The sequence below is a fragment of the Chiloscyllium punctatum genome, chromosome 14, assembly GCF_047496795.1.
Source record: "Chiloscyllium punctatum isolate Juve2018m chromosome 14, sChiPun1.3, whole genome shotgun sequence".
In the NCBI taxonomy this organism is placed as follows: domain Eukaryota; kingdom Metazoa; phylum Chordata; class Chondrichthyes; order Orectolobiformes; family Hemiscylliidae; genus Chiloscyllium; species Chiloscyllium punctatum.
In genome coordinates, this window is record NC_092752.1 from 27565963 (window position 1) to 27638051 (window position 72089).

General features: G+C 41.5%; 1 protein-coding gene and 1 pseudogene across 1 annotated transcript; both read right to left on the minus strand.

Annotated features, from left to right (window-relative positions):
- Nucleotides 1-3577: 3577 nt before the first annotated feature.
- Nucleotides 3578-27971, minus strand: LOC140485455 (ERV-BabFcenv provirus ancestral Env polyprotein-like; annotated as a pseudogene).
- Nucleotides 27972-28325: 354 nt separating this feature from the next.
- On the minus strand, nt 28326-58872 carry LOC140485456 (uncharacterized). Its single transcript, XM_072583658.1, has 2 exons — nt 58722-58872; nt 28326-29749 (listed from the first exon to the last, which is right to left on the minus strand). The coding sequence occupies exons 1-2, from the start codon at nt 58870-58872 to the stop codon at nt 28326-28328; spliced, it is 1575 nt and encodes a 524-aa protein (XP_072439759.1).
- Between the last annotated feature and the right edge of the window lie 13217 nt (nt 58873-72089).

Sequence of the window (72089 nt, forward strand, 5' to 3'; positions counted from 1 at the left end):
AAGCATAAGAGGTACAGTTTGTAAGTTTGCAGATGACACCAAAATTGGAGGTGTAGTGGACAGCGAAGACGGTTACCTCAGATTACAAACAGAATCTAGACCAGTGGGCTGAGAAGTGACAGATGGAGTTTAATTCAGATAAATGCAAGGTGCTGCATTTCGGGAAAGTAAATCTTAGCAGGACTTATACACTTAATGGTAAGGTTGTAGGGAGTGTTGCTGAACAAAGACCTTGGAGTGCAGGTTCATAGCTCCTTGAAAGTGGAGTCGCAGGTAGATAGGATAGTGAAGAAGACGTTTGGTATGCTTTCCTTTATTGGTCAGAGTATTGAGTACAGGAGTTGGGAGGTCATGTTGCAGCTGTACAGGACATTGGTTAGGCCACTGTTGGAATATTGTGTGCAATTCTGGTCTCCTTCCTATTGGAAAGATGTTGTGAAACTTGATAGGGTTCAGAAAAGATTTACAAGGATGTTGCCAGGGTTGGAGGATTTGAGCTATAGGGAGAGGCTGAACAGGTTGGGGCTGTTTTCCCTGGAGCGTCGGAGGCTGAGGGGTGACCTTATAGAGGTTTACAAAATTATGAGGGGCATGGATAGGATAAATAGACAAAGCCTTTTCCCTGGGGTTGGGGAGTCCAGAACTAGAGGGCATAGGTTTAGGGTGAGAGGGGAAAGATATAAAAGAGACCTATGGGGCAGCCTTTTCACACAGAGGGCGGTATGTGTATGGAATGAGCTGCCAGAGGAAGTGGTACAATTGCAACATTTAAGAGGCATTTGGATGGGAATATGAATAGGAAGGGTTTGGAGGGATATGGGCCAGGTGCTGGCAGGTGGGACTAGATTGGGTTGCAATATCTGGTCGGCATGGACGGGTTGGACCGCAGCGTCTGTTTCCATGCTGTGCATCTCTATGACTCTATTAATCATAGGCTGTGATTAATAGCTACTCTCCAACTGGTGATGTTTGAATAGAGAGTAACACTGGAGCGTCAAACAATGAGAAGTTCTCTGCATCCACTTGGTATCCATATACAGAACAAACTCAGTTAATCAAATTTTGGATTATCCAAATAAGATCTCAAGGTCAGTAAAAATGGTATCTAAACAATCAGTTATCCGAACAAAATACTCTCCGCCCGTCTCGTTCAGGTAGACGACGTTGTTCTGTACTTGGAATCAGAAGAGAGAGGAGACATCACATTACAGTGGATGCAAATGATAACATTGTGCAATGTAACTGGGCTAGTAATGGTCAGGCCCAGAATAATGCTGTGGGGCAATGGGTTCAAATCCCACCATTGTAGTTACTGGAGTTTAAATTCAATTATAAAAAGTTAGCATGTAAAGCTAGCCTCAGAACTAGTGCCATAAACAACCATTGATTGTTATTAAACCCATCTGGTTCATTAATGCCCTTTAGAGAAGGAAATTTATTGTCCTTACTTGGTCTGACCTGCATGTGACTCTAGAAAGCAGTGTAGTTGACTCTTAACTGTCCTCTGAAATGACTATGGAAATTTATTCAATAAAAGGTCAACTGAGGGATGGATAATAATTGCAACACACATACCCAGTGAAAAAAATTAAAAAGGTGTTGCATTGCTGTTGTGCTAAATGAGATGCAGTGAAAACCTGGCAGCTCAAAATGAAGCATCATGACATGCTGTAGGTCAGCAGCAAAAGAATTTTATTCAAACTACAATTTGTAACTTCATGGTGAAACATACCGCACAGAAAGATGTGAACTCATTGGACAGAGTGCAGAACTGGTTTGCAAGGATACTTCCTGGGATGAGAAACTCAGTTAAGTGGATAGATTGAAGAGTTTGGGCCTGTCCTCCCTATAGAGCAGAAAGCCAAGAGGTGATCCAAAAGAAGCTTACCAAATCATGGTTAGAGTAGATAGGGAGAAACTGTTCCCACTTGTGAAAGGAAAAAGAACAAGAGGACATAGATTGAAAACAATCTTCTAAAGAAGCATAAGTGATGTGAGGAAAAGCTTTTTCACTCAGCCAGTGTTTAGAGAATGGAATGTGCTGTGTAGAAATGTGGTGGAAGCAGGTTTAATTGAGGCATTCGAGAGAGCATTGGATGATTATTTGAAAACATAGTGGATGCAAGCACAGGCAGAAAAAGCCAGATTTGCCGCAAGGCTGAAGTGATTGCATTTGTTCTTACCCTGAAGCACAGAGTGGATGATCCAGGTATGCCCCCTCCAACATCACTATGCCAATCTTCGCCCAACTCAAATCACTTCATACAATATCAAGAAATAACTGAGCACACAGAACAAGGGCTTTGAATCTTTACAATATTTCAGCTGCTAAAGATTTGTGCCCCAAATATAACCAGACCCACAACCAAGTTCCTCCGGTATAGTGACAGCACTGGCATCAACCGAACAAAGTCAAAACCAATTGTGGCATATCCACATTAATCAGGACAAATCAGTTAAGCCCAATTACCACCCCATTAGTCTCCTTTCCTTACCAACAGTGATGGATGGTGTAATCAGTAATGTTATCAATTGGTACTTATTCACCAAAAATTGCTCACTAGTTTCTGTCAGGGCAAACCAATTCCAGACCTCAAAACAGCCCAGCCCAAAGTATCAAACAAAGATCTAAATTAGAGAGGTGAGGTGAAAGTTGCAGCCTTTGACATGAAGGCAGTTTTTGATTGAATGTACCATCATGGACACCAGGAAAATTGGTGTCCATTGAAATTGAGGAAATACTTCCAACTGGTTGGAGTCATACCTGATACAAAAGGAGCCAGTGTGGCTGTTGGAAGTGATTCATCTCGGCCCAATGACATCATAGTAAGAGTTCCTTACGTTGTTATCCCAAGCCTAACCATTTTTAATTATTTCCAACAATGGTTTTTGAGAGAAAATGGTCTAATTGGCACATATTTTTAGAATAATTTGTTTTATGCTTGTGTTTCAAATTTTGAGTTCATAACTTATAGGTTTTGTGAGTCTGATATTAATAATTAACATATTTCTGTAGCAATGGTGAATCTTTAAAAACAGCTTGAGGGGGTTACTTTGGAGGCCCAATTGAGTTTTATTTAATGTTTTATGGCCTAGCAAGGCAGATAGTTGTACCTCAAGATTTCTGTTAGAAATGTCTGGAATGGAAGCTTTTTTAAGCTTACAGGAAACACTACTCACATAGTAGAGAGATTATACTTGTAATTGCGACCATCTTCAAGAAAGAAGACAGGTCTGACTGTAGAAAATAGAGACTTCTCTCACTCTCAGAGTTTCTGTCACTGGAAAGGTCATCACAAGAATCGTCATCAACTACCTCCTTCCAGTGGTTGAAGAGCTCCACCCAAAGTCTCAGTGCTGCTTCCATCCATCAAGAGACATATTGGACATGATTTTCAAGTGCCAACAAAACCAAGAGAAGGACAAATCAAACCTTGGCACACAGCCTTCTTCAAATCTCAAAGGTTGCCAATTTCATCAACCATGGGAGATTGTGGAACATATTTCTCAAAGTCTGCTGTCCACAGAAAATCATCATCATTATCCACCTGCTTCACAATGAAGCACGTCATAATCCTCACGAAGGGAACCAACTCAGACTCAATGCTAGGGTTAAACAGGATCGCACCAATGCTTTTCCCCATCTTCTTCACTGCAACACTCCACCATACCTCCCCATCAGAGTGGAGCAAACCTACAGGACAAGCAGGAAATATTAGATTAGATTACGCAGTGTGGAAACAGGCCCTTTGGCCCAACAAGTCCACATCAACCCTCCGAAGAGCAACCCACCCAGACCCATTCCCCTACATTCACCCCTGACGAATGCACCTAACACTACAGGCAATTTAGCCTGGCAAATTCACCTAACCTGCTTATATTTGGGCAATGGGAAGAAACCCACAAAGACACAGGGAGAATGTGCAAACTCCACAAAGACAGTTGCCCGAGGCGGGAATTGAACCTGGGTCCCTGGTGCTGTGCCGCCCCTTTTCTTTAAAGAATGGGTACCCAATGAACAGTCCACCGAATTTTAATTTTTTTGATTAGATTTGATTCCCTACAATGTGGAAACAGACCCTTCGGCCCAACAGGTCCACACCGACCCTCTGAACAGTAACCCACCCAAACCTCTTTTCCCCTCTGACTAATGCACCTAATTGACAATTTAAGCATGGCTAATTCACCTAACCTGCACATCTTTGCGTTGTGGGAGGAAACCAGAGCACCCGGAGGAAGCCCACACAGACACGGGGAGAATGCGCAAACTCCACACAGACAGTCTGTTGTCAACACATTCACTGAGGCTTATGAGAGAATGGGCCTCTGACTAAACAGCAAAAAAAAGGCTCTGTACCAGTCTGCTCCTACACCACAATCCTGTCCCCTTCTCAGCACAGAGAGAGAAGAGAGAGAGAGAGACTTTTATTTCAGTTATACTTTGTTTTGGGCAGTTCTGTGAAGGCCTTGCATTGAGATGCACTTACAAAGCACTTCTTCAGAGAAGAGTCTCAAACGAGAATTGTTGGGATAATGCCACAGAAAGGTTACTTGAAGCTGACTAATTTCAGATGAATGATAACTGCAAGAAGAAACTAACATTTCTAATCTAGAAGTTAGAGCCACAGATATATACTCCCTAGTGAGGTGCAAGAGAAAGGAATTCTAGTGGGAGTTGCTGTTGAGTACTGTATAAGGAAATTCATTCTTTAAACTTGTAAAGGAATATTTTGGGATTAATTGGATTATACTTTTACAATGGGTTTGAAAATCTTTGAATTGGTCCTAAATATGATAAACCAATTAACTCATTCTACTTCATCTTTATTTCATTTGTGCAATAAATTTCTGTTCTACCATTAAAACAATGTCTGCAACATTGGGTGCTTCTGTCTCAGCAAGAGACTAACTTGTGAAAACCAAAGCAAAACAAGATATGTAACATCAAGACAGGTTTCACTCTCAGACTTGACTTGTCCACTAATAACATGACCTGGGACTGTGATACCTTTTCACCATAAATTCAAAGTGAGGATGATTGCATGGTATTAATTTCCACTCACAAATCCTGATGTATGGTCCATGTCTATGTGCAACAAGACTTAGACAACATTCATGTTTGGACTCATAAAGAAGAAGATGTTAGAGGAGTCTATGATTTATCATAGACTAGAAAAAAAACTGAACTAGTCACATAAATACAAGAGGGCTGGGAATTCTAAAGCACTTAACTCACCTCCTGGCTGCCCAAAGCCCTTCCACCTTCTACAGGATAATGGTCAGGAGGATGTCAGAAGACTCTTCACTTGACTGAATGATTGCAGCTCCAAGAAGCTGAGCACTATCCAGGTAATAGCAGCCAAGTAGTTCCAATCACCAACTTAGACATTCACTGCCTACAACAACACACCTTGGTTTACAATTTGTCCAGGCTTCTTTGACAGCACCTTACAAACACACAAAATTTACCACCTCGAGCTGAGGTGACAGGCACATGAGAACATCAGGATCTGTAAGACCCCTCTGAGTCACGCACCATCCCAATTTAGAAATACCCCATTCCTTCGTTATCACTGGATCAAAATCCTGGAGTGCACTCAGGATTTACCTACAGCACACAGTCACTGGTGGTTTAGAAAACTGGGTCATTGCCTTCTTATGAACAATTAGGATTGGACAATAAACGTTAGCTTCACCAATGACACCTGCATCTCATGAATAAATAATGAAAGGTTGGGTTTTCTGGCACGAATATCTCTCATAAATATAGTAGCTCAATGAAAATACCAATTAATGGTACAATCAAAATGAATAAGTATATGTTTTAAGAGGAATAAAGTGTTAAACAAAGTAGAACTTCCATTTTAATTTTTAAAGGTTGATATAATATTTCACAAATGTAATAATCAGTGGTGAGTTGATATCAACAAATGCATGGATACTAAAATGTCAGTGGATAACCAATGAATGGAGTACCTTCCAATTCCATTCCTATCGATAGTTTGTGCAGTAAGCAAGATGATATCACTACAATATATAAATGGATAAATAATCTTAATTTTGGATACTTTGTCATGAATCTTCAAATCAGATCACACTTTTCACAACACAGTTATGATAATCATTAGCCAGAATATCCTTTCTGACTGCAGGGATCAGAGTTGAGTGCACTATTATTTGTCATTTATATAAATGATTTAGATGAGAATTTAGAAGGAATAGTGAGTAACTTTGCAGATGACACCAAAATTGTGGTGGACACCATCAACGGTGAAGAGGGTTATCTGAGATTACAACGGTGTCTTGTTCAATTGAACCAATTGGCTGAGGGGTAGCAGATGGACTTTTATTTGGATAAATGTGAGGTGTTGCATTTTGGTAAAATAAACAAGGGCAGGACTTAGACAGTTAATGGTATGGTCCTGGGTTTTCTTTAGAACAAAGAGACCTAGGTTCAGGTTCATAGTTCTTTGAAAGTTGCGTCACAGGTAGGCAAGGTGGTTAACAGGACATTTAGCACTCTTGCCATCATTGCTCAGCCCACTGAGTGTAGCAGATAGAACATCATGGTGAGGCTGTACAGGATGTGGGTGAGGCCACTTTGGAGTACTGTGTGCACTTCAGGTCGCCCTATTTGAGGAAGGATATTATTAAATTGGAATGGGATCAGAAAAGATTTACCAGGATATTGCCAGGACTTGAGGGTTTGAGTTATAAGGAGAGGCTAGATAGGCTGGGACTTTTTCATTGGAGCACAGAAGCTTCTGGGATGACCTTTATAGAGGTTTATGAAATCATGAGGAGATAGATAAGATGATTGGAAAAGGTCTTTTCCTGAGGGTTAGTGAGTTCAAAACTAGAGGGCATATTTTTAAGGTGAGAAATAGAAAGATTTAAAAGGGACCTGAGAAGGTGGTTTGTGTGTGGAATAAACTACCAGAAGAAGTGATAGATGCAGATACAGTTACAACATTGAAAAGACATTTGAACAAGTACACGTAAAGGAAACGTTTAGAGAATTATAGGTTAAACACAGGCAAGTGGGACTAATTTAGTTTGGGCAACTTGGTTGGCATGGATGAGTTGAATCAAAGGGTTTGTATCTGGGCTGGATGAGTCTATGACCTGCTGAGATATCAGCAGCACTTTTGGAAGCATTGGAATTACTTCTTCCATTCACCATGGAAATGTGTTTTCTTACCATCTTGGTCAACAGGAAAGACCTGTTGTACCATCCAGTGTTAGAACATAAGAAACTGCCAATGCAGCACTTGCAAAATCACTTATAGTTAGGTATGGTCTGAAACTTAGATGTACATCTGTGTGAATGTGTTTTAACCTAAGGGATGCTGTGGAGTTACCAGTGTAGGACCAGAGTTACTAAAGTTAAAAATCAAACAACACCATGCTATAGTCCAACAGGTTTATTTGGAAGTACTAGCATTCAGAGTGCTGCCCCTTTATCAGGTAGCTGTGGATCAGAATCATAAGACACAGAATTTATGGCAAAAGATCTTAGTGTCATGCAACTGAAACAATACATTGAACAAACACAGGTTTGGGTTCATTAATATGTAAATCCAAGAACTTCTTTCCAGTCACATTCTCAAGAAAAAAGGTGACATGTCAGCTCAGACAATGCATTAAAGGTGTAAAGTTAGAGTCTGTCTGTATCCCAGTCTTGAGCCAGAGTGGCTCTATTTTCAAAGTAGGAATTTATAAAATGTTACATGGATTGACTGCTTGCATTGACTGTCTGCAGATCGTGTGCTTTTTGATCAAAATAGAATGTATCTCCAATTACAATCTGCAAATCCAAATTCACCATATAGACATATATGTGTGTATGTGTGAGAGAGAGAGAGAGAGAAAGGAGAGGAATAGAGAGAAGGTGTGCATGTGTGTGTGTGTGAGAGAGAGAGAGAGCCTGAGTGTGCGTATGTGAGTGTGTACATGTGAAAGTGTGTGTTTGCGTGTGTGCATGCTTGGTAGAATATGTGTGTGAGTGTGACAGAGTATAAGCCTGTGAGAGAGGTGAGTGTAGGGGATCTTTGTGTCTGTATCTGAGAGAGAGCATGTGTATACCTCTTGAAGGAGCAGCGCTCCGAAAGCTAGTGCTTTCAAACAAACCTGTTGAACTATAACCTGGTATTGTGTGATTTTTAACATTAACCTAAGAGATAGAATTGTTGGATGTTATAAGGTGCAACTCTGCTCATAATTACCTTGTACAACGTAACTTTTACTTTAGAAACAACTTCATGTTATTTTATAGTTTTTCTCTATAAAGTAAGTTCCTATTAAAATGAAGATTGAATTACAAATATTTCTAGTAGAGGGCTTTAGCTGATAACAAGTTACTGCTCAGACTTAACAAAAAGCAAGGACCGGCTTTGTTGATAAGAGATTCAAACAAAGCAACAAAATGCCTTTCTTATCTCCAGCTTTGGGAAAAAAAATGTGCCACAGATCAGAAAAATAAGGATTGCAAATTATTGGATTTATTCTTGTGAAAATTGAGGTCAAGGTATATGGATGATGTAATCCTTTGAAAAGTGGGGATTCTCCTGTAACCAGAGTGAATGAACAGCAGAAAAAAGGCTGTGGAAAAAGATCCTTCAAAACTTATGGCTTAGCCAACTGTTCCCCTCAAGCTCTACAACTGTCACATGGTAAATACTCCAGTAATTTATTTTAACCATGAGAGCCTCGAGTATATTTATAATTAGTAATTATCAATTTATTTGTACGATTGTAGGAAATAATAGTTATTAGCTGCAATAGTTGTGAAAGCAAGCAAATGCCTTCGAAGCCTACTATCATATAGAATAACTTGTTAGTTTATAGATAAGGACATCCATTCCTAAATATTTCTACGTCGATAAGATCAGAACAGGTTTTTTGATCCTAGGCTGCTCCATCATTTGTCTGCAGACACTTCAATTTGGACTAGCATATTTTGACACTTTGTTTCTTCAGGAAATGACATCAACAGCTATTAATTGCTAAAATTACTGAAACCAGTTGCTAACTTTCAGAATTTCAGAGATTCTCTTTTAATTGTCCCCACCTTTTTAAATTTGTTTTGTACAAAATTTGCTCCAAAAATGCTCATTCCTTCCTAATTTGTAGATGCCGGTGTTGGACTGGGGTGTACAAAGTCAAAAATTACACAACACCAGGTTATAGTCCAACAGGTTTATTTGAAAACACTAGCTTTTGGAGCGCTGCTCCTTTATCAGGTGGTTGTGGAGTATAAGATCATAAGACACAGAACTTATAACAAAAAGTTTACTGTGTGATGTAACTGAAATTATATATTGAAAAAGACCTGGATTGTTTGTTAAGCCTCTCATCTTTTAGAATGACCGTGTTGGTTTCAATTCTTTCATATGTAAACCCAAAACACTTTTCAAGTTCACAAGTGAACTTTAACAATTGGTGTCAAGTCAGCCAGATAATGCATTGAACTTGTGAAGTGCCCTGTGTGAGACTGTCTGTGTCACAATGTTCAGACTGATTCTAATCTTTAAAAAAGGGATTTACAGAATCTTACATGCAGTTTTTGAGCAAAACAAAATGTAATTCTGTGGGAATTATTTGAGAATGTAACTTATAAAAAAGTTTTGTGATTTACATATGAAAGAACTGAAACCAACATGGTCATTCTAAAAGATGAGAGACTTAGCAAACAATCCAGGTCTTTATCAATATATAATTTCAGTTACATCACACTACAAAACTTTTGCTATAAATTCTGTGTCTTACGATCTTATACTCCATAACCACCTGATGAATGAGCAACGCTCCAAAAGCTAGTGTTTCCAAATAAACCTGTTGGACTATAACCTGGTGTTGTGTGATTTTTAACTTTGTACATTCCTTCCTAGATGTCACAAAGTCATGGAGCCATAGAGATGTACAGCATGGAAACAGACCCTTCGGTCCAACCCATCCATGCTGACCAGATATCCCAACCCAATCTAGTCCCACCCGCCAGCACCCGGCCCATATCCCTCCAAACCCTTCCTCTTCATATACCCATCCAAATGCCTCTTAAACGTTGCAATTGTACCAGCCTCCACCACTTCCTCTGGCAGATCATTCCATACACATACCACTCTGTGTGAAAAAGTTGCCCCATAGGTCTCTTTTATATCTTTCCCCTCTCACCCTAAACCTATGCCCTCTAGTTCTGGACTCCCCAACCCCAGGAAAAGGCTTTTTCTATTTACCCTATCATTGCCCTTCAAAATTTTGTAAACCTCTATAAGGTCACCCCTCAGCCTCCGACGCTCCAGGGAAAACAGCCCCAACCTGTTCAGCCTCTCCCCATAGCTCAAATCCTCCAACTCTGGTAACATCCTTGTAAATCTTTTCTGAACCCTTCCAAGTTTCACAACATCTTTCTGATAGGAAGGAGACCAGAATTGCACACAATATTCTAACAGTGGCCTAACCAATGTCCTGTACAGTCGCAACATGACCTCCCAACTCCTGTACTCAATACTCTAACTGATAAAGGAAAACATATCAAATGCCTTTTTCACTATCCTATCTACTTGTGACTCCACTTCCAAGGAGTTATAAACCTGCACTCCAAGGTCTCCCTGTTCAGCAACTCTCCTTACAACCTCACCATTAAATGTATACATCCTGTTAAGATTTGCTTTCCCAAAATGCAGCACCTCGCATTTATCAGAATTAAACTCCATCTGCCACTTCTCAGCCCATTGGCCCATCTGATCCAGATCTTGTTGTAATCTGAGGTAACCCTCTTCACTGTCCACTACACCTCCAATTTTGGTGTCATCTGCAAACTTACTAACTGTACCTCTTATGCTCGCATCCAAATCATTTATGTAAATGACAAAAAGTAGAGGACCCAGAACCGATCCTTGTGGCACTCCACTGGTCACAGGCCTCCAGTCTGAAAAACAACCCTCCACCACACCCTCTGTCTTCTACCTTTGAACCAGTTTTGTATCCAAATGGCTAGTTATCCCTGTACTCCGTGAGATCTAACCTTGCTCATCAGTCTCCCATGGGGAACCACGTCGAACACCTTACTGAAGTCCATATAGATCACATCTGCCCTCATCATTCCTCTTTGTTACTTGCTCAAAAAACTCAATCAAGTTTGTAAGACATGATTTCCCATGCACAAAACCATGTTGACTATCCCTAATCAGTCCTTGCCTTTCCAAATACGTGTACATCCTGTCCCTCAGGATTCCCTCCAACAACTTGCCCACCACCGAGGTCAGGCTCACTGGTCCATATTCCGTCTTAAATTGAAACTTGTGATTAATTATAATGAGAAAACTGAAAGTAATGGAGATTGCAGATCTGGCAACATCTGTGCAGAGAAAAGTAGGGTTAACATGTCAAGTCAAACATAACTTTCCCTCAAAAGACTTTTTCAAATGATTCTTTAGATTAATAAGGCTAACTGGCTTAAGTCACAAAATTGACCATTATTTCCATTTGGCCTTTCAAGTATGTTTCTTCAGTGCATAAAGATTAATAAAGGATTTTATGTTTCTTATGAGGTGGATTTACTACTGGTGAACAAAACTTGGTTTTGATTAATTGACTATTTCTCAAAGTTATGCTGGCCAATCATTCTTCCTTACTCCATAACCCTTATTTTGATCAAGCCTCCATTTTAACAGCTAAAATTGGAGATAGGAAGCTGGGAACAGAAGTAGGCCATTCAGCCCATTGAGCCTGCTCCACTACTTAATACAATCATGGCTAATGAAACACTTCAATGCCTTTGACTCTCATTATCGCCAAAATCCCTTATAGCACTGGTAATCAGAAAACTATCACTTTTGCCATTAAAGATATTCAAAGAGTGAGGTCTGTATCATTTTTTCTTTGGCTACACCGAGTTTTATCAAGTTGCATGAGAGCTTCTTGCAATGGGACCTAGCGAGATATCTCAACATATCTTACCAAATTCACCTCATTAACTAGCTACCCCACTTGTAAGGTGTCTGTCTCACCCAAATCTAGCCCCTATCTTGCCTCTTGCTACTCAACGTGGCTGCTTGCCTGCTGCCCATGCGAAGTGCTTGCTATGTAAGCTGCTGGCTTATGGTGCATGTGTGAGATTGATGTAGCACAGTGCTGTACAGTAAGGTGTATGTCCCTTTGACTGAGGACTGCAGACCATGTTGACCACAACCTGCCTGCTTGTGTTTGACAAAACTTAGCCAGCTGTTCTCTTCAAGATCTACAACTGTCACATGAAAAATCCTCCAACTCTTTCTTTTTACCAAGAACGTCTCAAGTGCATTTATAATTGTTATTAGCAATGGTTAGCAATTTAATTTTATAATTATTGGCAATAATTGTTCTTGGCTATCAAAATTGTGAAGGTAAATGAATGCCTTTGAAGCCTATTATCTTGTGAAATAACTTGTCAGCTTATAAATAAGGACATCTATTCCCTAATATTTCAACTTCAGTAAGATCAGAACAAGACATTTGCCCCATCATTTGTCTGCAGAACGTCCGATTTAGACTGTCACAATTTGACACTTCTTTCCTCGTACAGTACTGTCAGCAGCTAATAGTTACAACACTTATTGAAGCTGTCAGATGACTTTCAGGATTTCAGAGATTCTCCTTTAATTGTCCCCACTCGCTTTAAATTTTAATTCCACAAAATTTGCTCCAATAATGGTTATGTCCTTGCTAAACCTGTTAAATCTTAAGTTGTGATTAATAATACTATGGAAACATTACAGACTATTCGTCACTGCAAGGCAAGGCTGAAATTATGTAGAATCTACGTAAGTGAACACTGAGCAGATGCCTGCCTTGAAGAAGTTTTCCTCCTCTCTCTACCAGAATCTCAGGGCTCCACGCTTCAGGCTCACTGCCTTTATTCCTGATGAAGGGCTTTTGCCCGAAACATCGATTTCGAAGCTCCTTGGATGCTGCCTGAACTGCTGTGCTCTTCCAGCACCACGAATCCAGAATCTAGTTTCCAGCATCTGCAGTCATTGTTTTTACAGCCTTGAGATCAAGCCTGGTCCAATCTTTGAGCTCTCTGTCTTTGTGTGAAAAGTGTTCTTGCAGCAGTCTTTCAATGCTTGTTACTCAGGGCTCTGCAATGTAGATCTGGGGTGGCATGGTCGCTCATTGGTTAGCACTGCTGCCTCACAGCACCAGGGTCCCAGGTTCAATTCCAGCTTTGGGTGACTGTCTGTGAGGAGTTTGCACATTCTCTCAGTGTCTGTGTGGGTTTCCTCTGGGTGCTTCAGTTACCTCCCACAGTCCACAGATGTGCAGGTCAGGTGAATTGGCAATGCTAAATTGCCCATAGTGATAGCTGCATTAGCCAAAGGGAAATGGGTCTGGGTGGGTTGCTCTTCAGAGGGTTGGTGTCGAGTGGTTGGGCGGAAGAGCCTGTTTCCATACTAGGAGAAAGTGAGGACTGCAGATGCTGGGGATCAGAGCTTAAAAATGTGTTGCTGGAAAAGCGCAGCAGGTCAGGCAGCATCAAAGGAGAATCAGGTAATCCTGAAGAAGGGCTTACGCCCAAAACGTCGATTCTCCAGCAACACATTTTTAAGCTCTGTTTCCATACTGTAGGGGAATCTAATCTAATCTGTGCTTCCAAACTATCCTTTTATAAATTTCTGTATCTGAAGGAATGTGTAATTGTTATAAACTATATAATTGTGTTTTAAAGACTATTAATTGCCTACACGAGTATACATTTATGTCTTGTAATATATTTTCATATTTCACCTCAGCCAGTTGTGTCTCGTACCTTCAAAAGTACCCTTATTCAAATTTAACTTGCTTGCTTCTGAATGAACTGCCTCACTTTTAAACATAATGTTAAATCCTGTCATATTATGGTCACTTATTCGTAAAAATTCTTTGACAACAAGGTTACTCATGAGCCCTTTCTCGTTACATAATCTGTAAGAGCATGTGACAGTGTCATTGGGTCAAAATCCTGAAATTCCCTCCCTGACAGTGCAGTGGGTCTACCAACAGCGCATGGACTGCAGTGGTTCAAGACAGCAGCTCACCACTACCTTCTCAAGGACAATTAGGAACAGGCAATAAATGATCATTCAGCCAGCAAGAACCATGTCCCATGTAAGAATAAAAAGAATCCTCTAGCTGGCTTCCCAACATACTGCTCTAGGAAGCCATCCTTTACACATCCCAGAAACTCATTCTTCAGAACATTAATGTTCAGTTGGTTTCTTTATATTGAGGTCACCTAGGATTACTGTATTGCTCATGTTACATGTTTCTTTTATCTCCAGATTAACACTATTTCCCACATACCATTACTATTTGGTGGCCTTTAAATAAACTCCAACCAACGTCAGCTGCTCTGTTCTGTTTCCTTGCATCATGCAAACAAATCTCTCACATGGTTCCTTCTCACAGCATCAGGGACCCAAGTTCAATTCAGCCCTTGGGCGATGGTCTATGTGGAGTTTGTACATTCTCCCTGTGTCTGTGCGGGTTTCCTCCAGGTGTTCCAGTTTCTTCCCATAGTCCAAAGATGTGTAGGTTAGGTGGATTAGCCATGTGGAATGCAGAGTTATAGGGATAAGGTAGGGGATGAGTGTAGGAGGGATGCCCTTGGGAGGGTTGGTGTGGACTCGAAGGGTCAAATGGCCTGTTTCCACACTGTAGGGTTTCAATGATTCTGTGATATCTTTACCAAGTAATGTGCTGATCCCAACCATTATCATCTGTGCTACTCCTTTTCCTCTTGTCTGACCTTCCGAAATTTCAAATGTCCTTGAAAATTCACTTCCCATTCCTGGTCACTTATGCAGCTGTGTTTCTGCAATGACAATTAGATTATACTCATTTATCTCTATTTGGGCCTTTAGGTTATCTATCTTGTTGTGCATAATGCATGCATTCAGGTAGAGTGCCTTTAACTTTCTGTTTTTGACATTCAGAGCAAACCCAATACTCAGCCTTCTTTCTCCTAACTTCCACTCTCCCCCTATCATCTTTTCTACTTTCTGTTACTGGCTTTACTTCTTGCCAGGAGATGATTATGATAGGTTTTAGATAATGCTGTGAGAAACAAAGCCCACTCACTTCAATAATTTCAGTCCGAGACAAGATCTGAATCAGTAGTGCCATTTATTTTACACTTGCAAGTGGGTGAGATGTCCAGTGCCTATAAGGTAGAGGACATACACACACCAAATTCAATTCATGCACAACATTTATATGATTTGATGTCTATTGTTTTACACTGCTCCCTCCCCTGTTTACATCCTCCACTTCCCTAAGACCGGCCCCCATTACCCCTGTTTATCTCTTGCCTTATCCGGCCTTGTCTGTGACAAAATGCTTATTCCTGGCCTCACAAGGCTGTTTGACCTCATCCTGCTGTAGGTCATTGTTAGGCATATCCTTTCTTCATCATTATCTACCCCCTTCATCTGTGCCTTTCCCGAGGCCGTTCTGATCCCTATGACCCTTTTAATTGGGGTTTGTTCCTGTGTTTTTGTAAAAGTGGGAAGCACATGTTTATACCTACTGTTTGTACAGGCGTATCTAGCTTAACTTCATCCCCTCACAACATCTTATCTACTTGCCCATAATGTCTACCTTCTGACATACAGTTTTAGCTAATACAAAAACAATTATATATTTCCTCCACATTGTTTCCATTTTTTTTTGCTGACTCAGCTCTTGGCTAAAACAATTACACACTGGTGTGAGTTCATTTTACTTTGTAAAATGAAATTGCAGAATTGCAGAAGTAACATTAATTTACCTATATCCCACAATTTCCCCCTTTTCTTTAATTACCATTTTTTATCTTCTGCATTTTTCTTTTAGGGGCACCTGTTTAATGAAGGCTGTTTCAATCAGTCTTTGGGTGAGCCCTCGTATACAGGGTATGATACAACAGCCAATGGCCACCAATACCCCGACTACTACTATCAGAGAAGTAAGGATAGAAACCACCACCCCCTTCTACCTTCCAAACCAGGACTCAAGCCATTCTGTGAGAGATGTATCTACTCCTGGATTCTCAGCCAGTTCCTCTGCTAAGGTAGTCAATCCCCTTAAGGCCCGAATAATTGAACCATCAGGTGCAGTGTTATTAGGAATAAAGGTACAACAGCTTCCTCCTAACATCACACACACACCCCCTTTTTCTGCTAGAATCATATCAAGGGCCATTCTGTTTTCCCATGCCATCCTACTTGTCGCATCAAGCTGGTCTGATATTCCTTTAACCGCATCTCTTGTATAATTTATAAATCGCTGTTGATTATAGAAAATGTAATTTATCCCATCTACATTTTTATTAATTGTTACCCACCAAAAGAGAGCTGACACAAAGCCTGCTGCAATCTGGTTACAAGCCTTGAATTAATCTGGTACCCCCCGCTAGGGACTCCTACCGAATCGAGATAAATCCTGTCATCGAAAGAAGTGTCTAACAGTAATCTCTTACCCCTTCCCTTTTTCCCTCCTATCTTTTCCTTCTCAAATGCCAGGGTAAATGGAATTGCCAATTGTACAATTGCACATATCCCTCTCCAATCCGGAGGTAGGGTGGGTCTCAATATTTTGCCCTCACAGTACCACCACAGATCTGCTCGGGGAACCTTTAGTGCTGAGTAGTTCCCTCCCTTCTCCGTTTCGGTGACATTCTTAATCTCTGTACATAATTTCAGCTCCCCCAAATCTTTCGACCGACTTGTACCTCGTCTACGCACACAGATGTGTGATTTCCAACTGTGGCAGAAAACAGGGGGGGAACTTTTGCATCTTTCTTCTCCAAGGGAGGGAACATCAGAGATAGGGAGGTACAATTCCTATCATTCCATGCAGTCTCATCCTGGTACAGGGCTATCATACATTTCATGCCCTTCCTGCCTCGCTTCCACCCGAGCGGAAAAGGAACCACCTGGGCCACTGGCCGACCGGAGGCACATGCACAGCAATTGCTCTTGTTCAGACTTTTTACAGTATACTTTACCCATTCAACCCAGGCATTTGCATCCCCGTACCCAGTTTCTATTTCAATGGTCTGTTTCAAGTCCTTTACCTCTATAAATTTTACTACTTTAGGATCAGCGGGAGGGGTGAAAGACTGTATCTTATTACCCAGTAGTTCTATCCGTTTTCCCCGTCCTACGCTAATTCAAAAACAATAGCCCAAGAAATTCTTCCCATTTGCTTTCATTTCTATCCCAAACATTTCATTTCATTGTATCTCATAGGTGCCCCCCCCCCCCACCAGGATTGTTTCGTGCCATGTGGTTTTCCTTATCGTTAGGTATATTGGGTTACACTTTTTATCAGGACAATCACGAGCTGGTCGGAAGGGGGCCTGGTGTACTGTGACGAGACCATTATACTAAGTGCCATCCCCATAGGACTTAAGATGTATCTCAGAGCTGCGGTACTGTCTCTGATTATCTACATCCCCACAATTTACTAAGCTGCATACATCAGCGTCTATTACTTGTGGATTATCAGGCTTGGGGACCGTTAATAATACGTATGAAAATGATATTTGACAAAATCCCAATACTAAAAGGGCTAGCATCATAATTCTAGCAGCATTCCCAGTATTCTAAACATCATGCTGAATTTACAATCTTACAGAAATAATCCCGCGCTCGCGTCGCCACTGTATAATCAGTTACTCAAAGTCTCTTTAGCCTGAGTTTCAGCGAATCTTGCGTTGATTCGGCTGTCCAGACTTCTTCCTCAACTGCAGCTTCCACTGGCCCTTTGATCCGAGTGTAGTGAGTCCAGCCTTTCTCTGCTGTCCTTATTGCCGTTTCAGGGGTCAAAAGAGCCTGGTACGGCCCTTCCCAGTCCGGCTGCAATTTAGTCTCTGTCCATGACTTTACTAAGATTCAATCTCCCGGCCGGATGGGATGAACGGTGAATTCAAGGGGTGGAGTCTGTGCCAATAAACCCTGTTTCCTGAGGAAAAACAAAGAGGAGGACAAGCCCAGTATATACTTCTTTAAAAACAAATCTTTAGTTTCGGGAATTGACAATTCTCCATTCGTTCCCAAGTAAGGTCTTAGTCTTCTGTGGATAGGAATCAATCCACAATCTGCAATAACCCGTTAGACCCAAAAATTTGCGTAACTCCCTTTTAGTGCTGGGCAGTGGCATTCCCACTATTCCCTCTATCCGTTCCGGGCTTATCTTTCGCTTTCCCTCACTAACTAAATGTCCCAAGTATTTCACTTCTTGCTCCACATATTGTAGTTTGTTTTTAGATACCCTCAGTCCCTGCTGACCCAGGAAATTCGATAATTTGTTAGTGGCTTCTACTACTCTTTCTCTTCTTTTTCCTGTTACTAAGAGGTCATCTACATACTGCAACAGGGTAGTCCCCTTGGGGCTGCTAAATTTCTCCAATATTTGTTCTAACATCTGTCCAAATAAATTCAGGGATTCCGTAAACCCCTGGGGAAGCACAGTACACTGGTATTACTGTTGCTGTCCTGTCTTAGGGTCTTCCCACTCAAAGGCAAACAAATTCCTACCTTCCTCTGCCAAGGGACAAGCCCAAAAGGCATCCTTTAAATCTATCACACTAAACCATTTGTGGTCATGAGGGATCTCACTTAATAACGTAGAGGGGTTTGGCACCACTGGGTGCCTGATCTGTACTATTCGATTTAATGTTCTCAAATCCTGCACCAATCGATAAGTTCCATCGGATTTCCGCACTGGTAGTATTGGGGTATTATAAGGAGACATACATAGCTCCAACAGTCCATCTCTAATCAATCCTTCAATTACTGGCTGCAGTCCTCGTTTACCTTCTATGGAAATGGGATATTGTCGCTCACAGACAACGTCCCCTTTCCTTTTTAAATTTACTTCAAGGGGAGGGATCTGTAGTTTTCCACGATTCCCTTCCCTAGCCCATACAATAGGGTCTATCTCTCTCTCCACATCCTCTGCCAACATTGCCTTTTGCACAACTAATTCTTTTTCCTGAATTCCAATCTCCAGTCCTAAGAGGATAATTAAATCTCTCCCTAATAAGTTACTTCCTATATCAGGGATGTACAACAGTTCCCCTTTGACCCTATCCTTAGGACCTTCTATCATCATAGGTTCAAATACTGGAACAGTAAATCCTTCCCCTTTAACCCCTGAAACAGTAATTGACCGTGTTGACATTCCTACTTTCTTTGGTTTAAAATTCAGCGATGACCGTGCTGCCCCCGTATCTACTTGGAAGACTACCTCTTCCCTACAGAGTCCCACCTTCAGGTTTATCAAGGGTTCCTGGTGGGCCCCCGAGGGTAGGAACCCCTGACACCCCTATTCTTCATCAAAATTCATAAGCGGAATTGCCCTCTCTTCCCTTTTCAGAGCAGGACACTCCCGCTTAAAGTGCTCTATCTTTCCGCAATAATAGCATCCTGCCTGTGGAGACCTCCAGCTCTGCCCCTGTCACTTGAACCCTCTATCAAACGCTCCCCCTTGTCCTCTCTGTCCGACATGCTGCCACCCGCCGCTCCGGTTGGTCACTATTGGTTCTACTCTTTTCTTAACTACCTCATCAACCGCAGCTACCATCATTTTCACCTTCTGTTTCTGTCTCTCATCCTCTCTCTTTCCAAACACTTTCTGTGCCTCTCTTAACAATTCATCTAATGGCTTTTCACTCCACCCTTCTATTTGCTGTATCTTTCTCTGTATGTCTGGCCATTCATACAAAAATGTACTTTCAAAAGACCCTGTGCCACTGGGTTCTCAGGGTTCATTACAGAATATTTCCACATTGAGTCTCTTAATCTCTGCAAAAAAAAGCTGAAGGAGTCTCATCTTTCTCCTGTCTAACTTCAAAGACTTTAGTCAAATTCTGTGACTTCGGAACTGCCTCTCTTATACCTTTTAGAATCAGGTCTTTCAATTTCCTCATTTCCTCTCTATGCTCCGGATTTTGGTTTTCCCACTGGGGGTCTCTGAGGGGAAACTTCACCTCTCCCTGTCCAGCATCCCCATCTCCAATGGGGTGTTCCCTGTCCCATATTTTAATGGCTGCTCCCCATATAAGTCCCCTTTCTTCCCCAGTAAATAGTATATTCAAAATAGACATTAACTCAGCCAGGTATACAGACTGGGCCCCAAAAATTGATCAGTTTGTTCAGACGACCCTACCAGATCCTCAACCAGGACCTTCATTTCTTTTTTAAATGTTCTGACCTCCCCACTGCTGAGCGGGACACTTACAAACCCAATCTCTTTGTCCCCTATTGGTACCTCCCGAAGGGGATAAGTCATTACGTTCTTCCCCTTTTTCTTTTTTTAAAGAAATATTGCAATATTTCTAGCTCCCCATAACTTCAAACACCAATTCATCAATTCATGCTTGACTAACTTTAAAGCCTGTTCCAAACTTGTAAATATATTTATATATTTACATTCATTTATTCAGTATTTAATATTCAAAATGTAAAATGCATACAGTTCTCAATTTTGAAATCCACTGTAATCACCCAGTTTTAGTCCCTTAATTTAAATCCAAAATTAGTTTTCTTAAGTAGTGCTGACCAATCATTGCTCAATTACAATACTATAGGTCTTGAAATAATCAGAGCTGCCTTAAAATTATTTGTCTATTCAAGTTTTAAAAAAAACTTCTAATGCATGAACAATGGCCGAATCCAAGGTCACAGATATTAACCATAGGATCTTGTTTTTACTACAATCTAATGTTGAACTGAAACTTCAACTGTCCTCCATAAATCGCTTTCATGTAAAGATAAAAGAGATTAGTTAGAAACTGATAGTAAGGCAGTCATGACCTGGAAGAAGAACAGGAGTTATCATTTTTTTTCATAATCTCTATAGAATCCTTAACCTTAAAAGAAATCATGTTAAGTTTCCATAATAAAAATCAGATTCAAAACAGTCCCGGAACTCAAGCTCCAGGGAATAAAACACAAACATTCAATCACCAACAAACAAATGTGCATTCAAACCAAATCACAAAGGGTTAAACTTTCTACCAGCTGTACAGCTCTTTTCATTCTCTCTCTCTCTCTCTCTCTCTCTCTCTCACTCATTGACAAATAAATTCAGATATTTACAAACCCAGTCTTTGTCCGACCTGAATTTTGGCCAAAAGAGGCGGGACGAAGAATGGATTCCTTAGTCCATATGAAGCAACAATATTTAATCATCTTTTTCCCCTGTACAAGTATTATTTTGCCAATTCCACAACATCCTCCCCAAAGGACTTTCTGGAGGTATGTTGTAAAGGACCCCGCCTCCAATTCCATTGCTTTTTCCTTCTTTTGTTTTCCCGGAGGCATTTTCCTTACCCACGGCACAACCCATATTGAGTTCCTTCGTTAGTCCCTTATTAACTACTAAAACTCAATCCCGGCCACCAAGGCAATACTTAAAAGTCAGGTTTCTTACCTTGGTCTGTGCACAGAGTTGCCTGGCCCCTTTGTGCCATATTGTCTATCGAGCTCCTATCACTGTCTGATTCAGATGTCTCTCTTGTGGGATTCGTACCAGTCGCCCAAGGGAGCAGACCAAACCAGGACACGAGACCGCTCCTCAATGGGGAACGGGACGCGTCTTCCCAGTGTCCAAGGCCAGCCATTCCCCACGGTGATGGAAGAAAATCCCAGACAGCCCCCAATTGTGAGAAACAAAGCTCACTCACTCCAATAATTTCAGTCCGAGACAAGATCTGAATCGTAGTGCCATTTATTTTACACTTGCAAGTGGGTGAGATGTCCAGTGCCTATAAGGTAGAGGACATACACACACCAAATTCAATTCATACACAACATTTATATGATTTGATGTCTATTGTTTTACACTGCTCCCTCCCCTGTTTACATCCTCCACTTTCCTAAGACCGGCCCCCATTACCCCTGTTTATCTCTTGCCTTATCCGGCCTTGTCTGTGACAAAATGCTTATTCCTGGCCTCACAAGGCTGTTTGACCTCATCCTGCTGTAGGTCATTGTTAGGCATATTCTTTCTTCATCATTATCTACCCCCTTCATCTGTGCCTTTCTCGAGGCCGTTCTGATCCCTATGACCCTTTTAATTGGGGTTTGTTCCTGTGTTTTTGTAAAAGTGGGAAGCAGATGTTTATACCTACTGTTTGTACAGGCGTATCTAGCTTAACTTCATCCCCTCACAACATCTTATCTACTTGCCCATAATGTCTACCTTCTGACGTACAGTTTTAGCTAATACAAAAACAATTATATATTTCCTCCACATTGTTTCCATTTTTTTTTGTTGACTCAGCTCTTGGCTAAAACAATTACACACTGGTGTGAGTTCATTTTACTTTGTAAAATGAAATTGCAGAATTGCAGAAGTAACATTAATTTACCTATATCCCACAATGCCATGCCTATTTATTCTTGATGTCCTTATCTGTCCCAGATTGAAGGTAAAATTTTCCTGATGAAGGACTTATGTCTGAAACATCAATTCTCCTACTCCTCAGAAGCTACCTGACCTGCTGTGTTTTTCCAGCATCACACTCTCGACCCCGGTATCATTTTTCAGCAGTCAATTGGAATGCCTGTCCTGTTTATCCCTTTCATGAAATATTAAACAAAACTTGTAGCGATGGACCTCCAACCTCAATTTTAGTTCATCTCAATTCCATCATAATGTTCTTACAAATACATATCTTCAAAATGGAATCATGGCTGGATTCATTGTCATGCTCATGAGAGAGTCATAGAGATGTACAGCACAGAAACAGACCCTTCGGTCCAACTCGTCCATGCTGACCAGATATCCCAACCCGATCAAGTCCCACCTGTCAGCACCTGGCCATATCCCTCCAAACCCCTCCTATTTGTAGACCCATCCAGATGCCTTTTAAATGTTGCAATCGTACTAGCCAATTGATGATAAAACAATGGACAATTGATTTTTAAATTCATTATCTGATTTCAATACCCATAATCTTCATGGGATAAAGTGGTCAGCAATCTGTTGGCCACCAGGACAGCCAAGCTTCATGAAACCACTATGGAATAAATGAAGCTGTCTGAACTGAAATTAATATTTTTTATCAAAAGATACTGAAACTAGCCAACATAGGTGCAAAGAAACCCCAGCTCTTATTTTCATTTACATCTCTGAAATGTTTTACACATTGGAGATGAAAGTCACCGCCTACAATTTTAAAGTTTGGAAGCAAAGAACTCAAACAATGGAATGCTTAAACCAGTCGTATTCCATGGAGCATCGTTTGGAATAACTGAGGAGATAGATTAATGGAGAAAGCTTCTTTTCAAGGAGTTAAAATGTCGGTGGCAGTCATGATTAAAAGGAAATATAAAGACATCAAAAACACAAAGGACAGCTGAAATATGTGTTACTGCTGAGGATACCAGACATCAATTAAACAGAAGACTCTTCTGAAGAAGTGTCATACCTGACTTGAAACATGAATTTTGTTTGTCTCCAGCATTTTCTGTTTTTAATTTAGATTTCCAGCATTCACAGTTTTTTTTGCTTTTAAACAACTGTGAGCTTAGATTTCTGCCTACAAGACTTTAAACTGTCAATTCTTTACATCTTCTTTTCAAACTGGACACTATCCTTTCTCAACTTTTTTACCCATGAATTTGTTTGACTTCATGACTTTATTATTAGGGATTTGCAGATAATGCAAAAAGGCTTTTTCTTTCATTAAGAAGGCTTTGAATTGGCTCCTTATTATTTTTGGTGTACTAATTAACTGTATTTTAATTGGAGAAAGATGCAGCTGCTTACTAAAAAGAAGATAAAATCTTTCTTGCAAAAAAGGTTGAAAAACTGGGAGGCAATCCAGCCCTCCTCACCTGGAATTGTCAGCCAGCACTTGCAAAGTGCATCAATTCAGTTCAACCACTGACAAGTGAATTGGGTCAGAACTTCTGGATCAGACATGAGAAACTACGGAGGGACTGGGAGTTGGGTCCTGAAATCAAATCTGCAAGATCTGACAGGCTGTAGTCATCCAAATAAACTTCGGTTTTAAGTACCTTTAAATAATGCTATGTAATAAAATTGCTATGTAATTCATTCTTGTTTCACGGCGATTTCACATGTTATTTTGTAATTAAAAAAACTTATAACTTCAACCAATTAAAATGTTCTTCAATGTTCCAAGACTTGGATCTTATTAGTTCAGTCAATTTTGTATGTTGAATTCGGCCTGTAGCTACTTGTGCTGAATGGATAAATCTTTTCGAAACTATTTAGTGAATATTGATTGATGTTTGGTGTGAAGAGCTCGGATTGATTCTCCGATCTCCCCTGAGCATCCAGCAGCTGGGTTGTGTCCAAAGGTACTGCAAAGACCACAACCTAGTCTTATTAAACACTTCATGATATTACACTCTTCTTAAAATGTCCCTGATTTGATCTTGCGCCTGTTGTTATGGACAGGTGATACATTGCAGAATGTTTTTGCCTTTTTCCACCTGGCCAAAGATAAATGTGGTTGAAGTGTTTTATGCTTTTGGCTGTTGTGACTATTCAGAACAACAATAATTTTCTCAACCATTTACAAAAACAATTTACTACTCGACACCCAAATATTATCCACAGAACCACCCACTCAGGCAGTCACACCCTAATAAGGATAGTCAGACAAGGAAAGGTGATTTGTAGAATGTGCCTAGACATTAAACCAGTTGGACTGTAATCTGGTGTTGTGCGATTTTTAACTTTGTCCACCCCAGTTCAATACCAGCACCTCCAGATCATTAAAAATCCAAAGATTCTCTGCCACACTTGTCTCCTTCAAGTTGAGGTCTTCAAATGTAGTGGGCATATTGAGTTTATTTAGACCAACTGAGGAACTCAAGGTTGGAGGTTTAAGATGATGAATTCACAAGAGGCTTACTAATTACAATTCCAAGTGTGAGAAACAAAGCCCACTCACTTCAATAATTTCAGTCCGAGACAAGATCTGAATTAGTGGTGTCATTTATTTTACACTTGCAAGTGGGTGTGATATCCAGTGCCTATAACGTAGAGGACATACGCACACCAAGTTCAATTCATACATAATATTTATATGATTTGATGTCTTTTGTTTTACATTGCTCCTCCCCTGCTTACATCTTCCACTTTCCTAAGACCGGCCCCCATTACCCCTATTTATCTCTTGCCTTATCCGGCCTTGTCTGTGACAAAATGCTTATTCCTGGCCTCACAAGGCTGTTTGACCTCATCCTGCTGTAGGTCATTGTTAGGCATATTCTTTCTTCATCATTATCTACCCCCTTCATCTGTGCCTTTCTCGAGGCCGTTCTGATCCCTATGACCCTTTTAATTGGGGTTTGTTCCTGTGTGTTTGTAAAAGTGGGAAACAGATGTTTATACCTACTGTTTGTACAGGCGTATCTAGCTTAACTTCATCCCCTCACAACATCTTATCTATTTGCCCGTAATGTCTACCATTGTTTTGCTGGCACATCTCATTCTGACATACAGTTTTAGCTAATACAAAAACAATTATATATTTCCTCCACATCGTTTCCATTCTTGTTGACTCAGCTTGTGGCTAAAACAATTACACACTGGTGTGAGTTCATTTTACTTTGTAAAATGGAATTGCAGAATTGCAGAAGTAACATTAATTTACCTATATCCCACACAAGTATATCTGAACAGTTGAAATGCAGCCAAACCACGACGGAGAACACATGGTTTGGTTCCTCGTGGAGGCCAACTGAAATTCACTGTTACCTGCCCTATCTTAGGCTGGTTTGGATTTGTTTTTGTATGTTTCTAACATCAAAAATATGTCTACTTCAAGCTCAGTTCTTGGAATTCCAGTTAATGCCACATGACAGTAGTATCTGTTTTAAATTGCTCTCATGAATGGTCTCTGATGTTTTGGATAGTGACAGGCAATGTATTCAAGTATCATTTTTTGCACATCTCTTGGACAAAAATGGACTCTCTCCCATTCATTCTCGTCAATAACTCAGCAATCCTGAGTGAGCATTAGCAATTATTTATATAACCACAGTTGTTAATCTTTGTTGCATATTCATGAATCCTGAATTAAATGACTTAAAAGGTCATTTGCATTTGCTTGTCCAGACATGCAGGCTAGCTTCCAGGGCTTGTGAGGTCCCATGTATCTTGACAGAAGAGAAAACTAAAGGTCAGCTGCCCTCTCAACACCATATTTTTCCCAAATGGTTATCTATTCTCCATTTTATCAATGTTCTATAAATCTGTGAGTCTCTGCTGCATGAGTGTGACAATCTAAATGGAGGCAGGACTACAGCCATTTCTGTAAATCTGAAATTAGCTGTTAGCCTTATATCTTTGTGAGTGCCATCCAGGGATAACAACTAAAAACTTCCACATCCAAAGAGCTGCAAGCAGGCTATAATATGTTCAAAATGTATTATTAACAAGCAAGCAGGTTGGAGCAGAAACAGGCTGCTAGGGTGTGGGAGCAGGAACAGGCTGTAAGGGGGTGGGAGCAGGAACAGGCTGCAAGGGGGTGGGAGAACAGGAACAGGCTGTAAGGGAGTTGGAGCAGGAACAGGCTGTAAGGGAGTGGGAGAACAGGAACAGGCTGTAAGGGAGTTGGAGCAGGAACAGGCTGTAAGGGGATGGGAGCAGGAACAGGCTGCAAGGGGGTGGGAGCAGGAACAGGCTGTAAGGAGGTGAGAGCAGGAACAGGCTGCAAGGGGGTGGGAGAACAGGAACAGGCTGTAAGGGAGTTGGAGCAGGAACAGGCTGTAAGGGAGTGGGAGAGCAGGAACAGGCTGTAAGGAGGTGAGAGCAGGAACAGGCTGCAAGGGGGTGGGAGAACAGGAACAGGCTGTAAGGAGGTGAGAGCAGGAACAGGCTGTAAGGGAGTGGGAGAACAGGAACAGGCTGTAAGGAGGTGAGAGCAGGAACAGGCTGCAAGGGGGTGGGAGAACAGGAACAGGCTGTAAGGAGGTGAGAGCAGGAACAGGCTGCAAGGGGGTGGGAGAACAGGAACAGGCTGTAAGGAGGTGAGAGCAGGAACAGGCTGTAAGGGAGTGGGAGAACAGGAACAGGCTGTAAGGGTGTGGGAGAACAGGAACAGGCTGTAAGGAGGTGAGAGCAGGAACAGGCTGTAAGGGAGTGGGAGAACAGGAACAGGCTGTAAGGAGGTGAGAGCAGGAACAGGCTGCAAGGGGGTGGGAGAACAGGAACAGGCTGTAAGGAGGTGAGAGCAGGAACAGGCTGTAAGGGAGTGGGAGAACAGGAACAGGCTGTAAGGAGGTGAGAGCAGGAACAGGCTGCAAGGGAGTGGGAGAACAGGAACAGGCTGTAAGGAGGTGAGAGCAGGAACAGGCTGTAAGGGAGTGGGAGAACAGGAACAGGCTGTAAGGGAGTGGGAGAACAGGAACAGGCTGTAAGGGGGTGGGAGAACAGGAACAGGCTGTAAGGGAGTGGGAGAACAGGAACAGGCTGTAAGGGAGTGAGAGCAGGAACAGGCTGTAAGGGGGTGGGAGAACAGGAACAGGCTGTAAGGGAGTTGGAGCAGGAACAGGCTGTAAGGGGGTGGGAGAACAGGAACAGGCTGTAAGGAGGTGAGAGCAGGAACAGGCTGTAAGGGAGTGGGAGAACAGGAACAGGCTGTAAGGGGGTGGGAGAACAGGAACAGGCTGCAAGGGGGTTAGAGCAGGAACAGGCTGTAAGGGGATGTGTGAGAAACAAAACTCACATATTAATATATTTCAGTCCAAGTCAAATTCTGAAGCAGCCAATTTTAATGATATGTACTTGCAAGACCGGGTGCCTAACGAGTAAGCACCCCGATCTGAGGGTTACATTCTGATTTATGCTGTTCAGCTGTGTCTCTCGGTCCTCCCCTTTCACCCCATTGGTTACTTTTGCTGTAGTGCGTAGCCTATCACAAGCTCTAGCTTTACACCACTTTTGTCTCGTTTCTCTCCGCCTATGTTTACTTCTCCCATTACTCTAAGCCTGTCGCCCCTTACTCTTATTTATCTCATTCCTTATATGGGACTATCCTGGCATAGTTTGCTATCTTCATGCGATCATCCTGCCAAAAACTAAATTCCATCCGTTGGCCACATCCCTCCTGAGACTGGCACACTATTCTCCTATTACTGGTACATCCCGCTACACGGTCACTCTGCCCTATTAGTCATAGATAATTCTACCTGTTTTTGCTTCTCACTGTTTAGTATTGGCATGTGCAGCCTAATTTTATAATGTAAGCTTTTGCAGAAGCAACACCTGTTCCCTTATTCTGCACAATTTTAACCCTATACCTTACAATCCCCCCCACCTTTTCTTCTTGGCTACTAAGTGTTATCTTCTGCATTTGTCTCATACATTGCCTTCCAGTTCGCTAGCATCATCCCTGAGACTTCATTTATAGTGGCTAATTCCTTAAGGTCACCCATCCCCTCATTGTTCAAGAGGTTGAGTCCCTCTGCCTGATTACCTTTTAGAGGCATTTGTTTTGCCAAGGCCATCTCAATTAGCCGTACACAAGGTATGATACAACAGCCAATTGCTGTCAGTACCCCTGCTACCACTATCAGGGAGGTGAGGATGGAGACTACCACGACTTTCCACTTCCCAAACCATGATTCCAGCCATCCCGTGAGTGCTGTGTCCAGTCCTGAATTCTCAGCCAGTTCTTCCGCCAAGGTGGTTAATCCTCGCAAGGAACGAGAGATTGACCCATCAGGTGCTGTATTATTTGGAATAAAGGTACAACAGCTACACCCTAACATCACACATACACCCCCTTTTTCGGCTAGGATCATATCTAAGGCCAGTCTGTTATCCCAGGCCATTCTGCTGATTGCACCAAGTTGCTCAGAAATACCCTTGACTGCATCTCTAGTGTAATTGATGAATCTTTGCTGGTTGTAAAAAATATAATTTATCCAATTCACATTCTTGTTAACCGTTACCCACCAAAATAGGGCAGATTCAAAACCTGCTGCAATCTGGTTGCGGGCCTTGAACTCATTGGGGACCCCTCTAGGAACTCCTATAGAGTTGAGATAAATCCTATTGTCAAAGGAAGTATCTAATAATGACCTTTTATTCCTCTCATTCTTTATTACTACCGCCTTCTCCTTCTCAAATGCCAAGGTGAATGGGATTGCCAATTGCACAATTACACATATCCCTCTCCAGTCAGGAGGTAGGGAAGGTCGCAATATTCTGCCTCCACAGTACCACCAGAGATCAGCCCAGGGAACCCGGAGTGCTGCGTCATTCCCTCCTTTGTCCGTTTCGGTGTCATTCTGAGTTTCTATACATAACCTCAGCTCCCTCAAGTCTTTAGACCGATTTGTACCCTGTCGCTTATACATGATGTGTGATTCCCGACCGTGGTCAAAAATGGGGGGGGCGGGGGGTGTGGGGGGAGCTTTCAAATCCGTCTTTTCTATGGGAGGGAACATTAGAGATAGGGATATACAATTCCTATCATTCCATGCAGTCTTATCCTGAGACAGGGCTATCATACATTCCATGTCCTTCCTGTTTCGGTTCCATCCGAGCGGAAAGGGGACTATGTGGGCAACCGGCCTACCGGAGACACATGCGTAGCAATTGCTTTTATTCAGAGTTTTAACAGTGAACTTTACCCATTCAACCCAGGCATTTGCGTCCCCATATCCAGTTTCTATTTCAATGGTCTGCTTCAAGTCCTTGACCTCTATAATTTTACCACCTTTGGGTCGTTGGGAGGGGCAAAATGTTGTATCTTACTCCCAAGTTGTTTGGCTCATTTTCCGTTTACTATGACTATTTGGAAACAGCAGCCCGAAAAACACTTCCCAGTGGCTTCCAATACTGTCTTTAACTCGTTACTAAGGAGTCAAGACCCATTTTTACGGGGAAAGGAGTCTTCAGAGGAGGTATTTTTGATGGTGAGATTTATCGGGTGGCACTTTCTGTCAGGACAGTCTAGGGCTGGGCGAAAGGGGGCTCTATGGATAGTGATGCCAGGTGGTGGTGTTTGCGAACCATACCTTGTGTCCGGTAGGGTCTTAAGAAGGATTTTGGAGGAAATATCCTCCCTCTGATACCTTACATCTCCGCAATTTACTAGGCTGCAAGCATCGACCTCTATTACTTGCGGATATTCAGACTCAGGGAGCGTTAATAAAAAATATGGAGATGACAGCATTGTTTAACAAAACACCAATACTAAGAAAGCTAATATAGTAACCCTAAGCATCCCCAGCATCCTACAATAGTATTGAAGGACCGAGAGATTTAACATGCAATACAATATATAGACATCAAAAAGAAACTATCCCGCGTCCACATAAAAATCAGTTACTTAAAGTTTTTTGAGTCTGAGTTTCAGTGGTTCTTCTGTCGATTCAGCTGTCCAGGCTTCTTTCTTAACCGGGGATTCCACCAGTCCTTTAATCCTGGTGTAGTGAGTCCAGCCTTTCTCTGCCGTGTGTATCACCGTTTCAGTAGTCAAAAGAGCCTGGTACGGTCCCTCCCAATCCGGTTGCAATTTAGTTTCTGTCCATGACTTAATTAGGACCTAATCTCCTGGCTGGATGGGATGAACGGCGAATTCAAGGGGCGGAGTCTGTGCCAGTAATCCTTGTCTCCTAAGAAAAGACAAAGAGGAGGATAAGCCCAGTATATACTTATTTAAGAACAGATCTTTAGTCTCCAGAATTGGCAGTTCACCTTTCGTTCCCAGATAGGGCAGGCCAAACAATATCCGATAAGGGGACAGCCCCATATCCTTGGGGCACTCGCAAAAGGCCTTTGGTAAACACATAAGTCCAAGGGAGTCTGGTTTCTACTATTAATTTCGATAACTGCTTCTTGAGAGTCTGGTTCATTCTCTCAACCTTTCCTGATGAAGGTGGGTGCCAAGGGGTGTTAAACTCCCAAGAGATACCTAACCCTTCATTTATGTGGACTATTGCTATTTCCTTTGGCAACAAAAGAGATTCCAATACTTGCTTTACCAATTCCTCATGAGCTAGTTCTTTACCCCTACTGTTTATCAGTCCCCTCTCCTGCCACATCTTCCCAAATGTGTGTGCAACCCCGAAGGCAGACTTAGAATCTCTGTATACAGTTCCTTCTTTGCCTTCCAAGGTCTTAAAGGCCCTTCCTAGTGCATAAGGTTCACAAGTCTGTGCCGACCAATCATTGGATAGTCAACTAGCCTCAATAACACACCCCTCTATTCCATCCACTACTGCATAACCATTGTGTCTTTTACCTTCAATCACTCTGGAGGACCCATCAATGAACAGCCTGGCCCCTTACATGTACAGGGATATCTCTAAGGTTCATTTTTACTTTCGTCTGATATTCTATAATGTCAAGGCAGTCATATTCTGGGTCTGAGGGAGCTTCATCCTCCCCTTTCCAGAGAAAGGTAGCTGGATTCAGACAAATGTCGGTGATCAATGTAAGGTCATCCCTCTCTGTTAGAATTGCTTCGTATTTTAGAATTCTAGAGTCTGTGAGCCATCGTCCTGCTTTCTGATTTAATATGGTCCGTACCTGATGTGGGGTGCTGGTTATTAAGGCTTCCCCCAAAAGTAAGTTTCCGACTCTCCTCTACCAATAAGGCTGTTGCTGCCACTGCCTGCACATACTCTGGCCAGTAATGTAGCTTTCCATTCTTTAATTAACAATGAATTAATGCTGTCAAGCTTTAAATTAGCTATGAATCAATATGACAGGTCACTGAGAGAGTGTGTGAAGCAATCCTGCCAATTAATATTGAGTCAGGCTAATACAATTGATTTATTATAAATATTAATTATTAATTATATTATATAAATAAAATAATCATTGTATGTAATTCAGGGTGGAAATGCAACAAGTGACTAAAACATTTTAGAAGCTGTAATTGCACAGTTCTGTTTGTTTACCAGTCACTTGTGACTTCTCATTCTGTTTCTGTAATTGTTTTGCTCGAGCACATTCATTTTTAAAAACCTCAATAGATTCCATAGCACCATTTGCAGTTAATTCAATCCCTAATTTGATGGCAGTGTCTTGTCATGAGCGCAAAACTGATTCTTCGTGCCTCTCATCACAAAACTGTCGCCATAATCCAATTAACTCTTTCGTTCCCGCTCCCACGTTACGCTGCCAGATCAATTGCTGAGCCAATTTAACCAGTTGAACAGCTTTAGGGCCGCCTAATGACCATTCTTCATCACCCAATGTTTTGTTTAAACCTTGATTTTTTTAAAAAGAAATATTGCAATATTTCTTGCTCCCTATAGCTTCAAATACCAATTTATCAATTTATGTTTGTCTAATTTTAAAGCCTGTTCCTAACTATACATTTTGGAATCTTACTTGTAAATATATATTTATATATTATAAATTCATTTATTCAGTATTTACTATTTAAACTGTAAAATGCATACAGTTCCCAACTTTGAAATCCACTATTATTATCGGTTTTAGTCCCTTAATTTAAATCCAAAATTAGTTTTCTTAAGTAGTCCTGACCAGTCATTGCTCAATTACAATGCTATAGGTTATGAAATAACCAGAGCTGTCTTAAAAGGATTTGTCTATTCAAGTTTAAATAAAACTTCTAATGCATGAATAATGGCTGAATCCAAGGTCACAGATATTAACCATAGGATTAATTTATTACAATCTAAGGTTGGACTGAAACTTCAACTGTCATTGAGGGAGGGAACTTTCTGAATAAAGCTACAGCTTAAAATTAAGTGAAAACAAATAAGTCGGAAACACAAAAAAGGTTATCATGTTGTTTTCCTCCGTATTAAGCTGATTTGAAATTGCTTTTATGTAAGGGTAAAAGAGATTAGTTAGAAACTGATAGTAAGGCAGTCATGACCTGTAAAAAGAACAGGACTTAACATTTTATTTCATAATCACTGTAAAATCCTTAACCTTAAAAGAAATCATGTTAAATTTCCATAATAGAAATCAGATTCAAAACAGTCCTGGATCTCAAGCTCCAGGGAACAAAGCACAAACATTCAATCACCAACAAACAAATGTGCATTCAAACCTAATCACAAAGGGTTAAACTTTCTATTAGCTGTACAGCTCTTTTCTCTCTTTCTCTCTCACACACACACACACACACACACACACACAGATACCGTATCTCACAGACACTTCTGGAGCTTCCCACAACAACAACTCTAGAGGCTTCTCGCTCCACCCCTCTATCTTTTGAATCTTTTTCTGGATGTAACACCCTGCTTGTTGTGGTCTCCACCTCTGACCTTGTCCCTGTTGACTGGACCCTACGAACGGTCCTCCTCGTCCTCTACCCTTTCCTCTAAGTTCTACATGCTGCCACCTCCACTCCGGTTGCTAGTCACTGATTCGATTCTTTTCTTGACTACTTCGTCAACCGTGGCTACCATCATTTTTGCCTTCTGTTCTTGCTTCTCATCCTCTCTCTTTACAAACACTTTCTATGCCTCTCTTAACAATTCATCAAGTGATTTCTCATTCCACCCATCTATTTTCTGTATTTCTTTTTTTTGGATGTCTGGCCATGACTTAGTTACAAAGTGTACCTTCAGTAGCCTTTCAGCTACTAGCCCTTCCAACACTAAACATAATCTGATCCCTCCTGACTGAAAGGCTGTTTTCTGTTGACATATAAATTCAAATATTTATAAACCTAGTCTTCGTCCAACCCGTACTTTGGCCAGAAGACAGCGGGACGAAGAATGGATTCCTTAGTCCATACAAAGCAACAATATTTAATTATCTTTTTGCTATCTTTTCCCCTTGTGCAAGTATTATTTTTCCAATCCCACAACATCCTGCCCAACGGACGTTCTGGAGGTATGTTGTCAGGGACCCCTCCTCCATTTCCATTTTTTTCTGGAGGATTATACTTTACCCTTGGCACAACCCATATTGAGTTCCTTCGTTAGACACTTACTAAGTACTGGAACTCAATCCCAGCCACCAAGGCAGTACTTAAAAGTCAATTTCCCTACCTTGTTCCATGCATGGAGTTGCCTGGCTCCCCTAGCAGAGCGCTTTAAGGAACATCTCCAGGACACCCGCACCAATCAACCACACCGCCCTGTGGCCCAACATTTCAACTCCCCCTCCCAGTCTGCCAAAGACATGGAGGTCCTGGGCCTCCTTCACCGCTGCTCCCTCACCACCAGACACCTGGAGGAAGAACACCTCATCTTCCGTCTCAGAACACTTCTTCAACAGTTTCCTCATTTCCCCTTCCCCCACCTCACCCTAGTTCCAAACTTACAGCCTTGCACTGTGCCCATGACTTGTCCTACCTGCCTATCTTCTTTTCCATCTATCCACTCCACCCTCCTCTCTGACCTATCACCTTCATCCCCTCCCCCACTCACCTATTGTACTCTATGCTACTTTCTCCCCATCCCCACCCTCCTCTAGCTTATCTCTCCATGCTCCAGGCTCTCTGCCTTTATTCCTGATGAAGGGCTTTTGCCCGAAACATTGATTTTACTACTCCTCGGATGCTGCCTGAACTGCTTTGCTCTTCCAGCACCACTAATCCAGAATTGGATCTCAATCAGTCAACCAGAAAGGGGAACCCACTGCCGAGGAACACGGGACCATTCTAAAAGGAACGGGACACGTCTTCCCAGCCATCGACGGTGCCCACCCTGCTGGTGATGATGGACATCCCAGACGAGCCCCCAAATTATGAGAAACAAAACTCACATATTAATAAATTTCAGTCCGAGTCAAATTCTGAAGCAGCCAATTTTATTGATACGTACTTGCAAGACCGGGTGCCTAACGAGTAAGCACCCTGATCTGAGGGTTACATTCTGATTTATGCTGTTCAGGTGCGTCTCTCGATCCTCTCCTTTCACCCCATTGGTTACTTTTGCTGTAGAACGTAGCCTATCACAAGCTCTAGCTTCACTCCACCTTTGTCTAGTTTCTCTCCGCCTCTGTTTACTTCTCCCATTACTCTAAGCCTGTCGCCCCTTACTCTTATTTAGCTCATTCCTTATATGTGACTATCCTGGCATAGTTTGCTGTCTTCATGCAATCACCCTACCAAACTAAATTCTACCCGTTGGCCACATCCCTCCTGAGACTGGCACACTATTTTCCTGTTACTGGTACATCCCACTACATGGTTGCTCTTCCCTATTAGTCATAGATAATTCTACCTGTTTTCGCTTCTTCTGTTTTCCTATGCCTGGTACATCCTGCTACACGGTTGTTCTGCCTTATTAGTCTAGATAATTCTACCTGTTTTCACTTCTCACTGTTTAGTATTTGCATGCGCAGCCTAATTTTATAATGTAAACTTTTGCAGAAGCCACACCTGTCCCCTTATTCTGCACAATTTTAACCCTATACCTTACAGGGTGAGAGCAGGAACAGGCTGCAAGGGGGGGAGAGCAGGAAAGGCTGCAAGCCAGTGGGAGAGAAGGCAGCTGGGGCAGAATGAGGTCGTGCCCTGACCAGGGAAGGTCCAGCCCTTGTGAGACGTGTGAGCCCATCATGACCATGCACTTTTGGGCTGTCGTGTTGAATTGTTAACTATGTTTCTTTGTTCTTCTTCTTTAGTAAGAAGGACTGGGAGGTTTAACTTTTAAACTTTGTTTTCTTTAAATTTCTGCTTTTTAACTAAGATTCTGTACCATTGTGGCTTAGATGGTGCTTTAAGTGTTGACTTATAAACTTTTCACTGCACTCATGTGAGTACATGTGACAATAAACCTAATCTGTTAAAGTTATTGTCCATTCCTTGTTGTCTTACAAGATTGGTGGGGATTGCTTTTCCTTCAAAGCAGCCCTTGTATTTTTCATTCTCCCATAATGGATGGTCAGCAGAGAATTCTCGACCATTGGCTTTCTTATAATGAAAGGTTGGTGACATATGGCCAAATCAGAGTGATGCTAAAGGGGAATTTTACATGATCATATTCTCAGTTCAATGCCAATTGTATCCAGAAGAGTTAAGTGACTCTTCATTTCACCCTAAGTCAATGTGGTTTAATCTTACACACCTCTAGCAAGCTACTCAGTTATGGCAGTTGGAAATAGTAATAAATGCTGGTTTTGTCTGGAATGCTCACATCGAAACAAAGATTAAATGTAAAAGAAAGGGTGAGAAACATCCTGTTAGAGTGTTCTTGATAACTTGCTGAAATGCAATCCTTACAGCATACTTTGCACAGACACAGTGCACAAGTCATTGAAGGGTAGAATCTGAGTGAGATCAAGAGATCACATCAAGAGATTGCTGTGCCCTGTATGGTGAAAGTTGTTCCAATTCTGAAATCAAATATATACTTTAATAGTCACTGCAAGCCTGAGTGGTGTAGCCAAAATGACACCTGAGAAAACTCAATGTCACCTCAGATAAAAGTGATACCATATCAATGAAGTCAGTGTCTGCCACTGACACACAATACCTAACAATATTACTGGAATACCAGGTGCAGAAGGGCTGCAGAAATAAAAACAGAAGGTCAGCTGCCATCTTTTGGAGCAATTTGGAATGGGTAAGTAAAAATAGTCTTGGCATCATTGTCTTCCTTCAGACCTAGTACCAACCCAAAGGCCACTGAGTCTGTCAATGTCTCAGGTTTGTTCCATCATGTCCTTTCCTTATACTGGCAGGAGTGGTATGATGGGTAACATTGTATCAGATGTGCCATTGATCTTCTTTAGTGGCCTGTACCAGGATATCGTGAACCATCTATATCTATACAGGTGCAGGGCATATGATTCCTTACTACTATCCAGTGTCAGGCCAAACAAGAATAAGAAACATTGGTCCAGGATTTCCCCCTTGAAATACAGTAATGAAACTATTTCTATTCATTCCCGTTACTTTGTCACCTACAGTGAGTATCGATGAGTGTCCAAGCGGCCACAGTGCCATGATTTCAATAACTTAGTTTAAAAAAAAGAGGTCTTATAATTGATAAGCTTACCTCCTATTTCTCAGCTTTAATACTAAATGAGGTACTTGCAAGCTGGCCACAGGTACAACTGTGAGGCATGGGTCTGGACTTGGCATAATCTTGAATATTGAGTCGCTCTCTTCTCAAGAGGAAGGTGACATTACATTTACTCAATCCCTTTGCAATATGACTCTTAGTTCCTTGACCATCAACTTCCAAGTGAGACTTGAACCAGTGCATCTGGCAGAGAGGCCTGGCTTGTGTCTGGTGTCAGTGTCCACCAAGTATCCAGCTGGCCTTGAAATATATTGTCCAAGCCTTCATATTGATTCGCTCACCACTCAATCGGCTAACATCTCACTTGCTGAACCTAAGGGATGAGAAGTCTATGATCATCCAGTAACTGGCCCCGGCCTTTGGCAGATATTTCACCATCGATAACACTCGCCACCATTCTGTAACTACAAACACATAATTTCTGGGCTATTTGTTAGGAGCATTTATAGAGTGAGGTGTTTTACATAGGCCAGGAGGGAAGTAGGTTCAGACAAGAAAAAAACAGGGGAACTGAGATAGAGTGTGAAATTAAACATTTATGTGTAAGACATGGAAATGATCTGAAAGAGTTAATGTTGAAGTTTGTATTGGCTCCACATGATCTGAAGATGTTAAACATTCTTTGGATGGTGAAGAAGAAGTCTAGCATGAGGTCCAGATGAAGACAGATGTGGCGTCTCTAGCTCCTAATAATGTAAACAAGTACCTCTTCTCAATAAGAATCAATAATGGTTTCTCATCTATCACCGCTCATTAGACAGGTTCTTAGACTCACAGGGAAAAGGAGGGTCAGCTCCAATGGTAGTGCCTTACCATAGGGTTAAAAACTGCAGGTTCCAATCCCACTTACCCTGAAGCTGTGTTGTAAATGTCTGAGTGGTTGGTTCAAAGCTACCTGCGATTTTCCCACCATGGGCTGCCTGAGCTGGTTAATGTTTACTTGCAAAAGAATAGAGAGAAGGATTCCCTCCACATCTGGTGAACACTGCGGGAGCTACACTCACCCCCAGAGTGATATTTTAATTTAAATCTGTAATGTTGTTTTGTGGTGTTAACTTTTGTTACAGCATCCTTGAGGCTTTGAGATTTATTTTTAAATCTTTCTCTTATATTAAAATAAACAAATAAAACAATGTTGGCAGCACTGTCTCCCAAACTCAAACCACCAATGGTAAGAATCACAACTTAGGACAGACCTGAAATTATAGCAGTCTTTGACACATTTTGCCTTCAAAGTCATACTTAACATTGAACTGGCAAATATAATTTTATAAAGACTGAAGGTACGTTTTTTTAAGAGTGTTACAAACACTTGTACTATTTGGCCATTGAGCAATTGATGATATTTTGTGAGAACAACCTGCAAATAATTCATGTCACTTTCACAGAATGCAGTGATGGGGTGGAGTGGGTGGGAGGCGGGTGGTGGTCGAAGGTGGGGGCTGATGGAAAATAGAGTTTATTCAATCCTTCAGGTGATTAAACAAATTACAAAGTGGCTTAACTAGTGGTGTCAGTAAGTGAAAAATCAGTATTTAACACAAAACACCATCCAGCAATGAAATTGAGGTCTGTGCTATGAATTGTCACCTGGAGACCAGTTAAACAGTTTGTTGCCATTTAAAATGCCTACACTCAGTGAGTAAAGAGGTTGCACACCATAGTGAGCAATATTTGTCTGAATTCCTTCTGTTAACAATGGACAGCTGTTTGGGAGTACATACCAAGATGACATTGACTTCAAGCTCTACTTAATGAAGACCCACAATTTTGTATCTATTGCTGCTGGAACAGCAGTAAGTACCTTTGAAATGCTTTGGTACCCTCCTGAGAGGCTTTGTCAAGGCTTTCCCAACGACCAAATGAAATTCATTCCAAAATTTCCCCAAGGCATCTTTTACAAAGAACAAGCTGTTGCTTTATCATATCTGTGGTCAAGTGACCATGGGCCCAAAATTGGGCATTCTAAGTTGACCCACAGCCAACGAGGTCAGGCCTAGTAGAAAATTAGCTGAAGTAAATTAAACAAGAGCTATTAGTTACAGAGAACAGTGGAAGGTTACAAAGAGCTTACAAGGGTTCAGGGTGAAATCATTCACAACCATCTCAAGAGTTCTGCATTGGAGAAGTGTCAATCAGACTTTCTGGCAACTTGACAGCCTGACTATATGCACTTTACCCCTCCTGACATGGCAGTAGTGAAGGGTTTTGGGATAACACCTTTGAGATTATATAAACCCAGGTCATGACCCATTGACCAAGGACCACAGAACATTCTGGAAGGTCAGGAGTGAGGGGTATATTAACACATACCTTGGATGCCAACCCCTTATCGAAGACTCAGTCTGGATCAGCAGAGGTGTTCAGACCACCTGGAGAGAGAGGGATGGGGGAAATGGGAGTGGGGAGAGAGAGGGAGAGAGAGATAGAGAGAGAGAGAAGATCCAACATAGCCTGTGAGACCCACCTTCACAGAAGAGAGCCAGCCCTGAGTCAGAGGAAGGTGATTCCAATGGCCCAGCACAGGCACATGGATTGTTACAGAGTAGTATCCTGGATGTAGGTTTGCTCGCTGAGCTTGAAGGTTTGTTTTCAGATGTTTTGTCACCATTCGAGGTAACATCTTCAGGGAGCCTCCAAATGAAGCACTGGTGGTGTAGCCCACTTGCTATGTATATGTTTGAGTTTCCTAGGGTTGGTGATGTCATTTCCTATGGTGACGTCATTTCCTGTTCTTTTTCTCAGGGGGTGGTAAATGGGATCCAAGTCAATGTGTTTGTTGATAGAGTAGTATCCTTTTTCAAATATTCTGAGTTATATAGAGAGTAAATATTCTGGGAATATGTGAAATGCTCACATGGTGTTTTTAATAGGGAATATTTTGTTCATAAACTCAAGTTGAACCACAAACTGAATTGTGTCCCTTTTTCTGCTTCCCTGACAACAGTACTTGGATAAAGTGTTTTTAATACATAAACTCATCCAAGTGTCAAAGCACGGACAACACATCTTATAGAAGTCACCAGAAGAAAGGTCATGTTTGATCCTGGGCATCTTGCTGAGTGCTCCTCTTGGTCCAGATAAGGAACTGGAGGATGACATAAGTCAATGTAACACCTTCACTTCCCTGAAAGTACAAGATAGCCCTCCTGGGTTGCAGTTCCTCCTTCAGGAATACAAGTGTGACTTCTGAGAACCTGCATACCCTCTCCCTTTGAGCCATCCTCCAATGTGTCACTGTGTACAGACAGAACTCTACCATTTCAACAGAAGTTGGTGTGAGGAGGACATATCTACTGTCCCTCCAAAAAATATATTGAGTCTGTACTAGAGTACTTAATCAACAGCCAACTATTTTAGCACTTCCAAGAATATTCAAATTTTGACAATCGCCAACGAAGATCAAAATTGTGCAAAACTTTCAGAGTTCAGCAGTCAAATTCTATTGCATCATACACCTTTTGGAGTTTGTTTCCATCTTGTGTCCAAAGTAACCCTGCGGTGTTTTAAAAGCTTAATCTGCTATGACATTGGAAGGCAGGAGGCTAGAAGAACACAGCAAGCCAGGCAGCATTAGGAGGTGCAGAAGTCAACGTTTCAGTTGGAACCTTTCTTCAGGTGGGTGGGGTGGGGGCGCAGAGCTGCAGATAAAGGGGGATGGGGGGGCAGGATGGTGAAGTGGGGATGGGTGAAGACAGGCAGAGGGTACAACCTGATTTGGTCAATGTTAGGAATGAATCCGTTTGGTGGCAGGGACCAGTAGAAGAGAGGGGGAGGGGCTGAGAGAGAGTTGAAGGATGGGAAGGGAGGTTATTTGAAACTGGAGAACTCAATGTTCAGTCCTCCAGCCTCAGGCAGAAGATAGGGTGTTGGTCCTCCAATATGCACTGTGGTTTGTTTGACTATGGAGGAGGCCAAGGACAATAATGTCAGAAGGGAGTGGTTGGGGGAGTTGAAATGGGCGGTTACTGGGAGATCCAGTCGGCCCCTGCGGGCCCAGCTGTGATGCTTGGTGAACCAATCCCTAAGTTTATGTTTGGTCTCCCCAAAGTAGTGAAGACCACATCATGAGTACCTGATGCAGTAAACTAGGTTGGAAGAGAGGCAGGTGCACCTTTGTCTCACCTGGAAGGACTGTTTGGGGCCCTGGATGGAGGTGAAGGGATGGTGTGTCGGCAGGTTTTGCATCTTTTCTCGGGGGCGGGGGTGGGGCTGAGGCAGTGGCGTGAACCAAGGATTGTCGGAGGGAATGAGTCTTGTGGAAGCCAGAGAGGGGTGGGGAGAGGAAGATGTTAGAATAGATTAGATTATATTCCCTACCGTCCGAAGAGTAACCCACCTAGACCCATCTCCCCAAATTTACCCCTGACTAATGCACCTAATACTAAGGGCAATTTAACATGGCCAATTCACCTAACTTGCACATCTTTTGGACTATGGGAGGAAGCCGGAGCATCCGGAGGAAACCCATGCAGACATGGGGAGAATGTTCAAACTCCATACGGATAGTCACCCAAGGCTGGAATCGAACCCATGTCCCTGGCACTGTGAGGTAGCAGTGCTAACCACTGAGCCACCATCTTCTTGGTCGTTGGGTCTTATTGGAGTTGGCAGAAGTGGTTGAGGATGATGCGTTGGATGCGGAGAGTGGTAGGTGAGGACAATGGGTCTCTGTCTTGATTGCGTTTAGAGGGGGGATGTTTAGAGCAGTGAAACAGTGGAGGGCTGTCTGGGTGATGGGGGGAAGCCCATTTTTCAAAATAGGTGGACATCTGGGGTGCTGGATGTGGTTCTCCCACCTCCTCCCACCCAGTATCCTGCAAGAACTCCATCCCATTCTCCCAATTCCTCCGCCTCTGCTACATCTGCTCGGACGAGGAGGCATTTCACTCGTGATTGCCCCAGATGTCCACCTGTTTTGAACAACGTGCTTTTCCTCACTTCATCATCTAGCCAGCCTTCCGCCATTCCATGTTTCACTGCCCTAAATATCTCCCCTTTAAATGAAATCAAGACAAAGACCCATTGTCCTCACCTACCATCCCACCAGTCTCTGCATCCAACACATCACCCTTAAACACTTCCACCAGCTCCAAATAGACCCCATCACCAAGAACATCTTCCCCTCCCCACCCCTCTCTGCCTTCCACAAGGATCGTTCCCTCTGTTCGTCCTTGGTTCATGCCACCCCTGCCACTGAACCCTTGGGTACCTTCCACTGCAACTAGAAAAGATGTAAAACCTACCAGTACACCATCCCCCACACCTCTATCCAGGGCCCCAAACAGTCCTTCCAGGTGAGAGTGAGGATCACCTGCCTCTTTTCCAACCTAGTTTACTGTATCCGGTGCTTCCCTCAACTCCTTCCCAGCCCCTCCTCCTTTCTTCTACTGCTCCCTGCCGCCAAACAGATTCATTCCTCCCATTGACCAACCAGGCTGTACCCTCTACCTGTCTTCACCTATCCCCACTTCACCATCCTGGCCCCACGTACCCCTTTATCTGCAGCTCCTCCTACACCCACCGACACCCAAAACATTAACTTCTGCACCTCCTAATGCTGCCTGGCTTGCTGTGTCCTTCCAGCCTCCTGTCTACTTTGGATTCCAGCAGCTGCAGGTTTTTTTTGTCTCTAATGAAATAGGAAGGGACAGTAATAGGATGATGATCCTGAAAATCTTTGAATAATTGACATTAACCAGAGTTGATAGGTGTGTAGTGAAATGCACTCCAACATAGGAAGCAGAGATTCACACCAATCAATATTTTCCAAATTCATGTTAACATTTGAGTCATGACAGAGATAATCTCAATGGAGAGCAGAAATTCTCCACATCAGTAAGTTGAAAGGAAATGGTCAATTGAGAGACTCAGGAATGTATTTTCAGCTAACATTACAATAATGGTACAGAAACCAATGATAATAGACCAGAATACTCTGTATCTCTAAATAGTGTTGCACTGAGTTTAGTGCACAAACTAGTATCTCAGAATTTATTAGAGCATTGGATTTTGCAAAGTACTGTGTCAAGGGAAGTAAAGAAGATGTGGTGAGGTGACACTGTTAACTGTACAGCACTTGAGTATTGGTGCTCAGACGGTGGATATTATTTGGGGATTCACTTGTGCTTCTACTTATAGGGATAGGCTGAAACCGTGTATGTGAGGTTTGGTGATCCATGTATAAAATATGTATCTCTGTGAATACAATCTTCTAAAGTACAGAGTTAGGTTCCAGTCTTATACAGTCCTCTTGGATTTCTGAATAAACAGATGATAGCAGACAAAGGTTTGACCTGCAAAGCCAAGCATCTCAAAAGCAACTGCTTGCCTACTAACGTTCATCCTACCAGAATTGGCCAACATAAAGCCGTCAAGTTCCATCTGCTTTTTGCAGAAACTAGAGACTGACCCTGAATGCATTTTTAATTTTTATCCTTTGAACTCACTGCTCATTTCTAATCTCTGTGTGCAATGCTTTGTTTCTCTCTTCATGTTTAGTAACTGGTAAACCCACTCCGATGTTAACCCAAGAAAACCTGGTTCAATTAGTTCCTTGTAAAACATAAATTTAGTTGGTCTGGGAGTGAGGTATCCACAAGAGAAGAGATTTTTTTTTGTGTAGTTCACCTTATTGTGACCAACCAAGAGGATGGGTGAATAAAAAAAGGGAGCCAGTTCATCTCTTCTTACCCTGAGGACTAGTCATAACAAATGGAAGCATATAACAGAATGTATAAACTATAGAAACTAAACAAATCTGTCAATGGCCTGAATGAGGCTCCCAGGGTATTTTTCAATGCGATCTGTTCTGCTGAAAATGTGTTGTGTTTCACTGAAAGCAGATGATGCATTGCTTTCTGGAAACCATAAAGGACATCTTCCATGGAGCTTCAGGATGGTATCATCCAACAAAACTTGAGAAATGTGTTAATAAGATTGGAATCAACTTTAAAATTGGGAATAAGGCTTGAAGGCCTTTTAAATATCTTGATTTGGTTGTTAAACAAAGTAAATCAGAAATAACCTTAAATCAATAATTCCATTTAGAAAATCATTCTGATCCAAGTTAATTATACTAGATCATCACAGAAAGATAATCTATTGTCTAGAGAAGTTGAGCTGGTTGTGCACTCAGAGATCTGATGGCTAGTTTAATGTGATGACGTTAAGGACTTTGGCGATACATCCGAAAGTAGAGATTGTTTCAAGGACAAATAAAACATTAAGGAAAGAACATGAGTGAATCATTTTCAGTAATGTTCCGTATACTAATCTCCCTGAAGAGAATTCTACTGCAGCTGTTCTCATAATACTTCAATGGGTGGAATATGAGACGTTGTTCTTTATCTAAGCCATCTAATAAATTAAAATGGTTGATAGAATATTTTGGCTATTGAGACTCTGGCTCTTGCAGGGGAAGTGAATTTGGGATCCTATTTGTTAAATATCTTATGAACAGAAGAGGTTGATTGGTGCCCATTTTGTCCTCTCCTTGTTTGAAAAGGTTACTTGCCAGTTCAGAGCACACTTAGCTGTTTGTGTGGTTTGATCTTAAAAGAATAAACAAGACAGATTTTCTTGAATTCAATGAAGAAAGAGGTTTATTTTGAAAGGATCGAAGTAAACTAGAACGTACAGTGACTTTTGCTCCGAAACATACTCTAAGTCATACATACAGATTACACACTCACACATACAGATGACAAAGTGGGAAGAGACAAATTGGCCAAATTAGAGTCCATTGAAAAAAAGGTCAGAGTGTGCAGTTCATAGTTTCATGATTCATTGACTTCAGGCTGAATGTGATGGTCATGATGCTTTCAATTTAAAATGATCACAACTAAATTGGTTAATCTACGGGGGACACAGTTGTTGAGATGAGTTCTTTCTTTAAAATCTGCCTGCTGCACATGGTGGGAGAGAGAGAGAGACAGAGAGAGAGCAGTAAAAAGCAGTCAGGGCATGCCCAAGTTTGCAAATTGTGTAGCGCACGATCCCAGGTTCAAATGCCACCTGCTCCAGAGGTGAGGAATGACATCCTTGAACAGATTGATTAGAAAAATTTGTTAAATTAAAAAAAATCTTGAGGTAAGACAAACCCCACGTAGCTTCTCAGCTGTTTGGGCCACCAAGAAAGCGGGTGTTTAAAACACACAAGGGGTTGGTTTGCTCATCTGAGCTCCTCTCCATTTGCTAGGAATCCAAGCAGGATCATAAATTCCAACTGTAGCTTGATTAACTCATGATGAAAAAAGCATCTGAAACCAGGACTCTGCGTTCCAAGCAATTTGCCTTTAATGTTTAATCACCAATGTTTTATTTCCAACAGTTGAATATTTCAAATGATTGCCATAGGTGCCATGTTAAAGAAACACTGGCACTCTTGTGGGACAGTGGTAGTGTTCCTACCTCTTAGCGAGGATGCCCATGTTCAAGTCCCACCTACTCCAGACATATGTAATAACTCAGTCTGTAATCAAAACTACAGAGAAATAAAAAGATACAAACTTTACTGAATGGGTAGATTGAAAAATATGTGGCATAGGAGACACGGGGTTTTTTGCACACCTTAAAGGGTGGTGAGTTTTGCAGATTTTCAGTCTTCATTCCAATGGGGTCAGAATGTGGAATGTATAGAAACGCTAATTCTGTGGCCATCTTAACTATGAACTCGAGTCATTTTTGTTAGCTTCTGTTTTGGAAAAAGTCTCTTTTAAAAGTTCAGTTTCACGTTTCCAACCAATACATTAAAAGTCATTGTTTGGGATTTAACACATCTTCGTGACAAAAAGAAGTTCTATCCAATGGCCATTCTGTAGGTGGCAAAACCATTATATTTGTTATAGGTAACCAAGCGTAGTGTCAAAATATGTACTTTATCAACAAAAGTTTATTACAAGTTAAATATGCTGACTGGAAATAGATGCTAAAGAGGAAGGAAAGCTAATACCAAATGGATGAATACAAGCCATCAACTGTTGAATTGTGTTACAAAAAAGAAATTTATTTGGAGAAATTATTTTGAGTGCCTAAAGGACAAAACATCCCAAAATGTAACTGTTTGTACAAAATATGAAAGTCTAAAGTAATTCCCTTAAATCTTTGACTCTACATATGAACACATAGAACCCCTTCAGTGCAGGAGTAGGCCATTGAACCCATCAAGTCCACACTGATCCTCTAAAGAGCATCTCCTACCCTATCCCTGTAATCCGCATTTCCCATGTTAACTCACCTAGCCTGCACATGTCTGGACACTATGGGCAATTTATTGTGGCCAATCCACCTAACCTGCAATATTTGGACTATGGGAGGAAACCAGAGCAAACAGAAGAAACACATGCAGACACGGGGAAAATGTGCAAACTCTACACAGGCAGTCGCCTGAGGCTGGAATTGAACCCAGGTCCCTGGCACCATGAAGTAGCAGTGCTAACCACTGAACCACAGTGCTACCCTAAAAACTCAATTTTTTAAACCAACGTGTTTGAACATGTTGTTGCAAACTTCCATGGCCATCATGTCCATAAGTGAGAATTGAGCCTGGACTTTGTGGCCCAGAGGTAGGCACACTATCACGGTGCCACAGACTCTATCAAACTCCATTTTTAATGAATCAGAAAGGAATCAGTTGCATAAAGTTTGTAGCTTTTTATTTCTTTGTAGTTTTGATTGCGAACTTCACCAGAATGCCCCCAGTGTCTTCATCCAGATCATTTATATATAATGTAAACAGCTGCAGCCCCAACACTGAACCCTGTGGGACACCACTTGTCACAAGCTGCCATTCTGAAAAAGAACCTTTTATTCCATCTCTCTGCCTTTTGTCAGACAGCCAATCCTCAATCCATGCCAATAGCTCACCACGAACACCATGGGCCCTCACCCTTACTCAGGAGTCTCCCGTAAGTCACCTTATCAAAGGCCTTTTGGAAGTCTAGATAGATAACATCCACTGGGTTTCCCTCGTCTAACCTACTTGTTACTTCTTTAAATAATTATAACAGGTTTGTCAGGCACGCCCTCCCATTACCAAATCCATGCTGCCTCATTCTAATCTGACCCTGCACTTCCAGATTTAGAAATCTCATCCTTAATAATGGATGCTAGAATTTTACCAACAACCAAGGTTAGGCTAATTGGTCTATAATTTTCCATCTTTTGTCTTGATCCTTTCTTGAACAAGAGGATGACAACAGCAATTTTCCAATCATCTGGGACTTTCCCTGAATCCAGTGACTTTTGAAACATCACAACCAATGCCTCTGCTATTTCCTCAGCCACCTCCCTCAAACTCTGAGATGTAGCCTACTCGGGGCAGGAGATTTAATAATTTTTAGACCTTTTAGCTTTTCTAATACTTTCTCTTTTGTAATGACTACCATACTCAACTCTGCCCCTGACTCTCCTTAATTGTTGGGATATTACTGCTGTCTTCCACTGTGAAGACTGATGCAAAGTATTTATTAAGTTTGAAACCAAAAGAAAAATGCTGGAAAATCTCAGCAGGTCTGGCAGCATCTGTAAGGAGAGAAAAGAGCTGACGTTTCGAGCCAGTTAGAAACTTACAAGATAATGCATGGCTTAGAAAGGGTGGATGCTAGGAAGTTGCTTCCATTAAGCAGGGAGACAAGGACCCATGGACACAGCCTTAGAATTAGAGGGGGTCAATTTAGAATGGAAATGAGGAGACACTTCTTCAGCCAGAGAATGGTGGGCCTGTGGAATTCATTGCCACGAGCACAGAGGAAGCCAGGACGTTAAAATTCTTCAAGGCAGATTTTGATAAATTCTTGATCTCGGAAGGAATTAAAGGCTATGGGGAGAGTGTGGGTAAGCGGCATTGAAATGCCCATCAGCCATGATTAAATGGGGAGCGACTCGATAGGCCCAATGGCCTTACTTCCACTCCTATGCCTTATGGGTCTTATGGAAAGTGTGGCTGTTTCATTGGGAGACAGATGTTTGGATATATATTCCAAAGAGTCATACAGCATAGAAGAGGCAATTCAGCCCATCAGGGCTGCACTGACCTATCTACACCAATCACACTTGCCAATAACCTTGAATGTTATCTCATTTTTAAAGATTGTGAGGGTTTAAGCCTCTACTACTCTCCCTTTCCAAGTTCTTCCATTCATTATCTGCCTCTCTGCAGCACAAAAGCTGGTGCTTACCAATGACACTAACTTCCTTTGCTTGAAATTCTCTGGTAGTTAATTCTTTCAGGATTCTGAAAAGACTGGACACTTGAGGGAAGATATCATTTGTACACTCTCTTTTGTAAAATTGTAAACCAAATTACTAAAATGTTGTTACTCAAATAGAGAGTTGCATACTTGCATGAAGAGCCATTGATTCCATTCTTTAGAAGACTGTACCTAGATTGCTTGCCATTGAACTTTCGATTGCAATGATGCTGACAATATTTTAAACTACAATGCCATCACAGTATTTCACAACATGAAGACCAACAAGGAAAGGGATCTGATATCACTAAGGGGACCTACACGGTTTGTGTGTGTGTATCCGATTCTTCTAAGCCTATGAATTTTTAGGGACTTCATACTCTACAGTGTGTGGGAGTAGCAATGTTTTGGTTTTGTAAGAACAGTCTTGTCAGATAAAGCATTAATTGCTTCTCTGCATCTATTTTAAAATAAAAGTTACCACAGCCATACCACACTATAGTGCTACTCTCTCACTGCACAGAGATGACTAGTGGTAGTTTAACCTGAGGGTCACCACATCCCTCACAGGAGGGAAATTAAGTAGGAAGGTCCCTTATGATAATCTCAACCAGTGTGGGAGTCAGACCCAGGCTATTGACATTGTTCTGCATTGCACACCAGCTGTCCAGCCAACTGAGCGAACTGAGCCCTTACAGCTAATTTCAAGTTATAAGAGTAGGCTCTACGTTGTTTAGAAAGAATGTTGGAAAGATTTGGTCTTTTGTTTGCCTCCCACAGGATCTTACTTTTCTTCCCTACCAATTCCTCATGACATCATCACAGTGAGCTCAATCAAGTATTAGCACTTTCAGACCCTCCCAGACCCTCATACAACAGCTACCTTTCCTGTTCTTTGACAGATAAGTTGCCTCTTGAGAGAAGACCCTCCAGCGACACACAGTGTGGCTAAACAATGAAAAGGACAAAGTGACTGAAATGTCAGCTTGAGTCCTGAGTTAGCAGACACATTTGCAGCAAAGGCCATATTTAGTACACTGAACAGCTCAGTCTATTTCAGAGAACAGCAGTTAAAAGCTTGGCAGAAAGACATAAATTGAGTGGCAAATGAACAGTTGAGATGTAATGAATGATTACATTACACACTTAATTTTTCAATTTCATACTCCCAATGGAAAGTTCTTACTCGGCAGGAGTACATATCAGGAATTTGGATATGCACAGAGCAGTTTTCTGGCAATTAATTAAAATGATTAGAAAGTTGCACGTAAGACATATATAATTTCTGATACCCAGTCCAGCATGATGAGAGAAAATTACTAGTTGTATAATCACACTTGTTAAAACCAGACCCATAACAGAGAGAGAGCATTTAGTCCCTTCTCCGACAGATCGATCTCATCTCCAAGCCTTTCTAATAAACCTTTAACTCTTACAATATCAGAGTTTCAGCACCTTCAACATGACTTTGTGAAATAAAGCAAAACAATTGACTTGGCCGATAGTGTACTTTATTCATTATATGCATTCCCAGATGAAGTTTGTGAAATATATATTTTCTTATTTGCTGAGGGTGCTTTATTTTCCATAAAGAACCTGCAATGGCATCTTGTGTATCTGTTTATTTATACAACACCTTTCATGATCTCAGGACAGGAGTCAGGGCATCCAAGAACTTTGAAGTAAAGAACTAGGTATGTCTGACAGTGGGAACTCTGTGTAAATGCAATCATTGGATCAGAAATGGCAACGTGTTGATCATCAGAACTCTCTTGGAATACAAATCTTGCTTCAGGTGTGGTGAGTCCACTGAGATTCAACCTCTTCAGTATTATGTTAACAGCAGTTTCAATTTGAATTACTTCTGAGTTCATGGAAGTGAAAAAGTTGAACAGGCATTTTCTCAACATTGACAATACGTTAAAAAATAACAAGTTTTTTTTAAAAGAATCTTTTTAAACATTCTTTTAGTAAAGGAAAATCATCTTTGGGAATGTTAACATTTTCAAAGAGAATTTATCTACATCAAAATCCCTCACCATATTATGATTCAGAGTATGTTTTGCTGTTTTTTGCATTGTGAAGTAAAAAAGGCCTTTTTTTCATCCTGTAGCTTGAAGGTATATTGTGAGTTTGGCTTGTTTACAAACTAATCAAAAGAAAAGGCAAAGTCTTCAACTATCTGCAGGCTTAAATTTCAAAGTAACGCTATTTATTTCACATTAATATTAAATACTATTGGGTATGGTAACCATAGACATACTGGAACTAAATTGTATAGTTATATTAGGCAAGAGAAATCTTATCTTCTACATATGTTCAGGTCCATGCGCTGTCAAGACTATCAAAGATGTGGAGGTGTCAGTGTTGGGCTGGGGTGGACAAGATCAGAAGTCACACAGTTCTAGTTCAACAGGTTTATTTGAAATCACAAGCTTTCAGAGTGTAGTCCCTTCATCAGGCAAAGTGACTTACCTGTCGAAGGAGCAGCATTCCGAAAGCTTGAGATTTCAAACGAACCTGTTGGACTGTAACCTGGTGCTGTGCAACTTTTGACCAAGATGAAAGTTCTAGTCTAGAGTAGTCTGATATTTTAGTACATGTTCGAACTCTGCTTGTACTTAGTGATGTACAGCTTCATTACATCATTGCACGTTTGCCCCAGGATCCTGAAGATCTTTCACAGCAGGCAATTGTTTGTCTAATAGAGAATGATTTTACATTGTATCAGCTGAATTTATCACACCGATCCTAGAAGCACAAAATTATCCTATTTCCCAGCTTCCATCTTCAGTAGCAACGATATGTATATATTCAGGAATTTATTAAAAACTAAAAAAAAATTCCTGTGAATGCACATTAAGGACAAAACTCATTTAGTTCACATATCTCATTGGCATGAATAAGCAGATGTTTATCCCTAAAAGAACTTTGCAGTGAATTTTACCAAATTAACTCTCAACTAAAGGGACGTTCATGAAGAGTTTCCCTCCTTGAACGCTAACTAATTTTCACCCACAATTTTACCTTGCTGACTTCATTATGCATGTTCTGAACCTCTGTGGTACTGCACTCACTGGCATGTGTGCACCAGCAGTAGACGTAATCACCAATGCTTTCAGCACAGGACCTTCTAGATGTCTCTCACCATTTTTAAAGCTCAGTTATACACCAGGCTAAACACTGCCAACCAGGAAGAGCCCTTAAAGTGTATGTAATGGAAGTGAAAAGAAAAAGAAAAGTTTCTGAGGGCACATACATGGCACGGGGAACACTTCATTTCAAGTACAAACTCACATTTGTGAAAGCCTTCCTAGTGTACATGATTACCTGTCTGATTAACCATCATTGTAACTGCAGCCTCAAGAATCAAGCTACACAATCTATCTATCCTTAACAGCATATATTGTTCACACCCTGTCTAAGGGAGTGCTACTCTTTCCCTAATGTAACATAATATTTTGTTGTTGTTTAATGTTGGAGCATCACATGCTGGAAAGACTTCAAATATTGTGAGAAGATTTGTAGCTCGAGTGCTCGTTGTTATGGTTCTGTTGGCCAACCTGGAAATTTGTGTTGCAGACGTTTCGTCCCCTGTCTAGGGGGCTGCATACTCAAGCTACTGGACCTGTGCCTCACAACACACTTCACATTCAGCAACCAAATATATGAACAAGTCAACGGCATACCCATGGGCTCACCCATCTCTGGACTCATAGCAGAAGCAGTAATGCAAAGATTAGAACAAACAGTCTTACGCAAATTCAACCCAAACTCTGGGTCAGATATGTAGATGACACCTTTGTAATCATTAAAAACACAGAAATAGAGAACACACACCAGATCATCAACGCCACACTCACAGGAATCTGATTCACTAGAGAGGAAGAAAAGGACAACCAACTCCCATTCCTAGACATGATGGTACAGAGAATTCACCACAAAGGTTTACAGGAAAGCCACACACACAGACCAAGTCCTAAACTACGAAAGCAACCACCCCAACACACATAAAAGAAGTTACATCAAGACACTGTTCAAAAGGGCCACAACACACTGCAGCATGCCAGAACTGCAAAAAGAGGAAGAAGAACACCTCTACAATGTATTCGCCAAAAAACGGATACCCCCGCAATTTCATCAACAGATGCCTAAGGGATAGACAACGGAATGAGGACATGCCACAACCCAAAGGACTAGCCACATTACCATACATCAAGAACATTTCTGAACTGACAGCCAGACTACTACGACCACTAGGACTCATAACAGCACACAAACCAACAGCCACTCTCAGACAACAACTCACCAGGACAAAGGAACCGATACCCAGCATGAGCAAAACCAATGTAGTATACAAAATCCCATGCAAGGACTGCACAAAACACTACATAGGACAAACAGGAAGACAGCTAACGATCCGCATCCATGAACACCAACTAGCCACGAAACGACACAACCTTAGTAGCCACACACGCGGATGACAAGCAACGTGAGTTCGACTGGGACAACACTATTATTATAGGACAAGCCAAACAGAGAACAGCCAGGGAATTCCTAGAGGAATGGCACTCATCCACAGATTCTATCAACAAACACATCGACCTGGACCCAATATACCAGCCACTACAACGGACAGCTCGAACTGAAAACCGGAAGTGGCAGATACAAACCACTGTAAATGCCGGAGGAAACAACCTGGAAGCGCTTCACAGGAGGCTCCCAAGCACTGAGGATGTCCCCTAGACAGGGGACGAAACGTCTGCAACACTAATTCCCAGCTCAGCGAACAGAACCACAACAGACTTCAAACAGCTGAAAACATTTATTGAAGCAATAGTAAAGACAAAATCTAACTAAAGAAAAATGCATTTCCTCTGGGAACAAAGAGGGGTCCTTTGCCTTTTAGCAACAACAAATTTATGCTTAATGAATGATCACTTCACCTACTCAGATCCGCTGGCACGGGTATCAGTAAAGTCCGGTCTGGATCGTTGTGCCTGACTCAGCAGCACTCTTTATCATGGTGTCAACTTTCAAGATTTGGTACCGATGATCATGTGATGATGACTTATACAATGATGGATTAGAAACATTTTCTGTTGACCGGGTCAGTTGCATTATGAGGTGTTACTGTCCATGAACAGATATAGTGCACTTGAGGAAGCCAGCAGCTTTGGAAAAACCTACTGCCTAGGCTACAGGGAAACAGCATGAAAAGGTACAGTCTGACACCAAATGTAATGGCCTTGATACATTTGTAGGTTAGGGTTTGGGAGATTCCACATAGGACCCTAATGGAGTCTTGGAAGCACACAGTTAGATAAAGGTTCAGTACAGTTGTCAGATTGGTGGTCACTGTGATAGGATGGCCATCCATCCCTTCAGTCTGGCAATGGCACCATTCTGTAACAGTTTCTGAGGCCATCCTCAGTCTGTGGTAGCAATGAACTTCATTCATCTGGAGGAAATAAGGGCGATAGACTCTGGGTCTCATGTATCTCCTCCACATGCTGAGGGGAACTTCAGCTGCAACGGTCTTCATTTGGAGACTGTTTAGCAGCTGCTGGAAGTCACCGGGGTCCTGGGCTTGTAGATGCATCTCAACTCCCTCAGTTTCTCTACAGATTTGTGGGTCCACAGCCATAGCAGCAATGATCCCTGATTGCAGGTAGATCCACTGGACCTAGTTCCCATGAACCTGTATGAGGAATACATAAAACAGGAAATTCTTCATAATGTGAGCAGTGAGCATTCATATTACCCACACATAACATGGTCCTCCATGGAATGCCTTTACATGGCCTTGTGACATTGTGGATTATTCCAATGCATGTAGCACAAGGCATGTTGCACGAATACAGTAGGAGATTGTAAGTGTGGTAGGCTTAATCAAACCTTACCGCTCACCCTCACCTTACTCACATCACACAAGGAAGTCAGTATTGCATTTAATAACAAGTTGGCAAATTCTTACATTTTAAGTTGAAATGCAATCAACTTTGTGCCCTTGTGCAGCCAATGAGACCTTGGATTGTCTCTGTGATAGTGTCCTACTGGTGCCACTCTTAAGGTCAGCTGTGATTACTTTCTGCTTCAGACAGATGACTATGATTAAGCTGCATGGTCAAGACTGCTTGTGATTGCAAGACTGTATGCGTTTCACACTGAGTGCACAATGATTACAGATTTCTTCAGCCTGCACTGTGAAAGTGCCTGAATAATGCAATTGCCCCTTGAAGGACCTCACATCACTCACAAGTGAAGCCCACAAGCACAAATTGCAAAAAAACATTTACACCATACAGTTTAGGTGTGGTCAGAGCCATTTTTCATTGCCATGATGCATTTGTAATTCAATTAGTGTGGAAGGGAACTCAAGGCATGGTTCAGAGCCTTTATTACAAGCTCAGCCTGGTAATCTGGGGCCCCTCCCAAACCTCCATCTTCCTTTCTTTCCTTGTTGACCCATCAGTTTTGAGTTTCCATACGATCCCATCCAACTATTACCCCTGAACCCCAAGCTCCAGTCCTACACTGTAGCCATGCCCTGCATCCTGCTGCACTGAATCTTTTCAAAGTCAAGGTGATATCAGTCCCTCTCCCATTGTACCCAATATACTATCATTGCCCACCCTTAGATGTTGAGCTGCTTTCACAATTATTGTCTCCTCTGCATTTCCAACAATTGACATCGATATCCTCACTGATTTCCAGTGAGCAGACATCTCAGGATTGACTGTGGACAATTTCTTTAACTGAACTGGACAGGCAGCCCTGTCTGATGGCTGACCAAACTGCTGACTAATCTCTGCATAGCTTCCTGACTGACACACTGTAAATCCACACATTGGTCGCAGTGAACATACTGTCCAGACTGTAGTGATACTGAACACTGACTGCCCCAAGCAGCTGACTGACCATGTCCATGCCTCTGGACTGAAATTGGATACTGCCCTGACTGATTGTGATGATACTAATTGACTGATGGCACTTCCCTTGATGTGGCCAAGGATTACTCCTCTTAGACTGGAGCCATTTGGCGAAAACATGTGCAGTGTATGACATGGAAGCTATTGACGTATGCTAGTGTGATGTTAACATTGGATAGTGACAGATAATTAAAGACACTATCTTTTTAATTAAGACCATAAGACTATAAGACATAGGAGTGGAAGTAAGGCCATTCGGCCCATCGAATCCACTCCACCATTCAATCATGGCTGTTGGGCGTTTCAACTCCACTTACCCGCATTCTCCCTGTAGCCCTTAATTCCTTGTGACATCAAGAATTTATCAATCTCTTTAGATTTTTGATGCACTGAAATTATAAAAGAACTGGTTTTAAATCCATTGATTGCTGAAGGATTACTGCACCTATTCAAACCATTTTCAGAGCTACTTGTTCAAGAAATAGTGGAAACCTCATTACAGATAAGTTGGAGCTGGGGGCTGTGAAAATGAAGCTCCAGCCAGCAACAAGTCTATGGACTAACAACCAGCTTTTTTAGAATCCCTACAGTGTGGAAACAGGCCCTTCAGCCTGACAAGTCCATACTGACCTCTGAAGAGTATCCTACCCAAACCCATGCCCCACTAGTCTACTTTTACGCCCAACCTACATATCATTGAACACTATGGGCAATTTAGCAAGGCCAATTCAGCTAACCTGCCCATATTTGTGGGAGGAAATCCACGTAGACACTGGGAGTATGAGCAAACTCCACACAGACAGTTGCTGGAGGCTGGAATTGAACCTGGGTCCCAGGCGCTGTGCGGCAGCAGTTCTAACCACTGAGCCACCGTTCCCCCCCAACTTTAAAACCGAAAACCTTCTGCCTATTTTCTCCCAGCAGTTATTGTAAGTTGTGGCTCTTGACCATTATGTCACAGACTTTATAAGTGTGGACCAACCGACATGTACTTCCTTCAAATAATTGCAAGGATCTAGAGAAGGAGAATCAAAGAACAGTAAGCCCTGACAAGAAAAAGGACCATTGGGAACACATTGTGAATAGTGATCTATTGAACTGAATCTGCCCTCCATCCAATCATACCCATGTTTATATTTGTGTCTGTCTATTTGTGTGTGCATAGGGGGAATTTTATCAATGGGTTAGTTTTAACTGGTAGAGTGACATGTCAATGGTTCTTTTTTTTATCTCTGGTTGGAAGCTATCTATTTGTAATAAATCACCATTCTTGTTAAAGTATAGGAACCTGGTTCAAGTTTTCTGTCAATTTGAGTCTAAAAGACAGGTAAATTTGAAGGTTATGCATATCTTTTAAAATCTTTAATTTCTGTGATTATTCCAGGAATATCAAGGCTTGATTTCCAGTGTGCTCATAATAAGGCAGAACATACAGCAACATGTCTGTCCCTTTGTCTGATAAATGCTGACCTGATAATCTGCCTGATTTTCTATCTGCGCTAAACAGCAAGGCAAGGCAGAAGTATTGAGAAACCTTAAGTTTTGAATGGGATGGAAAAACGCAAAAAGGTAAGGCAAGACAGAGATGCTACAAGCATCCAAATGGGCACAAAGTGAGTAAAAGCAAAGACAGCAAGCAAAGAAACCTGAAGCACACCCTTTTCTAATCCATGAGATGGATGCTTGTCCCTGACAAAATAGCCTGGTAGCAGTCTTACCAAGATACCAGTACTCCAAGGAGCAGCATTAAAGTACAGAACCATATTCTAAGTGGGTTGGACATGCACCATAATGATAGAGTATGTCCAATGCCTACTGCTGTGAATGGGGCATACATGTCGTTACTGTCCTGAGAGTGTGCTCTAAGACTTTGGGCACTGCTGTCCAAAGTGAAAGTCTATAGGAGCCACTGTGTAATCAGTCTGACGTTCATGCTGGGAATTTTCACCATCTAGTTTCTCTACATCACTTGGGACAATTGGAAATTGCATAGAAATGCAGCAAGATTAGGGATTAATGAGACGTAAATACATGCAAATAGGCCTTTCACCACTCACTGGTGAGCTTCCCATCTTGCCATTTAAACTTTGCACTTCTTTTCCTGACATTAGGAATCTCATTTTTCCTGTTTTGCTGTATTTTCCAAACTGGGTCATTGTTGTCAACATTGTTCAAGAGCTTGGAACATTCAGCTCTTGTGTGAGAAGTCTCAGCTGACTGGGAATAGCCATGAGAAACAAATTCACAAAACTATGAGTGCAATGGTACTGCTGGCTTGATATTCCAGCTTAGAGGTTCAGGTTTCTGATACTACAGAAATTGTTTTGTCTTCTAACTTTACTATGCTTGATCAAGAGATTGTCCAGAGGAAGAAACAAAGAAATCTGGGAGAATTCTTCTCATATTTCATTTTGTGACTAGCCAAAGGTTCAATGTGAATTGTCTTCCTGCCGTGTAGTCAGGCTTAAGCAAGGTGAAAGGCACTGGTAGGAAAAAGAAAGAAAGCTGCAGTGCCCTCATAGGGATATGTATATCAATGCTAGACAAATACATGATCTGTTAATTTGTCAACTACAGTTCTGATCCTCATAAGGTCATTCTGACAATGCCAAGTGAAAAGGTCAGTCAAATAAATTTACTTTCAAAGAACTACTTTAGGTTTAAAAGGCCCAGAACATCAAATTCGGCATTTAATCGTGGGTCACTGTTCCTTTAATGATGATCACTTCAAAGCATATAAGGAACTTATAAGCTAAAACAAATGCTCACTGAGAAATATTCATGAATATCTATGGTGATTTGGAATGGTTTATATCCATTCCAGCAGGGAGCTGTTAATTCAAACCAATTGAACAATTTACAGCTGTATTGTAATGGGGTTCAACATTGCTTTCACTTCTCTAATGAACTGTGTTGAATGTTCCTTGTGACACAATTTGCTTTTAATTAGACTTTTGCAAAAACTATTTATTGAAATTCAAATGTGTTTTCAAAAATTTTATTAAGAAATTGTGAAGACTGCATTGCCACGAAAAAACACCAGGCAAGAAGGTATTGGTTGATGCCAGTGTTCAAAGCATCCGAATTCCTTCTCGTTCATCGATTTAATAGCATGTCCCTTCTCTTCTGCTAAGCCTTTTGAATATGGATCGTGCAGTGATATGATACTGGTCAATCCCCATTTTGTATACATCTCAAAATGATTTGCCAGTAAATTGTTGTTCACCTACAGTATCTGAACCCAGACTCTTAAAATGGCAATGATTGTATCAGTGACGGTCAAACTAGTGTTGTTAAGCCATTGAACAATGAGAAAATTAGAGAAGTAATGTGTAACAAGAATGTAACCTTCCTGTCCAAGGAGTAGACAAACAGATGTGGTTATAGGGGCTCCTTTTGCTGCTTGGGTTGATATTTTTGAAATGTGTTCACAAGTCATATCCTGATTCTTCCCTGGTCACAGATTCAAAAGTTAGCCATCTGTGTTTTAAATGTTCATTTGTCCCTGATGTAGCATAGATATGATATCTTAGAGCAATACTTCTGGTATTCGGCCTTGTTTGAATTGATATATTGTGATGTATCAAACTTGTCTTTGTATGATCAAAACAAATAAATTTTCTTACATACTTCTTTAATACAGTCATGCCATCTCAGCAATAATGTTCTTTTGCAACTCTTGAACTTGCTCATCTTTGACAGTTGTTGATTGCCAAAGTACAATCGATTAACCTTGAGAATGTTTTCAACATCAACCGATTTGATTGCATCACTCATGGTCTGTTCTGTCAGAGTAGATGTTACTTGAATCTCACCACTTATGACTATATTGAAATTTGTACATTCTGACTGTCCAGGAGCTATTACACTGCTCCTAGTTTTGAACACTAGATAAATAATTTGATTTGTCATTCTTAGATCCAAAGTGACTGATTTCACACACAATGAGCTCTATTTGCTACAGTTTCTCCCACTCACCTTGTCAAGGGTCCTTTGTAACTTCTTCCTCCTATTCATGCATCTTAATGTACCTCCTAATTTAAAGTAATGTTTAATCTTGGATGGGTAGCTATCTACGCATCACTAACATATACTGGGAAGGGCTGTCCCAAATTATAAGAATTAATAAATTCAAGAAGTTCAGTGGACAGCCAGAAATCTTTGGATGAGTTGGACTGAAAGGTCTGTTTCTGTGTTGTACATCTCTATGACTATGACTCTATCTTCAAAATACACCATGTATCTCAAAGGCAACACAAAGTTCTCCAAAAAAATTAAATTGTCCAAAAATAATATATTGCTTTCCAAATTCATCTAGCCCTCACTGCTATTGGATTAGATCATTAAAATTTAGAGCATTTAGCAGAATCTGTAACCTCTACTACCATAGAAGGTAAGGGCAACAAATGTATGGCAACACTGCAACCTGCAAATTTCCTTCTAAGCCACAGACTATCGTGACTTGGAGCTACATCACCATCCTTCAGTATTTTTGGGTCAAAATGCTAGAATCTCCTCCACCACAGTGCACCTACATTCCAAGGATGGCAGTGGTTCAAGAAGGCAGATTTGCAAGGCTAATTGGGGTGGATAATAAATACTGGCCTAGCCAGTGAGGCCCACATCCCCTAAACAAATAAATATAGTTAGAGGCCCATTGGAGGATAATGCCAAATTTCAATGTTCATGGGGCATGATGAAGCTTTACAAGTGCTTCCAAGGAGAAATTCCCAAAGGAAAGCTTGGGAGATCCCTCCATGTAGAGTAAGGAAAAGTTACCCATTGGCCCCCTCAGTTTAAAGATCAATTCCTAATTCCTAGACAACACTGTGCCACAGCTGGGATCTGGCTCAAATTTCAACAACTCCACTCTTTTTCCCTTCCCTCCTTCCCAATGTGAATGTCATTTGTATGTTTTCCAGTGCAAGTAATTTGAAGGTCTGAAAAGTAAGAAGATTCTGGTAAATTACAGATATATTGCAAGGAACACAATCTGCATTTTCCTCAGAAACTATGTTTAATGTCAATACTTTGTATCTGGCATTTGCCTAAATATTTGCTTCAAAAACCTAACCACATGTCAGTGCAGAATGAACTTTGACACATAATACAATCAGTCATGTTGGAGTGTTACATGCAGGAATTTCTGCAGCAATACAATTTATCTTGGGGCCCTGGTTAATTAAACTTATCATAATTTGCAAGGGAACTTTAACAACATGGAAACAGTTTGTTATGATTTAAACAGAGACATTATTTTAAGAAATGTTTGGGTTATAGGTTTGGACCCTGGTAACATTCTCACATTAGTACTGAAAACTGGTGCTGCATTCCTTGCTGCAACCACAGCCAAGCTGTTTTAGTACAGGCAGTGGCTGTGGAAAACTGACCAGCCGTGTCCTGTACACAAAAACCAGGAGAAATCCTACCCAGCCAAATACTACATCCCATCTGTCCACTCTCAATCATCAGCAAAGTGACCGAGAGGTTATTAACAGTGTTATTAAGCAGCATTTGCTTATCAATAACTTGATCGCTTGGGTTGTGCCTGGGTCATTCATTTCTTTGCCTCATTACACCTTTGGTCAAATATGAGTAAAAGACCTGAACTCCAGTGGTGAGATGAGAGTGACTGCACTTGACATCAAAGCCACATTTGACTGAGCTCGGTATTAAGGAGTCCTAGCAAAACTAGATGGTACAAAATCATATACAGTGGCTGTCCAGAGAGACTTGTGGGTTCAGGAGCACAGATCTTTAAGATGCCACGAATGGGTACAGAAAGTAATCAAGCAAGCTAATGGAATGCTGTCCTTTATACCTGGAAGACTGGAGTATAAAGGAACAGAACATAAGGTGCAGTTATACAAAACCCTACTTAGACACCGCTCGAATTACTGTGAGCAGATCTGAGAACCACACCTCAGGAAGGTTATATTGGCCTTGGAGGGAGTACAATGTGTGTTTACGAGAATGATACCTAAACTTCAGAGGTTAGGTTATGAGGAAAGATTATACCAATTAAGCCTTATTTCTCTATATTTTGGAGGTTAAAGGTGAGCTGATTGATATCTTTAAAATATTAACAGGAAAAGAATGGTAGACAAAGATTAACAATTGCCATTGGTTAAGGATTCTATAACTAGAGGTCATAGTCTAAAAGATAGGCCCAGACTGTTCAGGAGAGATGGTAGGAAGCTCCATCCAAAGGACAGTGGATGTTTGGAACTTCTTCAACAAATTACAGTTGATGCAAGATCAATTGTTAATTTTAAATCCAAGATCAATAATCTTATTGTTAAGCAAAGATATTAAGGGATATGGGTCAAAGGCAGGTATATGGAATTAAGCCAGAGATCATTCATAATCTCACTGAATGGCAGAACAGGCTCAAGAGGCTGAATAGCCTACTGCTCCCCTTATGTTCCTACCTTCCGATTATCAACAGTAGCCAAGGAAAATACTCTTCTGATTGGAGCTATATCATGCTCCTGACTTGTGCCTTGTATACAGTGGACAGGTTTTGAGGAATCTGTGTTGGCACAAAGGAAGATGGTTGTGGTTGATGCAAGTCAATCAGGCACACTTCCAGGACATCACTGCAGGTGTTCCTCAGGATAGTTTTCTCGGCCCAACCATCTTTAGCTGCTTCAACAATGGCTTTTCCTCCATCATAAGGCCATAAATAGAAATGTTCACTGATGTTTGAACAATGTTCATCTCCTTACATATTGAAGCAGTCCATGCCCAAATGCAGTAAGACCTGAACAATACCCAGGCTTGGGCTGACAATCATAGAATCATAGAATCCCTTCAGTGAAAGCCTTCGGCCCAACATGTCCACACCAATCCTGCAAAGAGTAACCCACCCAGACCTATTTTCCTACCCTATATTTACCCCTGACTAATGCATCTAACCTACACATCCATGAACACTATGGGCAATTTAGCATGGCCAATTCACCAAACATGCACACCTTTGGATTGTGGGAGGAAACCGGAGCGCCCAGAGGAAATCCACGCAGGCACTGGGAAAATGTGCAAACTCCACGCAGTCACCCGAGGCTGGAATCAAACCCAGGTCCTTGGCACTGTGAGGTATGCTACTTAAATGCCATACAAGGGCCATCACCATCACCAATTAACATTCAATATAATTACCAACTATCAATATTCTGGGGTTTGTCACTGACAAGAAACTGAACAGGGAAAGTGATTACAAGAGCAGGTCAGGAGCTAGGAGTCTTGCAATATGTAACTCACCAACTGACTCCTCAAAACCTGTCCACTATATACAAAGTGAAAAACTGGAGCATAATGGAATACTCCCCACTTATTGAGATGACTGCAACTCATTAACACTCAAGAAGCTCAAGACCAGCTAAGACAAAGCAACCTGCTTGATTGGCACCAAATCCACAACCATCCAATCCCTCCACCACTGACACTCAGCAGCAGCAATGCATACCATCTGCAAGTTTCATTGCAAAAATTCATGAAGGCTCCTTACACATCATTTTCAAATCCATGACCACTACCTTAGGACATAGGAACACCACCACCTGTCAGTAACCCCCAAAGCTACTCACTATTCTGATGTGGAAATACATTACCGTTCAGTCAATATCTTTGAACTCCCTCCCCATTGTGGGAGTACCTACATCAAATAGACTGCAGCAGTTCAAGGAGAGAGCTCACCATCACCTTCTCAAGGGCAAATATGGGTGGGAAATAAATGCTGGCCCAGCCAGGGATGCCACATGTTAGGTAACAACAGTTTGCACAGAATATTCATTCAAAAAAAAGCACTGGTACAATAGATGCATCACCTTCATTCCTATCAATCAAATCCAAGTCACTTCTGAACTGCATTGAAACACCTCATATTCTGCCTTGGGACCCTACAACCACATGGGATGAATGTGGATTTCAACAGTTTCCTCATCTCCCCTCCCCCCACATTATTCCACTCCCAAGCCTCCAACTCGGCACTGCCCTCCTGACCTGTCCATCACCTCCCTTATCTATCAGCTCCACCCCCCCAATCTATGACCTTCTCCCTCACCTTCATCTACCTATCGCTTTCTCAGCTACCTGACCTCAACCCCACCCCCTCCCATTTATCTCTCAGCCCCCCAAACCACAAGCCTCATTCCTGATGAAGGGCTTATGCCTGAAATGTCAATTCTCTTGCTCCTCGGATGCTGCCTGACCTGCTGTGCTTTTCCAACACCACACTCTTGCCTATGGCATAATCATGGCTCTTGTAGTGTAGACATCATCAAACATATGAGGTTTCAGCACATTTCCAACGAATGACTGATGCCTGCGTGAAGCAACTATTCAACAGTCACTGTTGTCAGGACACATGTTTAGTGTGGAGGGACGCATATACCTATTTCATTCTTTAGTCTTCACTCACACTTGCATGCAAACTTCTGTAAGCTGCAGTTGTAATGTGAAATGTAATTTGGCAGTGTTTTTGCAAAGTATTTTAATTCAAAATTGATTCTATACTTCACTTTCATTTTATCATTTCTCTATAAAAGACCTTTGATTTTTTTTATGTTACACGTGAACAAACAGCAAGAATAAGGCATTTAGCCCCTAAAACTGCTCCCTTATTTAATAACATTGTGGCTGACCTGATAGCATCCTCAAATTCACATTCCTGCCTTCACTTTGTTCCCCTACTTACCAGGAATCTATCCAGCTCTGCTTTAAAAAGACTCTGCTCCCACCACCTTTTCAGGAAGAAAATTCCTGTAACCCATGATACTCTGCAAAAACGACTTGCCTTATCTCTGGGCAATGGGCAATGACTTATTGTGAAACAGTCCCCCAGATCGAGATTCTCCCGTAAGAGGAAACCTTCCCTCAGCATCAGAAACAAGCCTATCCTGTCTAACCTTTCCTCTGATGACAACCCACCCATTCCAGACGTCAATCTAATTAACATTCGCTTTACTGGTTCAAACACATTTACATCCCTGTTTAAATAAGCTAATAAATACAGTAGATAACAGTCCAATGCCCTGTCCTACAATAAATGGATAGATTTCCTAATTACTTGCTGTATCTGTATATCAGACTTTTGGCACTCATGTACTTGGTCATCCAGACCCCTCTGCATCTCAGAGCTCTGTAATCTCTCACCATTTGAATAATATGCCTTTTATTATTCTTTCTTTCAAAATGGATACTTTCACATTTTCCCACATTATGCTCCATTTGCCAGACTTTTTCCCACACACATAACTTATCAATATCAAGTACAAATAAAAGTTGTAAGAATTCGAGATCCTGGCACTGGTCTCTGGAGCATGTCGTTGATGTTCACACTTTATCAGAGCTCTTCTGGGAGTCTAAATATTGTACATCCATTGGTTTTCCTTCATCCATGGCACATGTTACTTCATCAAAGAATACTAACAGATTGATCAAATATCAATTCCCTTTCACAAAACCATGTCGACTCTGCCTGATTTTCTTGACCATATCCATGTGCCCTGTGATAACTTTTTTTCATAATAGCTTTTAATATTTTCCCCATGACAACTGTTAAAGCTAATTTGTAGTTTCCTGTATTTTATTTCCCTCCTGTTTTGAATTAAGGAGTTACATTTCTTATCTTCTAATCCAGTGGGACATTCTCCAGATCTATGGATATTTTTAGAGAATTAAAACTAACATACCAACAATCTCACAAGCTACTTCTTGGAGACCCTAGGACCAAAACTCTTGTTAGCTTGTGGCTGCAACAATTTACTTCATATTACTTCTGTAATTGTAATTTTCTTGAGTTTCTCCATCCATTCAATTTCCAGATTTATAGCTGTTTCCCGTACACTGAAGACTGATGCAAATTGCCTGTTCATTTCATCTTCCATCTCTTTATCTTCCATGATCAATTCTCCACATTCACTTTCTATAGGGCCAATCCTCACTTGGTTATTTCATTTTTTTAAAAACACAGGTCTTCTGCTTTAATGCGACAGTGGTGTTCCTCTGCAACCTCACGCTGTAGAAAATTGTGCTATGGAAAACCGCTAAAGAAAATCGTACTGTAAAAGATCGCCAATAGTAAATCATCAGTGACTCAGTGGTTAGTACTGCTGCCTCACAGCGCCAGAGACCCAGGTTCAATTCCCACCTTGGACAACTATCTGTGTGGAGTTTGCACATTCTCCCCGTGTATGGGTGGGTTTCCTCCGGGTGCTCTGGCTTCCTCCCACAGTCTAAAGATGTGCAGGTTAGGTGAATTGGCTATTCTAAATTGCTCGTAGTGTTAGGTGCATTAGTCAGGGGTGAATGTAGTGGAATGGGTCTGGGTGGGTTGCTCTTCGGAGGGTCAGTGTGGACTTGTTGGGCTGAAGGGCCTGTTTCCACACTGTAGGGAATCTAATCTAATCATACGCCATTCAGTAGAAAATCCAAACAATGTCCACAATTTGTCAATCACATTATAGCCAGTTTACGTTGATGAACCACACATTATAGCAGAATGACTTGTATTGATCGAAACTTTTTCTACTTGTTTATATATTTCTTCCAACATAACCACCTTTCATTTTTAATTTCTTGTCTTTCTTTGCTAACTTTTGCATTCTGTCCAATCTTCTGATATGCTACCTGTCTTTGCACAATTAAATGCTTTATTTTTGATTTGATGTTATGTTTCATCTTTTCTATTGACCACAGAAATTGTGTCAATCCCTTGGAACTTTTCTTACTTGTTGAAATTATCTATTCTGTGTATTTATTTTAGGATTCTCCAGGAAGCTAGGAAAGAGATTGCACAGGCTTTGGCTTTGATCTTTATGTCATCATTGTCTACCAGAATAATGCCGGAAGACTGAAGGATAGTAAATGTTGTCCCTTTTTTCAAGGAGAGTAGAGACAACCCTGGTAATTATAGACCAGTGAGCCTTACTTTGGTTGTGGGTAAAGCATTGGAAAGGATTTTAAGAGATAGGATTTATAATAATCTAGAAAGGAATAATTTGATTCAGGATAGTCAGCACGGGTAGGTCGTACCTGACAAACCTTATTGAGTTCTTTGAAAAGTTGATCAAACAGGTGGATGAGGGTAAAGCAATTGATGTGGTGTACATGGATTTCAGTAAAGAGTTTGATAAGTTCCCCATGGCAAGCTATTGCACAAAGTGCATGGGATTGAGGGTGATTTCACAGGTTGGATTAGAAATTGGCTCGCTGAAAGAAGACAGTGGGTGGTGGTGGATGGGAAATGTTCATCCTGGAGTTCAGTTACTAGTGGTGTACTACAAGAGTCTGTTTGGGGGCCACTGTTGTTCATCGTTTTTATAAATGACCTGGATGAGGATGTGGAAGGATGGGTTAGTAAATTTGCAGATGACACTAAGGCCAGTGGAGCTGTGGACAGTGCTGAAAGATGTTGCATGTTACAGAGGGACACAGATAAGCTGCAGAGCTGGGCTGAGAGGTGGCAAATGGAGTTTACTGCACAAAAGAGTGAGGTGATTCACTTTGGAAGGAGTAACAGGACTACAGAGTACTGGGCTAATGATAAGATTCTTGGTAGTGTGGTTGAGCAGAGAGATCTAGGTGTCCATGTGTATAGATCTCTGAAAGCTGCCACTCAGATTGATAGGGTTGTTAAGAAGGTGTACAGTGTGTTAGCCTTTATTGATAGAGAGATTGAGTTTCGGAGCCATGGGGTCATGTTGCAACTGTACAAAGCTCTGGTGCTGCTGCATTTGGAGCACTGCGTACAGTTCTGGTTGTCGCATTATAGGAAGGATGTGGAAGCTTTGGAAAGGATTCACAGGCGATTTACTAGGATGTACAGCTACACATGGGATGGACAGAGCAATCCATACAAAGTTCACAACACAGATTGCATTTTCCCCCTAATAGTATCAATGACCCACAAATCAGAGCTCCCAGTTCTCCCCTGACCCTTTATTCAGCTTGGTTCTTTCTGATGTTAAGAGTCTGAGTTTTATCGTAACATTTAACTTGTTTTAGTTTTTTTATGTCCTTCCTTTCCGCTCACAGGAACATCAACTAGGAGAAAGTGAGGACAGCAAATGCTGGAGATCAGAGTCGAGAGTGTGATGCTGGAAAAGCACAGCTGGTAAGGCAGCATCCGAGGAACAGGAGAATCAACGTTTCAGGCATAAGCCCTTCATCAGGAACATGCCTAGATGATAAGCAAGTTATATCCTCTTTGAAGGCTTGCATTGCTGTAAGACCCCAGTTGCTAATTCCATTCCTGCTGGACCAGAAACTGTTACAACTCACTGAGATCATCCTGAATCCATTGATGCAGTTTTATTTTGATTTGTTTCTTTTCCATAAGAAGTATAAGCATAATATAGTAATTATTACTTGTCACACTCTGTTCTTCAGCAGCAGATCCAACGTTCTCTGGTCTTAAAGCACACTGATCAAAATCATTCTTTTCTGCACATTTCAATGAGCCCTCTCATTCTTTGCCCTTTGCTTTTCTCCCAGATTACATTGTGATAATTGAAGTTCTCTGTTATCGCTGCTGTAAAAATTCTTTATTTGCTCCTTTATCTTCTTACCTATTATTTGGCAGTATATTTTTCCACCCAGTAGCACAGTACCACTTTTGTCTTCCATAATTCTAACCAAATGAGTTCTGTCTTTGAGCTCTCAACTAGCTTTCCAGCGGTGCTGCAAAGGTGTTATTGATTAATTCTGTTATTCTCATGTTTTCCTCCTTTATCTTTCCAGATCAGTTTGAAGTGTTCTGACCTGTGTGGAAGAACACATTTTATTTTGTGATGTCCCTTTAAACTTAAATGGGCTAGAGAGTGTTCTGTCGAAGGGTTCTTAATTTTTTTACTATGCCCCAAAGAGATATCAACCAGGATAGAAACTTGAAAGGGTTCAGAAAAGATTTACAAGGACGTTGCCAGGATTGGAAGGTTTGGGAGAGGCTGAACAGGCTAGGGCTGTTTTCCCTGGAGCGTCAGAGGCTGAGGGGTGACCTTATAGAGGTTTATAAAATCATGAGGGGCATGGATAGGATAAATAGACAAGGTCTTTTCCCTGAGTCCAGAACTAGAGGGCATAGGTTTAGGGTGAGAGGAGAAAGATATAAAAGAGACCTAAGGTGCAACCTTTTCACACAGAGGGTGGTACGTGTATGGAATGAGCTGCCAGAGGAAGTGGTAGAGACTGGTACAGTTACAGCATTTAAAAGGCATCTGGATGAGTATTTGAATAGGAAGGGCATAGAGGGATATGGGCCTAGTGCTGGCAATGGGACTAGAATAGGTTAGACTATCTGGTCGGCATGGACAAGTTGGACTGAAGGGCCTGTTTCCGTGCTGTACATCTCTATGATTCTATGACTGTATGACAAATAAAAACCTTTCTTTCATGTAAATTGTGAGGCTGCAGGCCAAGATATTATATTGAGTGAGTAGGCAAACATTTGGCAAATGGAGTATTGTGGGAAAATCCAAAATTTGTCACTTTGACAGGGGGAATTAAAATAAAGTATTGCTAAAATGGAGAATGACTACAGAATTCTGAGTACAGAGAGAATGAAGTGTTATAGTGCATGAATACAAAACATTTGCAAGCAGGGTCAGCAAGTATTCAAGAAGGCTAATTTATTATGAGGGGAATTGAACATAAAAAGGGTTAATATGCTTTGATTATACAGGGCATTGAATAGAGCACATCTCGAAGTTTTGGTTCACTTATTTAAGGAAGCATTTAAATTTGTTCAAGACAGTTCAGAAGAGGTTTGAAAATGCCTCAACATGGTATCTATGAAAAGAAATTTGAGCACAGGATCTGTAGATCCCTAGTCATAAAGCTTATTAAGAAAGCTAGATGTTTTATCTTTGGACCTTTCGAGAGGGATCTCTGCTCTTTGGTCCCTGAGATGGCTATAATTCCCTCAGTAATCTGCAGCTTAGTTAAGATAATCAAATACTACAACAGATGCAAGTTGTGGAGTCCTCTGCGGGGTGTCTAAATTGTACAGGCTGCTTGGCATACTTTCAAAGGAATATTTTAATATGTTTTATGCTTTAAGGTGTTGATGCTAAGCTACCCAACTGTCTGCCTCCAGGTCCTTTGAGGTTCACATCCTGGACTCAGCAGCTAAAAGAGCATTGCCCAGCAGATTGCTGCTCCTGCAGTGCCAGCTGCTCCTTTTCACTTGGACACTTTGATTTATCAGGGCTATTTTTCAGTATTTCTCTCAATACTCATAACAGTAGAACTTTAGAGGCTGAAATTTTACCATGCTCTTGGGGACAGGCTAGGAGGCAGGAAGGCTGCAAAATGGTGCTGGAAGGTGGGAGGATGTGACTGCTTTTCGTCTTTCTGCTGCTTTTCCATTTTCCTAGTGATGGGAAAGGTGCCTCTGGGAATAGCAGGGCAGCCTCATGCAAGCCGGGGGAAACCATCTAGCCCCCCAATGCTGGTCTCCTCTCTGTTGACTTCAGAGGACTAGCCCATTGTTGGACACACTATGGCCCAGAGTGCCGCCCTTACAGCAGAGGCATCCTCCCACTCGTCCTCTCCTCACCTCTTCCTCCTATCCATAGAAACAACACCACAAAGCCACCAGTTCACAGCAGATGCTTTCATCACTGGGGCCTGACTGACAGACTTCGATGTCCCAGACCCTACCAGCTTGGCTTGAAGGCCTCATTTCCATCTCCCATCTTACTTCTGCAGTTCCAGCATGGGCCATTGTTCAAGGTGGCACTGTTGAGGTTACTGAGCTTCCAAGCTTGGATTGGCACCTCTTGGAGGCTGTGTCACCATTCTTGATACAAATAGCAGCCTCAGTGGCCAGTGAATTGGCCACTACCAGTCCTGTCTGTATTGGCCTCCCTTCCCATTTTAAGCCCTTCTTGCAGTGAGACTTCAACTTCAGTCATAGCATTCATCCCAGCATGTCTATTAACACCAGCATAGCCACCAATGAGTTGGTCTTATGGCAGGATTCACAGCAAGTAGAGTCTTTAGCGTGACATTTAGTTACTCATTTGTAAAGAAAACCAAACAAATCAAAAACATCAAACTCTATTTAAGTCGCACAACTACAGGAAAGAGTCGACAGAATCTGCTTCAAAGAGTCTGGACTATCTATAGGGGAAAGAATTTGTGACTGAAAGTACAGCATCTTTTTCCAATTAAAACAATACGCGGCCAGAACACGGAGGACATTCGGCCCTTGAAGGCAAGACTGTCAGCAGAACAGCCGGATCTAATCCGGCTGAGCTACCCGGCCTGGAAGTCGGTATGTGCAGTCCCATTCGCTCCCATCCCCATTTGGAGCCCTTCCCATGATTGGAAATCACTGAAACTCAGCCAGAACATGATGACATCCACCCTCAGAGGCAAGACCTTACATCTCTTTGACGCTATGACTCTAATGCTGATTCCTTCATGAAATTGCCAAGACTGCCACATACATACTCTGTGTATACGATCAATTGCAGTCACTGATGGCAGTTTCCCTTGCATAATTGACAAGGGGGACTGCCCAAACATCTTCACTCATGCTGCTAGTTGTCCTATCATTTTATGCAGCAAATGAGATACTTTTTGAATGCTGACAATCACCACCCACCATGCAAGACAATTGAGCAAAAGATATTATGTTAGAGAGTAAATGTGTGCCTGTATCTGATTCAGAAATAAAATATGAAATTCAATACCAACCAGAATCTTGAAGGAAGCCTTTCATCTTTCACTCCTTCTGTCTCATGGCCTTTATATCTGGGTTGTTTTTTCTTTCTAATGAAATGGCATGGATGAATTGGGCAGAAGTGCCTGGTTCCATGCTGTATGACCCTATAACCTGCACAGTTTCACTTCTGTATACCCCACAATCATATTCTTTCCTAGGTGTCTTTCCTCTTGTTAGCAGATGTTGATTTTGCACAGTTATCTCTACCAAGAACATTGAGAAAGGGGTGATGTTGGAATAAAGAATCTGACAGTTGATATGTGCAAACCAACAGATCAGGCCAGTCACCACATAACTGAGTTCATGAACACACAACCTTCCAGGGGCTTGTACTACCAATGCATTTAGTGTTTGATTTTTGCCACATTTAATAGAAAAAAATGGAAAAGCAGTGTAACAGTCACAATGAAGCATGTTGTTTTTACATTTGTGGGTCCCTGTGCATTTGGAAAGTACCAAACATGCACTACAGAACTACATATCCTCCTTAGAGATACATCAGCAAGCTCAGACAGAACTGTTGTGTCCAGGGAAGCTGGAAGGCTATGTAGATAAGTTGTCCTTGTATATAGTGCAAGATCAGTCAATGCAGAAAGGCACGCATAGATCTTTAAAGAGCATCCTGCCACTTGCCAAAGTACTGGAACTAATTTGTCAGCCTCATGGCTTGTAGTGCAAGGTATGCACCATCCCAAATAAACAGGAATGGAGCAGGAGTTGGCCTTTCAGCACCATTAGTTTGCTCCACTATTTAAGAAGGTCATGCTTGATTTGAATATAACCTTAAATCAGCATGCCAACTAAATACTGACAACTTTCAAGCCACCTGCTTACCAAGAATCCAACTCTGCCTAAAACACATTCAAAGACACTGCTTCCACTACCTTTTCAGAAAACTGACAACCCCCTGTGCTTGTCTCTGTTTTAAACAGGTATGAGACCCTAGTTCTAGATTCACACATAAGAGGAAATATTCTTTCCATATTTATTTTGTCAAGGATCCCTTCTTGGTGTAATATGGTTCAACCATATCACACGTTGCTCATATAAAGTTTAGTGAATAAAAGCCTATCCTATTTAATCTACTTGTTGTATCTGTATATTAGTATTTATGATCATTCAGTCGGACGCCCAGACCCATCTGCATCTCCAAACTTTGCAATCTCTTACTGTTTAGAGAATACATTTCTTTTTAATTCCTCCTGCTAAAATAGACAATTTTACATGGTCCCACATGAAACTCAACTTGTCAGATCTTTCC

What these genes read in the sequence shown, in the direction of transcription:
- LOC140485456 (XM_072583658.1), bottom strand. Translation starts at nt 58,872, where the DNA reads ATGAGTGATGCAATCAAATCGGTTGATGTTGAAAACATTCTCAAGGTT. An exon ending in TGACTGTATTAAAGAAGTAT is followed by an intron (nt 29,750 to 58,721) that starts GTAAGAAAATTT and finishes CTTGGGAGTAAG; the next exon opens with ATACAACATTTTGCCCCTCC.